The sequence below is a fragment of the Alosa alosa genome, chromosome 16 (genome assembly GCF_017589495.1).
Source record: "Alosa alosa isolate M-15738 ecotype Scorff River chromosome 16, AALO_Geno_1.1, whole genome shotgun sequence".
In the NCBI taxonomy this organism is placed as follows: Eukaryota; Metazoa; Chordata; class Actinopteri; order Clupeiformes; family Clupeidae; genus Alosa; species Alosa alosa.
In genome coordinates, this window is record NC_063204.1 from 17405620 (window position 1) to 17463119 (window position 57500).

Consider the following 57500-nt stretch of genomic DNA (forward strand, 5'->3'; position numbering starts at 1 on the left):
TGACAAAGAGAAAAGAAAGGATAAAACCATCACACAAAAGGACAGACACACAGAGGGAGAGAAAGACTATTTCTTTATTCTTTATTCTAGTCTATATTGTAGGGTGTAGCAACCCCTTGTCCAAGCCAAAGCACCTGAAATCACCTATGCTTTTGATTTGTGAACTAAATCTGGTAAGAACTGTGTCAGCCCTCTTCTGTCATTAACTTCCATTGGACGTCGAAAACGCATTGGTGCTATTGCGTCAGTCCATCTTTCTCCCATAAAAAGCCATAAAGTCTTATCCGCAGATAGACAGGATCCATTTAGGGGATGTAGCCTGCTGTAAACATTTCACAACAGACGCTAATCTGGCCCTCCAAGGCCTCTGGTGACATCATAATGGCAATGCCATAGCGACACATCGCCACAGGGATAAGATAGCTTGGCATTCCATTCCCTTCTATTTTCCACAATTCTGTAAGGCGAATTAGAATTGCCTCCCACACAGCACAGACACTGCACTGTTTTTTGTTGTTTTGGGGAATGTTCTACACACACAACACATATATTTTGCAGTGTAACTTTACGCATTTACGCTCAGTACTGATTACTTGATTTTAAAAGTAACTAAGTTAGATTACAAGTTACTTTATTAGTAACTTTCAGCAGCTGCCGACAACACCCCCACCGCCTCAACATAAAAATGATAATCGGTTTTGTCAATACTCACTATACTGGAAGTGCATTTTAACAGTAATGTCAACAATGTATAGCAGACATCCCAACCTAACCTACTTAGATACTGAAATTCAGATGTTTGTTCAATAATGTCTAGTAAGTACACCAAATAAGGAAGGCCTATTGATAGAAATTGTATTAGTAAAATATGTAGATTTTGGTAGTTTGGCCTTTTCATGTAGCCCTGGCAACTAATATAGGCCTGAGTAATATGCAAATGAAATTACACTTGTTAAACTCACCTCAACAAGTCTTTTGCAATCATTTAACCCGCCGTGAGCAATGCTAAAGTCACTGTTACAAACAGTGCACTGTGCAAGACTTATCATTATGTTTTACTCTTATGAAACAATTGGGTACACTTTTGTGTAGTCTGATGTGAAATGGGTCTTAAATGTTCCTTTTCTGACTCTGCCATGACGCTCCTGTTCCTAGATACACTGACTAAACTGATTAATTAAGTTCGGGAGAAAAGAGATATAAGCCCACCTACACTGAAAACTGATTGGTTGATTTAGCAAAACAGACCAGGATGCTTTCTGTCTTGGATGCGCTTCAGGCACATAAAAGTTTCAATGTGTGTAACCTTCAGCCAACGTTCCTAGAACGTTTTCTTAAAGTTGTTTTCTGTAATCTGCATCGGATCTTTGTGTTCTCAGAAGGTTATATTATGTTTAGATTTTGTAACCTTTATCGAATGTTCCTAGAACAGGGGTGGGCAAACTTTTTGGCTCAAGGGCCACATTGGGTTTTGAAAATTGGCCGGCGGGCCGCACAACAGCCCACCCCCCACTACACACACATAAAAAAAAAAATATTATAGCTTTTATATTTCTTTTAAAATATGAATTGCTTAAAAATACTGCTAATTTTATGTATAATGTATAAATTGTCCACTGTCGCTTTAAGACAGTCGCTTTAATTCACGTTTATTTCTCAATGATCTTCTGCCTGCTCCGCTATGGCTAGTGCTGTATCTACGGCTGGGCCCTCTCACAGTTTTTAAATGGTCAGTAGTGGGAACTACTGTTGCCTTCATGATTTCCTTTTAAAAGACGCGTTCCCAATTAAATGGATCGCATACTGTTCACGTTAGATCTGCTGCAAAGGAGATAACTAAGAGTTAATTTCGTTTAACATGATGTTTTGACATTGACATTGTAAACGTTCTCTAATGGGGTGAAAAGCAGTTTGCAGTAAAGCTAACCAACGTCGCCTCTATCGCAGGAAAAAAATAGCGAGCAGCCTGATAACCAAATGAAATGCTCGGCGGGCCGGATAAAAGTGCTTGGCGGGCCGGATTCGGCCCGCGGGCCGCAGTTTGCCCACCCCTGTCCTAGAACCTTCCCTTGAGGTAGTAACCTTAAAATTGTAACCTTTCGGGAATGTTCCCTGAAGGTACTATTAAGGTCACAATTTTGTATCTTCGTAATAATCATCAAGGGGTAGGTCTGTCATCGTTATTTACTCACTTCTCACGTAGTCAGCGCACATCCGGGGTGATGACATTTCACATACTTCACTAGATTTGATTTAATTAACTGATAATAGGCCAGATTCTTATAATGGGTTAAACCTTGTAGGTTTCACATTTACAGTGTGTCTACTTCACAATCAAAAAAATCAGAAGATCAGACCTTATCTGACACAATGTGCTACACAACTTCTCATGCAGAATTATATACAAATCCCTCACTTAGGCCTTTATTAAACTTACTGGATCTGTGCCTTGCCATCTTAATTCCATGATCCAGCTGTACATCCCCTCTCGCCCACAGCTGTCCTCTGATGACCGTCTGCTACCTTGGTCTTCCATCAACACTAAAAGGTCACCGTCAAGACTATATTCTTCGGTGGTGGAATGATATCATTCCTCGTTGGTGGAATGATAATGCACCTCATTGTAGCAATAGCTTGGGATCTTTAAAAGTGTCTAAAGACTCATCTGTTTACCTTGTATCTAACAAATGAATTCCCCTGATAGAGTAGCAGTTTGCATATGTTTATGTTTATTGGGTTACACTTTACTTGTCAGTATCGACATAAGAGTGACATGACACTGTCATGAACGTGCCATAAACAAGTCATAAACGTTTATGACATAACACTTTTGTTATTAAGTGTCATTCGTTTTTTGTCATAACAAGTTAGGACAATGTTTATTGTTCCCATTGTAAATCGCTCTGAACAAAAATGTCTGTTAAGAACTATAAACATGAACTGCCTCAGTGTAATGACTTATACTATTACCAAGAGGTATAGTCCCGTTCCCAAACATCAACATCATAGGGAGGGAAAGTAATCTCATCTCCACCTACTGGTTCCGTTCCTAGAGTTTAGCGGAGGGATGGGATTTTTTTTTAGATCTTTATTGAATGTCTTCCATATGTTAGGCACTGGGGTCACCTCTATTGCTTCTAGTGGTCATACCTTATTTTTATGATCAGTTGAATTGTTTTGAGTTTTTGTCTTACAGTAACATGGTGATAACGAACTACAGTTGCATGTGAAGTCACAGGTTTGGGCGCTTAATCTCTAACTGATCAATGCGGCAATTTGCTTAACATATTTTTGTAATAACGGAGCGTGATGTAAACCGCGTGGTGATTACCTTTATGTCTGCATAACTGGTGTTGTGCTTCGACTCACATGAAGAGCTGGCAGTAAGTGTTAAGTGTCAATGCTAACCAGGCTAAGAAACAAACCATGCTACTGTGAGTAACGTCGAAGGGTAAAGTCACGTGACTTTTTTTGTAGTCTGTTTATGAAACAAAAGGAGCAATTTCGATTTTTTAAAATAAGGCAAAATAGGGCCTGACATTTTCACAGTTATAAGATTATTACTGTATACACACTGAAAAATATTTTTGGTGGATAACTTCGCTGATTTGGCTTCACAATATTTTTAAAAAATAGGTCTATGGGACTTAACATTGGAGCTGCTCTTCGATAGGAACGCAACCACTTGGGGCGCTGGTTTTTACTTTCCCTCCCTATAGCAGTTCAGATTCAGGAGCTCTGTCTCACAACTTATTATTGTCAGCCACAGTCTATACAGTACATTCAAGAAGGAAAAATGTTTTCTAAAGAGGTGGTTAGGAACTCTTTCAGAATACTTTATGTGGTCATGTTTTAGTTTCTGAAAATCATGTACTGTAGCCTAAGTTGTTTGGTGTGAGTGGCGTAACAAGAGCTGCACAGCATTCAGTTCATTGATTGAGTTCAAACACTTTCTTCTGAACTACCAATCTGCAAACATGAACATTTTGAGAACATAGCTTGGGTGTGGAGGCACCCAAGTGTGTGTGTTTGTGTGTGTGTGTGTGTGTGTGTGTACTGTAGGTTTCAGCACATCTCTCTCTCCCTCTCTCTCTCTCTCTCTCTCTCTCTGTTTGAGATCCACAAATCCACAAGTGTAGTGTTCAGCCTGAGGAAATCCCACATGTGTTGTTCCATCTGCTTTAGTTGCTGCTGATTCACAGCCAAACCAAACAGCACAAGAGCCAGTGCTTTCCCCATCCTGAGTGACTGGCTATTAGTACATTAAATAGTACTTCAGTCACATAGTTCTTAATTCAAACAGATCACAACTGTGTCCATCACAGCCAAGTATGATTAATGATTCTTATTATCTATACACTGCACTGTAACAACATGGTTGTACATGTATGTTATTACATTTACAGTTTAATTGTTTCATTTGAAAAAGATAATTGTATAGTGTGCAATAAACAAATTGAAAGATGTGCATGCATGAGTGTCTAAGTCTGAATGTGTGTGTGTGTGTGTGTGTGTGTGTGTGTGTGTGTGTGTGTGAGAGAGAGAGATAAAGAATGTGCTGTGTAGGGACCTGTCACTGTGCGTGACTAACTGCCTTCATGTAGAAAATCTCTCCTTTTGGTGTCCAAATGAATCCTGACACGGATATTGTTTAGTGTCATTTCATTTGTGATCCTCTGGGTCAGAAGTCAAACCCAATCTAAATGTGAGTATGTGAGCTCTTTGAACATGCACTCAAGCTCAAATTGATTTAGAAAAAGACCCGATCACTGAGAGGCCAGACATCATATGGGCTACAGCTGACAGACAGACAGAAGGGAAAGAGAGAGAGAGAGAGAGAGAGAGAACCCATTCATTTATTGGCTTCAATTATTGTTTTAAAGAGTCAGCGTTCTCAAAGTGAGGAGCCAGTCTGTCTTCCAGTGTACTTACACCCCCCTCCCTATATGTGTGCGTGTGTGTGTAGTATTTGTTCTGAAAGCACCATTCTTCACTATAGTGTATGCTCTGAAAGCACTATTCTTCTGAAAGCACTATTCTTCACTATAGTGTATGTTCTTAAAGCACTATTCTTCTGAAAGCACTATTCTTCACTATAGTGTATGTTCTTAAAGCACCATTCTTCACTATAGTGTATGTTCTGAAGGCACTATTCTTCACTATAGTGTATGTTCTTAAAGCACCATTCTTCACTATAGTGTATGTTCTTAAAGCACTATTTTTTACTATAGTGTATGTTCTTAAAGCACTATTCTTCCGAAAGTTCTGAACGGACCACTTCCTTTTTATTTCTACCTCTCGTCATTAGTATGTCCGTTTTCTCTCTTCCTATTTCCCCTCTTTCCCCTATTCCTTGCATCATCATCATCATCATCATCATCATCATCACCTACAGCAACTTACACTATCACCTGGACTCACCCGTGCGTGCACATCTTAATGTCTGTGTGCACATGTCACAGACCAAACCACTGGTGGGTGCAGTGTGTCACCTTCAATCCTCCACTTCCCCTCTAGTGTATTCAGGCTGGCTATTGACATGTTTGTTTTATTATACATTATTACAGATGAGAAGATGCCCTGTCACTCATAAGTGGGCAGAGGAGTGTGTGTGTGTGTGTGTGTGTGTGTGTGTGTGTGTGTGTGTGTGTCTGTCTCAGGCCTCAGGGCAACACACGCAGAAGATACACACTGTCAGTCTGCTTTGGGACAGGAGAACTCAGCCAGCCTGACGCCAGCAGCCAAAAGCAATTGCATGTGGCAAGAAAACGTTAGTGTGTGTGTGCTTTTGCCTGTTTTATCAATCTCTATTTATATACTCTCTCTCTCCTTTTCTGAGACACACACACACACACAGACATATGTAATGTGTGGTGAACATTTGTATGAAATAGTCATGGTATACATTACATAGCAATTCTGCACTGAAACATGAAACATTTTGTGTCTCAGACCAACATGCACAGGCACATACAGAAGAATACACACACACACACACACACACACACACACACACACACAAACAGGCACGTACACAAACAATAACATACTCACGCATACACACACACAAACACACACTTCATCTTCCTCAGATTCCCTTTCTGTGAATTGCCCTTTCCCCTCCTCCTCTGGTTTGGAAACTCTTTGGTCGCATCTGACTTCCTGTAATTATCCCATTCCTCTGCACCCACTACCCACTAAAGACTCTTTTTCCCTTCTCTGGCGCACGCATACACATACACACACACACACACACACACACACACACAGAGGGAGAGAGAGAGAGAGAGAGAGATAAAGAAAGGGAGAGAGAGAGAGAAAGAGAAAGAGAGAGAGAGACAGAGGGAAAAATTATGAGATGGAGAATGAATGTGTTACGTAATTCCACCCTAAACTGTTGGATTAGCACCCTGATCCTGGGTGTTCTGAGAGATAGACCCCACACTACTCTCTACTGGGATTAGCACTGGAAAATGTCACCCCTCTGGCCTCTCAGTCATGCTGTGTCATAAGTCAATTGAATTCATATATCCACTACAACTGTCTAACTCTTTCACTCAGTAAACTCAGAGCCAGAACCACTGATGGGACTATCAATACTGTATGCCCTCCCTGTGATGGATGGAGCTGTGTACATACACAAGAGGACTGGGTAATTGTATCTGGAAATGGAAAGGCTTTTTAATGAATACCTCCATACAAATAAAAGCCTCATTGTGAATCTATGAATCTATTACTGATCTTTTTAATTACTCAGTTGGCAGAACTATACAATGTTGACCCATGTGTGTATGTTTGTGTGTGTGTGTGTGTGTGTGTGTGTGTGTGTGTGTGTGTGTGTGTGTGTGTGTGCAATATGAGTAGCCTTTGACTGAATGGCATTTTATTATTTGTTTTGGAGTGATAAGCATTTGTTTGCTAGCTGTTATGGTCATGCAGCTATCTTTATGAAGGTATTTATGGGGACTATCAATCCATTAAAGGGAGGAGCAATACATGTACATGTATACACACACACACACACACACACACACACACACACACACACACATATATATATGAATTCATACACACACGCTGACACTTATGCACACCCACACCCAAACACTATGTTTATGAACTGGGCATAACCTTACGGATTTGATTGAATGTTTTCAATGTGTGCGCCATTCCTAATATGCTCTGGGGAGATGGGTATGGTGACAAAGTTCACTTATGACAAAGAGGGAAATAAACAAACGGATCTGAGCTGATCTGACTGTGATGGATCAAGTTGTGATCGTCTCTGCCAACAGACTTTACCATTGACTATAAAAGGACAATGGCAGTAATATCTTTACTGTCTATTTTATTTATCTGTGTGTGTGTGTTTGTGTGTGTGTGTGTGTGTGTGTGTGTGTGTGTGTAAAAAAACGCTGTTTTTTTTAAAACCGGTAAAGATTTGTATCGATTATGCCTTGTGTCCACACGACCCCGCCGTTTTAGGAGACCTTAACCGATCTTTTTTGAAACCGAGTTCCAGAGTGTTTTTTTTTAATCGCTGGTTAACTTTTGCCGTGTGGACGGCAAAGCTGGCATTTTTGATGACAACATAATACCGACCTGACACTGTGCTTGTCAGAACAAACCAAACCATTTGTTTGTCATATTAACAAACCGGTGTCTTTAAATGTGTGAAAGTGCACGTGGCAAGAAAAAATATATCCATTGGTTTTGTGTGGACATGCATGTATGGAGCCTGCATGTGTGTGTGTGTGTGTGTGTGTGTGTGTGTGTGTATGTTTGCATGTGTTTTGCTGACTTTGCATGTGTCCAGTGAGAGTCCAGTCAGAAGGAAGGCCACGGAGATCTCACGGCTGGCCATGTGGGGGCGAAGCCGGATCGCCCCCTCTCCCCAACGGACAAAAGAAAGCGATCCCTGTGCTCCTCCACATAATGAATTGTCTCTCAACGCCCCTCTGGTTATTGATGCGGGGAGCACAATGGGCTGTGTGATATGGATCCCGCCCAGTCCATCCAAAGCACCTTGGCATTGTGGGAGCTAACCTTGCGATACGCAGTTTGAGCTTTCGCTGGAGATGTGTGTGTGTGTGGAGGGGGGGTGGGTCCACCAAGATCTATTTCCCAATAAAAACCAAGGCAATTATGATATAATTTTTCCTCATGATTTCAACACGTCCAGTCACGGACCTCAAAGGGGCAGAAAATTATGTGGAAATATAAAAGAAAATATGTGCTTGAGTTACCGCAGAGGTGGAAAAATGGCTCAAAATGGCTGACCACCAGAACAGCAGGCGTGTCTCAGGTCTGTTGGCTGCAATGCTGTGTAGATTATGGTGATGGTTGCCTTTGCAATCATCCCTAATTTCTATGCACAGGAGATGACATTCATAGTCTCAGGGGATTGTGGGTAGAACACTTGATTTGAAAGCTACCTGCTTGTTACTGTAATAAAAGTTATTTCACTCATACATCGTAGCTACGAGTGTCAGTTCATCTTAGTGCACACATCTACATGCTGCAAAACTCCACCAAACTCCTTCTGCTGCAAGTAAGGGCTTATTTCACTTGTTCGAGGTGAGGGGAGGATAGCCTTCTATGTAAACCAGAGAGGGCGGATTGAGAGTGGTAGAGAGAGGAGGGGAGAGCGAGAAAAAGAGAGAGAGAGAGAGAGAGAGAGAGAGAGAGAGAGAGAGAGAGAGACAGAGACAGTCTATTGATTTGGTCTCCAGGGAGAGATTAGATGTCCACATGTGTAAGTTTATCAGACTAGTTACATATCAGCAACTCTGAGCAAACAGCACATGCGGCAGGGCTTTTAACTGGCCTGTCAAGCAGCTCATTTCTCAAAGCACATTTATGTGGTATCTAACACCACACACTGCAGATTACACAGACTGTTTATGAAATGATGGGAAACATAACCATGTTTGGATCTTTCCATGACTAATGCGCCATATATTTCACATAGGTATAGGTCGCTAGGTATAAAAAGCTAATGTTAAAATCCTCCTCACCTCTCCTCGCCACCACTCTTCTCTCGCCTTCTGTATTTTCCTCCCCTTGTTTCTCATCTCTTCTCAGTTTGATTCCTCGCCTCCTGTCCAGATCAATTTTGCACGCAGGCAGGCAGTATTGACCCTGGCAGTATTGACTCAGGTAAAAAGCCTTTGATCTGCACCGCTGGGCCTGTGGGAGAGACAGAGAGACAGACAGGATCCAGCGACAGAGGAGCAGTGTGTGTGTGTGTGTGTATGAGTGTGAATGTGTGTGTGTATGTGAGTTTGTGTGTGTGTGTGTGTGTGTGTGGGGTGGGTGGGTGGGTGGGTGTGTGTGTGTGTGTATGAGTGTGTGTTTATGTGTGTGTGTGTGTGTGTGTGTGTGTGTACAGAAGATAAACTGTGTGTGTGTGTGTGTGTGTTTGTGTGTGTGTGTGTGTGTGTGTGTGTGTGTGTGTGTGTGTGTGTGTGTGTGCACTTTTCTCTGAAATATAGATTTGGTCTAACAACAAGTTTTATTAAAAAAAAAGGTCAATCAAGCCAGTGGGGCCAGCAACCAGCCGGCCAGAACTCCAGCTCTGCCCTGTAGGTACAGTAGGAGTGGGTTGCTGGGTAGGTGGGTGTGGAGGGAGGGAGGCAGCGATTAGAGGCTGAATGGGCCCAGCCACATGGCCTCTCCCCCAGCAGCCATGGCTCCAGGCAGGCCTGCCAGCTCTGGAGCTCTGCCCCTTCCCCACCCCACCCCCCTGTGTGTCTGCGCTGGGCTGATCAGCCAGTGCTGGACCTGGGGCTCATTGATCAGCCCGCTTGGTGGAGCCTGCTGTCTGCCTGTCCGTCTGGAGGTGGGAAGGGGAGGATCAGCCGCCCCCGAGCCCACAGAGGAGGGATCTGCCCTGGGGACACTGCTGCCGGTATCCCCCCCTTCCTGGCTCAGTATTGAGTAAAGGAAGACCCGGTATTCGTGTCCATGAATCACAGCGGCAAAGCTGCAGAGACAAGGCATTTAGCAACTTTCCTGTGCTCTCGTTTTTACACACACACACACACACACACACACACACACACACACACACACAGAGGCGCACACACATACACATACACAAACACACACACACACACACACACATTTTTACAGAGATTGCAAACCACATTAAACAACCTCAAAATTAATCAAGTAGCAAACAAAATTGATTTCTCCTCCTACTCCTTTCTAATCCCATAACTCTATCCCTCTCTCCTCACACTCCCTCTCTCTTTCATACAGTCTGTTTCATCCCCCCATCCCTATTTCTCTCCATCTCTCACTCACTCACTCACTTTGTTCTTTGAATGTGAGAACCATTGAAGTGTGCACAAAGACTTGCTGTTGATGGAATATCTGCAAAAAAGAGAGGGATGAAAAAAAATGGGAAAGACAGAGGGAACGAGAGATTTTGCAGTGTCCACCATACGGCCTCCAAAAACCAGGATGAGGCGGCTGGAATTCAAGCCCCACAAAAGCGCCAGTGTGGGAGCGAGCATGCAGTGCGGGAGTGTGTGTGTGTGTGTGTGTGTGTGTGTGTGTGTGTGAGTGTGTGTGTGTGTGTGTGCGTGTGTTTGTGTGTGTGTGCGCGTTTGTGTGTGTGTGTGTGTGTGATGACAGAGCGCATTTGTGTCTGTGGGTCGCAGCCGTTATCTGCTCCTCTCTGGAACAGAAGCTCCTGAGGACGGCTGAGAGACAGACGGGTGGAGGGGGGGGTGAGCAGGGGCCACTGTTGTCAGTGTCCAGCCCCCTGTGGTCTGCCTGTTGGAGAGACCATCTGTCTGAGTGGGGTTACACACCAGGTTGCACACCTGTGGCCCGGAAAAAACTGCACTTAAAGGGCCCTTCTGTAACTCCAGTCATTTCTTCGCCGATTTCTCACTTTTGTTCTGATATTTTTCTCTACGGAGCTCCCCCTGTAGCTTTGTGGTGCATATTTCACAACCGTCTTTTTTGGTCTTTTCGCTCTTTTTGCTGGCTCTGCCATGATGAACATCTAAAAAACGAAGCCATCTAATAGAAATCTTGTAAGCTGTAATCTATAGAAAGAAATTATAGATTCACAAATGCATATAGTTACATCAGTAGTAGCGAGTAGTGTGTAGTACACACACACACACACACACACACACACACACACACACAAACACACAGACACACACAGGGTGATTAGGTGATTAGGAGAGGTATTTCCCCATAGGCACTGTATTGAGCATGGAGCTTACCTCTGACAATCTAAAGTGGCCCTTCGGAGGGTCATTAGGTGTGGACCCCACAGTAAGTATGTGTGTGTGTGTGTGTGTGTGTGTGTGTGTGTGTGTGTGTGTGTGTTTGTGTGTGTGTGTGTGTGTGTGTGTTTGTGTGTGTGTGGGTGTGTGTGTGTTTTCCTACTAGAGCATCCAGCTGAGCTTGCTATAGGCAAAGCTTAACACAGAATCTCTAAAAGCCCCATACCTCTCTTTTCTGCTCTCTCTCTTCCCCCTCGTCTCTGCTTTCTCTCCCTCTCTCCTGCCCCCTCTGACAGGTCACTAAGCTTGTCTGCAGGTGAGTGGAGGAGTGGAAAACCCCATCCTATTATCAACATGCCATAGAGACTACTGCAGGGTCACACTCATAAGCTCAATAGCCAACTGTTAGAGACTATTAGAAATGGGTACAGATTCCTCAGTGGGGTACATAACATAAACACAAAACATGCCTCATATGAACGGGGGGAGGAAGGCTTACTGTAATATGGACAGCAAAATGCATGTGATGTGTGTAACTGTGCTATGATTGCCTCAGCTGAGGAGACTGGCTGTGGATGAAACCAGTGTGGAATGTGCTGTGTTTTGTTGATCTGTTAGTTATGAATGTTAACTAGAATGCTAGTAGTTACAGTTAGTCTGAAACACACAGAGGATATCTTAAGTGCCCAAACAGCTGAGAGAGAGAGAGTGAGACATTCCAATGTGAGATAAGGAGCTGTATATGCATAGATCAGCAGAGGGAGCTCTTACCACCATGAGTGTGTGTGTGTGTTTGTTTGTGTGTGTGTGTGTGAGTGAGTGAGTGAGTGAGTGAGTGAGTGTGTGTGTGTGTGTGTGTGTGTGTGTGTGTGTGTGTGTCTGTGTGTGTATGTGTGTGTGTGTAAGAGTGAGTGAGTGAGTTAGTGAGTGAGTGAGTGAGTGAGTGAGTGAGTGTGTGCATGCGTGTGTGTGTGTTTGAGTGTTGGGGTGTGTCTGCATGCTTCTTAGTGCAATTGTGTGGCATAAAAGTCTGTATGCATGCAGTGTGCGGATTTGTTTGAGTGAAAATGACTTAGGGAAGTGTTCTGGTAAGACTAGAAGTGAGGTGGTTTTTCTCCCACAGCTGACACAATGGCCTCTCTAGGTCAAAACAGAGGCAAACCTTTGGCCAACCTCTCCTGAATGTACAAAAGAACACACACAAACACACACACACACACACACACACACACACACACACACACACACACGACCACCACGATCACCACATTCTGACATGGCAAACACCGCCAGTCAAATTCATCAGAAACTTGATGTAACACAGAGTGGTAGTTGCATGTAGGGTACAACTGGGACGATTGAAACGGGGGACGAATGAAACATTCTGGTTTTCTCCGAGTGCAACGATGATAAACAGTTATCATTTGGACAAAACATAGAGCATATTACAATTTTTCTCGATTGCTTTTACCTGCTTAAGTAAACTAGAACCCACTTGGTCTTCATGACTACTTTCTTTGCACAGCAGAAGTCATCTCTTGCGAATGTGTTCACACATTTTCAATGGGTTTACACATTTCTCACACCCTTTTGCAAAACAGTTAACACAGGTGTCATTCAAAAGCCCCAAACTCTATTGGTTTTCCCATGCTAAACAAAAGGAAAACATCTTTTCACAGGTGGTATAGATTCCTTGCATAAGTCTGAATTTCTGATACACCTGTGTGAAACTCCTTTGCACAATTCTTCAATCAGCAATCATTCATTCTACATAAGAGATGTCTGTTCTGTGTTGCTATTTGCAAATATGGATCTAATGCACATTTAGACAAAGTACTGTATTGCCTATTTGGTGGAGAAAACAGTACAAAAGGTCTTTACTGTATGTCTATTTCGATGAAAGTTGTAGTTCAATGAAATTTACAGTATCTTGCTAGGTGTTTGCTGTATGTCTTACATGTCAATGACAGTTACATCTTGGGAGGAATGAATAATTCGGTTTTTTTATTCAGTACATTTTGTCTTTTCAGAGTTTTTTTCTGATACCAGAAAAATGAGAAAGTAATGAAACAGACATAGCAAAAATGCTCATTTTGAGAACTAGATTTTGCATTTTGTTGCCCAATGTGTAATGATTGATTAAAGAGTGATTTTGAATTGGCAACAAGTTGTAGTGTTTGAAGGCAAGATTTGCTTTTGCTGCATGTTTTAAGTGTTTTAAGAGAGTAACAGCCTTTTGCAAGCAAAATGTGTCATTTTGTCCAGAGTGCTTTTGTTCAGACACAGGTGTTAACTGTTTTGAGAGTGTGATGTCAGAGTTGACACAGGTATCAAAACGATCGAGAAAAACTGTAACCTCCGTTGCTCAGCCAAATGCCTTCCTGTTACGTCCTTGTATCACGGAGTTACTGGCGATAAACAATTTTTGATGGTCACAAGTTTACTTCATTAGCGGTTTATTTTTTTTGATTATTAAAGAGTGTTTTTCATTTAAAGGTTTGACTTCATGCTTATTAAGTAGAACATTTAGTGCTCTCCCCAATCCCAGACGTTCACATTGCATGTTTGTTTGTAATGGAGGCAAAACAGCCTATAATGCTAAATGTCTATGGCGGGACGATTGAAACACCTGTTTTATTTGTCCCGACCAGGCAGAAAACCCCATTTATTCTAAGTCAATGCACACATATCTGTGTTTATACTATATTTTCTGCAGGTGAGACATGGAAAAGCAGTTTTAGAAAGATGCAAATATATTTGGGGCTATCAGGTAGGGGGTCGAGTTTTGCCATGTTAACCTATGGAGACTGACGGCCTGTGGGTCATGAAGGGCACTTATTTGGATGTGTGGTGGCTTTAACCACGTAAAAACAGAGTGAAATAACATTTTGTACTATAGAAACATTATTTAATTCGAAACATGCATTATTCTAGCTATATTAATGGCATAGTGCATGCTATTTCCATAACCGTGAGATACGCGTTTCACCATGACGGCAATGAGTTGTTAACAGACATGAACCAAGACATATAGGCTGACCGCCGCCCAGTCCAGCACATTTTTACCACAAAAATAAATCACGCTGAAAGGCCTATATGATTCTAACTGTCTCACTAAATTGCATTATCCACACTCAATTCTCACTGGTATCTGCTAGACAACAAGTACCAAAACATGATTAGTTCATAGATTTCACATGTAAAATTCATTTTATACAACCCTACCTCCATCTTGCCTGTTCATAATTCTGAGAAATTCTTGAATTGTGGGCATGTACATGTTTACAGTGTATGTTATGTGTGTGTGTGTGCCTGCGTATGTGCCTGTGCATGCATGCGTACATATGTCTACTGTGTGAGTATGTGTCATACGTATGATTACTGTGAATGTATGTGTGTGCGTGTGTATCTGTTTGTGCACATGTGTGCACATGAAATGTGTTAACATGACCCCTGGAGGCAAAAATCCAGAAAAAATTGGTCATCCTAGGCCCTACATTTCTCAAGATATTCACAGAGAACTGTGTCTGCCCTACCTCCTTTCGGGGGGTCCAGTCCAGCGGTGGGACTACAGATCAAAACAAAAACGCTACAGTTTCATGCTATCCATGTGGGGTTAAATGTACATGCCCCCACCACAAAACTTTGTTTTGTCATAATGATCACCCGTGCAGTTTTTCAGTGTCCCTAATTTTTTTTTTTTAATCCTTAAATTGGGTAATGGGATGGGTTGACACTAAATGTACCTCCTACATGAATTATTTTATTGGTAAGGCCCCCCATGAACAGAATTCCACGAAAGTGCATACAGAGGGTGTCATAATGATCCTACACTTCCAAGTTAGATTTTTGACATGTGTCACAGATACCTGCAATTACAACATCTCATTTTACTTTTTTATGTTTAACTAGGAAATTTGGGCATTATGGAAAAAACAAACAAAAAAAATGGTCATCTGAACCCTAAACCTATATTCACAGAAAACTGTGTCTGCCCTACCCTTTTCGCGCCAGTCAAGCGGGGGCTACAGATCAAAATGAAAAACGATGGTCATAATAACATGCCCATTTACCTTGGACGGAAATGAAAAAAAATAAAAAAATAAATCTGACTAAACCATTCATGATATGTTGTCAAATATTGAAATTCATGGTTGTCAAATATTGAAATTGGGAAATTTACATAATTTAAGCTGTATGTTTCATTCGTCCCCCATGCTGTTTCATTTGTCCCAGCCAGGAGGGATGAATGAAACAAAACGCACGTTCGACTTCTCATTAAATAACTCTTGAACGGTTTTGTTCAGAGCTGTAAATGCAACTGAATTTGACAGAGGATAGATGTAGGTTGCTAGGGGCAAAATATTAACTTTCAGTGTTTTACGATATCTTTGTAAATTACGTTTAATTAAGAAGTGTTTCATTCGTCCCGGTTCTCCCCTACTGCCCAGAAACAAATCCTCCAACTCCTTGTCAACGGCAACTGGCCCTGCTGCTCAACAATTGTTGGAATCCAAAATTTGCTTATATATACACATGTAAATTTCTAGCCTGGCGGGCCATCCTATATCATTGAAATGTATAGTCTGGAATCGAACCTCGCTTAATCCAAGGGGCGGGCAGAGAATTGTCTTTCAAACTGCAATGCAATAGGCCAGCCCTTCGACCATATCCATTATCCGGGTCGGCAAACGGCAAATACATCCTTCTTGAAAGGAATGACTTAAGTGCATTGTGTTGCTCAACTTTCAAAGAAAAGCACAAGTCCAACTCCTCCAAAGTTGACGCCAACGCCCGATTCAAACAACCGCTCTTAAGCTCGCCATAGCCACCTTCCTTGTTGTTCACCGTTGCAGGACTATCGTTATCCTGTTAAGCCCGCCTCAAGACTCTCTAACAAAATAGAGCTGTGATTGGATGGCGTCCCACAAGGCCAGCCAATAGAAATCCCTATGGTTTGATACTAGACGTACAGGCTGAGCAAATTAATTTGCCGCCCTAGGATGTATCTAGATTTCTAGGCTAGTAAATTTCACAAATTGTGTGCAAAAATAAATGTTCTCTACTGGTAGCAAATTTTGTCACAAGGCATTGGCGATTGAAGTCAGATTTTTGCATTAGGTGGTGATACAGTGGTTATGGGCTGGGTTGAACCACATCTTTGAGACATACCACATAAATGTCATAATCTTGGGCATAACAGTTAGTGAAAACTGCTTTCAGTCTCCCGGCTTTCGGGGGAGACAGTGCAGAGCAGAGTAGCTCCCGGGGACCAGAAGCTTCTATTCCTTAGTGGGGCTTCATGCCTTCCAAGTGTCATGTGCCCCAGTGTTTCAGTGTCTTGGGAATTGTTGCCCAAAAATCAACCAAAAAAACTTAAAGCCATATTGTCATGTGTCATAACAATAGCCAGGCATTGGGTCCACTCACTTTGCCCCCCCATCCCCCTATTTTGTCTTTTTTTCTCCCTCCCTTTTTCTTGGAGTCTGGGGTCAAACAAAAGTGCTGTTCTGTTATTAACACAAACTGGAGGGATTCTAGTGTCAAGAAATCCAACCTCATTCCTACTCAGTCTCCAGGTTTGGGAATGTGCCATGCTTCTCAGACACTGGAAGGGGGGCAGAGCTTGAGAATTCCTATTTCTCACCACTGTTGGGATGAGAGGCAGAGTGAAAGGGAGGAGGGGGAGAAAGACAACGACAGCAGGAAGACATGACAATTGACATAATGATGGAAACATTAGATGAAACGAGAGGCTTATAGAAGAAACATAAAAAAGAGAAAGCTGTTGTGAAAAGACAAAAATGGATATAGAAACCGCGACGATCACTTCATGTCAGCTTAAAATAAAACACTGATAAAACATCGACTGTACTCACCATCGTCACTCACCAATATTTAGGCAGTATTTAATGAGTTGGACTGAATGTTTTACATTTTGTATTAAAAAACATGTTCTACATAGCAGTACATAATGTAACCACTGTATGGAACTCCTGATGAAGCACAACTCTTGCATGCTCTCCCCTTTGCTCAATGATTCAAACTCACTTTTTTGTTTATATATGCATTTAAATTTTACAACATTTTTACATGTTTCTTTCTATAGCCACAATCACCATCATTCTCTTCAAGGTCACAAACTAACTGAAAGAAGTCTGCAAGGACGGACAAAGTATTTTTTGGTGACGGTGAGTCCTAAATATACATCTGTATAATAATACACTTCTGCCATTGTAGTGGTCATATTACGCATCACTGTGCAGTACATCTAGATTTTTACAACTTGTGTCAGTGCAGTGCATGTGTGTGTGTGTGTGTGTGTGTGTGTATGCGCCTAACAGTTTGTTTGTGTGTGTCTGTACAATGACAGTGTGTGCATGTGTGTGTGTTTGTGTGTGTGCTTCTATTCCTTGGCCTATGAAACCAAGTTTCATGTGACCCAGTGTTTCAGTGTCCCATAAGTCTTCAATCAACTGGAAAAAGAAACAAACAAAACCAAACCTATATGACCAGGGCAGCCGTGGCCTACTGGTTAGCACTTTGGACCTGTAATCGGAGGGTTGCCGGTTCAAACCCCGACCAGTAGACAAGGCTGAAGTACCCTTGAGCAAGGCACCTAACCCCTCACTGCTCCCCGAGCGCCGCTGTTGATGCAGGCAGCTCACTGCGCTGGGATTAGTGTGTGCTTCACCTCACTGTGTGCTGTGTGTGTTTCACTAATTCACGGATTGGGATAAATGCAGAGACCAAATTTCCCTCACGGGATCAAAAGAGTATATATACTTACTTATACTTATACTTATGACCACGCTGGTCTAGAGCTAGCGGCGGTCATTATGTTCATGTTTTTTGGTTATGGTTATGGAATTTAGCAGACACTTCTGTGTCAGAACAAGGGTGACATACAAGGGCGATTTTGTAAGGTATGCAGCATCAAACAACAGCATACAGCACACAGAACCGTCTGAATGCATCTCTTCCTCATCAAACCAGAGACATCAGTAGAGTCAGCATTAAAGTTTGCTTTGGAGGGTAAGAGCTCTAGTCTGCGTTACCCCCCTGGGTGGTCATACAGTAACGCTCATTAAGCTTGTTGAGCAGATGGGACCCCCACCCCACCAACATCACCACTACCAGCAATACCTCTACCACCGCTCACTGTCATTGCAAAAATAGACAGATTAAGGGCAAAGGCCAGCGTCATTCTCCCCAATTACCACTAACTCCCACCCCTCCAACCCCCACCACACCCAACCCCCTTTTCCAAAAGCACGCTGAGACACTGTGGCCTTCAAGGTGTTAGTTATGATGAGAGAGAGAGAGAGAGAGAGAGAGAGAGAGAGAGAGAAAGAAAGGATAACAAAAGGAGAGGAAGAGGGGAGGAAGGAGGAAGAATAGAGACAGAAAAAGAGTGCAGAGAGAGAGAGGGGGGTGCTGGGGGACAGATAAATAATACATTATACATTAGTGTTTGTAAATGATGTAATATAAGGTAACACTTTATTATAATGTGTCGCTGTTACAGTGTACCTACCTAATTAGGTACAGTGGTACAACCTGTGTAACAACATGTACTATCAGGTACAATTATTGTACTTGCATTATGTATTTGTGGGTACCTACATATAGTTGTTACATTGTAATACTCTTTTAAAAACTTTGCCAATTTGCCTAAATTTTCATCAGAGGCAAAGAGCTGACCAGAGACCTGCTGGATGGGGTAAATCTGGTCATGATAGATTATATATAGGTATATGACACGATGAAACAGAGGTCCTTTAAATATTATATATTATTCACAGTAATAAAGCTTTGCAGGAAGACATATTTTAAAGTTGTTTGAAAATACAAAATATTTTTATGGGCAATCAAAATAGTTAAATTATCACAGAATATGATGTGGCTATTTTATTTTTGCCGTGGGTGCACCCTCTTTAGCAGGATATATATTACTGTAAGATAAAACAGACCTGCTCATATCTCTTCACATGAGCACTTGTTGATGCGTATATTATTACCAATAAATACGTTCACCTGCACTTCTGCCAAGGCGCAGCAGTTATTACAAACGCACACTACTGATCTAGGGAGCATGCTAACTTGCTCTCCTATACTGTACATTCCTTTGAGTAAAAACAGCCTTAGATGAGTTAAATAAGAAGATGTGAACGAACAGGCTATAGCTCTGTTCGTGCAGAAATGTGTTTAGTACTCGAGAAGAATCTGTGTGTTTGTGTCTGTTTCCAAGAATGCCAGAGGCTGCTACTCCATTGGAGATCTTTACACATGAGCCTGGGAGTAACATCCACCTGAAGTGTTTGACTAATAAATCGGATGAATGGAATGACCTAACGTGGAATAGGGCAAGTGCAAAGGGGGTTGAATATATAGGACATTCGGCAATAAAAGAAACAGGAATATACCATATTTATGGTAACAATGAACATTTCAAGCTACATACAATTGACACTTTCATCTTTAACATTTCAAATGTCCAGCCATCAGATTCAGGGGCATACTGCTGTTTGAGGATAAAATCGATAGGAGCAAACGTAATCCTAAATGTGGCTGTGCTGGTGGTGAAAGGTGAGTGTGACGGAAATTACCTGGAAAATGAGTGAATTTTACATTTAAAATAGTGAAAATGACACCTGAAAAAAAAATGAGATGATGATTTTAGTCTGCCTCTGTTCTTACAGGGAATCTACATCAGGCGCGTAACTAAAATGTTCTATTTGTGGAACGTACTCTACAATAATAAGCTTCCATTGTAATCAATGGAACTGACCTCACCAAATGCGATAGCAATGCCTGTGTTCCAAAAATTAGACGAGTCTCCTAAAACTATTCTTATGCTCTGCAAATAGAGGGTTCACTTGCAGACCCAGTGTGGGCCGAGCTTTACAGTCATGAAATTAAGGACATAATGTGTGGGTGTCTGTGTGTGTGTGTGTGGGTGTGTATCTGTATGTGTGCGTGTGTGTGTGTGTTAGGAGCACAATACTATAATAATGTAGTTATGTAATGTAATTATTTATAAATTATATATAAAAATTATACTCTATTTATTTACAGAAAAGACTTCTGCTGTCCACCTGTCCACTTCACCCACCAGGTATTACAACCACTATGATAACCACTATGGGATATGCACAGATCAGAGTCTTCTGGGTCTGTGTGAGATATGGAAAAGCAAGGCAATTTTTATTTTATTTTATTACCTTGCCTCTCTTACTATCCATATTTATTTTATGCTGGTCTCTAGACTTTATTCTTGCACTGTTGCACTGTTGGACTTACTCATTTGCACCATCACCATGACACTCACTCACACAGAGCACCTTACCTTACCTTATGCACTGAGAACCACAGGCTCAGTCCCTGCTTCAGTCATTGCAAGCGCCTCATGATTAATCACCCACTGTGTGGATACTGTTTTTAGACTTGATTTAGATTTAGTGTTATTTAGTATAATTTGTATTTTAGTATATTCTTTATCTTCTACTGTCCTTATTGCTTAGTTGTGTTTTTTATATTATATACTATATTATATACTTTTTTCAGCTGTTAGTGAATGTGTGTGTGATGTCTGTATGCTACTGAGACCTTGAATTTCCCCTTATCTATCTATCTATCTATCTATCTAAATTGTCCATGAGATATTAATCAAATGTAAAGTTTATATAGGCATAATTTCTAGAAAAGCCTCTTGTCAACATTTTTACTCCTTCCTTTTACCTTTCCAGTTCTCCTCACCTTTCCAGGAGCACAGAGAAACCTCAGCAGAAGGACTGTGAGGATCTGGTCACTGTGGTCCTGAGTCTGGGCCAAGCTCTGCTCCTGTGTGTGGCTGTGATTGCAGTCCTGGCCTACATTACCCATATGAGAAGAACTGGTAGGTAAAGCAGTAATAGCTGCACTCATGGTATACCAGTGAAATACAATTAAGGCAGACAAAGCATTGAAGTTGATATTTACACCAATGTGTGTAAAAACTCCGGCGAGGTGTGACTCTGGTGCAGAACGACGGTCAGGTACAGAAACAGTGAATGAATCTTGGGATAGTGACAGACAAAGTTCTCTATATAAATCACAGTATTCATGTCTTTTTTCCACAGGAGGACACAGGCATTTAACAAAAACTGTCTGACATGGGAATCAATAAACAAGAAGAGTCCAACATACGCAGTGCAACTAAACCGCTATTGGGCATCAACCAGACACCTTGTTAGATTTGCACCTATAAGCATTTTTAATGAATCAACAGTTCTGATGTAAAATTATTCCAATATGCTGGACATTTTGCTGGACTCCTTTTGTCTGGTTATAAAATGTGTTCATGCATATAAAGTAGGAATGGAAAATAGATATGAATGTGTACAAGTAACATCTATGATATGTGTAATAACTGGAAGAAAATATCTGTAAACTTACGATTATGAGACTTCTCTGGTTTAAATAAAATGAAAACAACTTGGAGGATCAGAGAATGTGTAAAGTCATTTGAAAGTCACTCAACTCACACAAGAAAAGAACATTTATAGCTGCAATGAACAGTTAATGCATTTAGTCTAGCTTTGTTCTCACTCTAGGAAAGTAACTTCTAGATTTGAATTTAAGGCAATTACCCTCTGTATACCCGTGTAGGGTATACAGAGGGTAATTGATAATTGATAATTGATAAAGTCACCCCTTAAAAAGGATAGTTTTAGTGAGCCACCTAATGGGACACATTCAAATAATTTCAATAATTTAGTTGAAAAAGCCTGAATGTTGTTCACTAGAACATATAGTTGATTTAAACCGTATGTTGCAGGACATATACTGAGATTGAATTACCAATAAACGCAACACATTACGTATACCTAATATAAATGGAAAGCCTGTCTACCAGGCTTGGAATTTCACCATTTTGGGGGCAAGGCCACTTGGCCTTCAGTTGGGCATATTTGGTGGGGGGCACAAAGGCCACATGTCAGGGCACCAAGGCCAAAGTTAACTATACAGTAGTAGGCTATAAAAATGAGTGAAATTGTATTTAGCCTATTCAATAGACCTGCATCACTGTATGAAACAATAACATGAAACTGAAAAATCACTGTATGTACAAAAACATGAAACATGACATATTACATAGAACTGTAAATCATCTGATCATCTAACATTTACAGATATCTAGGCTATATTTAACATTTATTTTATTTTAGGCCTGTTATGAAATAATGTATTGAACAATTTAAGCACAGCTCAGCCAGCGCATCCTTAACATTTTGTGATCATTAAGGCTACTTAACTCTTAAGTGCGCCACATACTCGACGCACCCGACCTGTAACGCGACAATGTGACGTCACAGAAGCGCCGTAACCATTTATACTTGCGCGTCATGGTCACGACACTAGTTGCAATATTCTCCTGAACAGAGGTGTCGCTGTTGTGAAAAGATTAACGCTAACTACGTTACACAGCAGAAGAAGCTGCATTAAGAAACACTAGTAGCAGAGAATGTAAACGGGCTCTGCTATTAGCTAGCCTCTGTGATGGTACTTCAGACTTTGGTTGCTACTATTCACAACTACCACCATCATTATCATCTAGTTTCCAAGGTGTGCGCACAGGTAGATAGATAGATAGATAGATAGATAGATCCTTTAGTCATCCCGAGGGAAATTTTAATAATTTAAACAGTTTAGTTAGCTGGCTAGCTAGCTAGCAGCTGGCTGAGTTTGTGTAATTTCCTGAAGTGGAAAGAGATTTTGTTCAGGCCTTAATAGATTTTGTTTGAAAATAAATCGTTTCAATTCTTTCCTCTTAATTCCATGTGTTGCAACTCTCACTGGTAACTTTATTAACTTATCCAGCAAACTATTACAAATTCACGACTGTAACAAAACACTGCAACTCTCGTTTGCCCTCGAACTAGTCCATCTTCCTGTTTTAAACTTTGTCGCTTCGTCTGAAAAAAAATGAGTGGTGCGCTACCTCGCGCTACCTGGCTAAAATCCTGGCGCGCCAGCAAGATCTACGTCATTTTGACGTCACGGTGTCGCGCTACCGGTCGGGTGCGTCGAGTATGTAGAACGCCTTAGTCAGCTGTATATCCTCTGATTTTAATAGTTACGGACATCTAGGCGATATTTGTAACATTTATTTTGTATTTGGCGTGTTATGAAATCACATAGGAAAAAAGTATATTAAACACGTTGTGAAACTTAAAGCCCAAACTTGGAGACATGCATGTCGAAATTTGCTACAAATTCAAAACCGGATTACTCTGGAATGACTAACTGTACAGGGGACTGCTTTAAACCTTCGTGTTCGGTAAGGTCTGCTGTTTATTTTGATATATGGTTTGCCATGTTTTGAACGAAGGGTTTGTTAAGTATTCCAAAATGAATGGGTAGGGAGATGGGCGCAGATCCTAGAATATATGATTCCATTTAATCATAGTATTTATTTGTCTCGCGAACCGTTCACCATACGGCTAAAACGTTCCACATACTCGACGCACCCGACCATAGACTGTATATATAGAACTGGACAGTGTGGTTGCATTCAGCAGTGTTCTATGGAATTGAAGCCGCCGAGGCGACGCCATCTTGGAAAATTTGCAACCAATTTGAAGTGCGGCTGCGCAGCAGAAGTTGAAGTATCGCCAGTGAAGAGGAGTCGGTCAGGCACGCCCACTCAGCGAAGTTAAACACGCCCTTGTCGATAGAAACCCGCCCCCTTGTCCTTTCCACAACACAGGTCGATAATGAGGTCGACTCGGCGCCGAAGGCTAGCTGGCCGGATGAATTTAGCGGCTGTGAGTTAGCTAAACAGCACAAACAACAGTCTTCGGTTTGTTCTTGTCTGGTAAGTGTTGTGTATCAACTGAAACGTTTTTTTTTGTCTATTGTTGTTCTTAAATACATCTAAGAGAGCTTATTATGTTGATTACAGACTGTGAGAAATTAGTATGGTGAATACCAATCAGCTAACAACAGAAATACGGACAGCGAATTACATGCTAACGTTAGCAGCTACATTAACGTTACTGTAAACTGTAGGCTAAGTTAGTCATTGAGGTGAAGATTAGCAAACAGCTCCCGTAAGAGTCGATGCATGTTTAGTCGGTTTTATTAGTTTTTGCTGTTTTCAAATATCTCAATCTGAATGTATGCCATCTCAACATGGAGTAACCATTGACTGTACATGGAGATTACACAGTCAGTACAGTTTATGATGTGATAAAGCAACGTAAGTCAAACATTATATGAAGCATGGACCTCATCAACTTGTCATATTAATGTAACTACTAGCCAGTTTGCCAACGTTGCATTTTTTCTAACGTTAACAACAAAGACACCTCCGTTAGAGCTACATCTGTGACGGTAGGTCGGTAGTTGTAGACCGCATAAGTGAATGATCGATAAATGCAACGCCTGCATTAAACACTACGCCAAGAACCAGTCACAAATTCCCAGGGATATTGATATGACATGATAAGGTTTTTTTTCAAGCTGACGCAAGTTGATAACATTCACATATTTAAATATAGAATTTAATATTAAAATCGCATGTTTAAACGTGTAGTTAACATTAGGTAGGCAGTGACATTTATTGCACACATATATTTAATTAATTGGTATTACTAGTGGTGTTGAGTGCCTCATTATATGCTTTGTAATATTGTAAAATTGTCTGACTAACTTTATTGTAACTTTCCTTTTTGCAGATAAGGTATGGGTGATGGCTGAATGTGCTGGAGGTGGCGGCAAGGAGGTCTCCATTAGTCTGCAAGGGAATGCCTACGTGGAAGTGGTTTGGCTGGGGTGGTCTGAGGTGGCATGTCCTCCCCTTTCTCCAAGTTCCCAGACATTCATCTCCCCTGACACCACCCACTGTCACTGGATCAACCTGAAGCCCCTTATACATGGGACAGGGCACAGCACCACTACGAAAACACATGACTTTCAATAACTTGCGTGGGCACCAAGATAGGTCTGCCGCTGCTCTGAACCTTCTGTTAACTTGACATCATTCATACTTGAGGCTGTACACATCACTTTGTTTCTATTTTCTTTATTGATGCCACCCAAACTTCAACTTTCTGTATGCCCCTGAACTCACACAAATTGTAAATTGCAATGCACCATTTAACCAGTGGTGTAGTCTAGTTAGCTGTAGTGGTGGGTATACTGTGAGCAATCCTTGCCTATTTTAAATGGGTATACTGAGATGGTGATGCTTTTTAAGTGGGTTTACTGTGTAGTCCTGTGTATCACATAGACTATACCACTGCATTTAACTGCCTTGGTATTTAACAGTAGCCTACACACAGATGTAGAAGTTAGAAGAACATTAATATCAGAATAATTATTGGTTGATACTAAATCAATTTTTAATGTTTTTATTTATATTGTTTGAAGTATCATTCAGAATGCCGCCTGGTCTTCAATCAGCCTAAGAGGACACATGTAACCCCTCTCCTAGTTACTCTCCGTTGGCTCCCTATAGTAGCCAGAATTAAATTTAAATCTCTCACTTTGGCCTATAGGACACCGACTGGATCTGCTTCTTGTTATTTTGATTCAACGATCAAGATGTACATCCCCAACCGCCCACTGCAGTCTTCTGTTGAGCATCTGTTATGTCGACCAGTCTTAAACGCTGGGTCAAATTCAAGACTCTTTCCCTCAGTGGTTCCATGTTGGTGGAATGAGTTGCCCAGTGCTCTTCATTCCTGTAATAGTTTTTGGTCTTTTAAGAGTGGTCTAAAGGCATATCTGTTCAACATGCACTTAGTTCATTAAGCACTTCTTAAGTGTTATGATTTGTATAGTACTGTGTTATTTTCATTAGGCTGTTGATTAATTTGACATTGTTTTTTTATTGATATTCTCCTTAATGTAGTGTTACCATGTTATTGTTGCCATTGTTATTTATTATTGCCCCCATTTTCATTGTTTATTTCATTAGGCTATTGATTGATCCCTGTTAAATGTAAGTATTATATTGTTTTGTATTTGTATATGGCTTTGGACAAAAGTGTAACCTAGCCATCATAATGTGGTATTGTCTTATGCACTTGAAGCAAAAAATAAAAATATGTTTCTTTAAATGTAGTACCACTTTAAACACATGACTCACTGAACAGCAAAGTAGCTTCCTGATTATGTGTACAATGTCTACAGAGTATCCTGATGTAGTAGGTCTATGTTCTCATATTTTTACAGCTGACATGAAGGCATTACATTTTTGATTTATAATGGAGCACCCTCTCTGGTGAAAGACTAGTACTAGCAACCCTGTGGTAGAGTCATACGATTACAGACATATTGAGAGAGCCTATGATGAGTTGTCACAGTTTTCAATTTAGACGTATTGAAATGGGGTACGTCTACGGGAGGATTTACACATCACTGGCAAGACCTGATCAAATCATACCAATGCAAAATGTTTCTCCAGCAGTGCAATCGCAGGTAACAACGATACCTTAACTCAGCATTTTCAGATACCGCTGTTATGAGCATACTAAGCAAATTGTCCATTTGTAACTTTGAATCCCTCCTCACGTTAAGCTATGGTCCAATATGTGTTCACTAAAAAACAAGTAACGTTATTTGTCTGGCTTATTAATAAATGGTCATACCGAGGTTGTCGACCTAGCAGGCTAGGTGACGTTTATTGCCATTCGTGCAAAACTAAGCAAGAGTTAACGTTAATGAAACTTAACATCGCCTTCTCCCAGTGACTTAAGTGTATTCAAATGAAGTTGCAAAGGTGGTGGCGGCAATCACTGGTTACATTAAACCATTTGAAACAAGTAGGACTATCAATATAGCAGAGCCCTTTTACTTTACCTATCAACTGGCTAATGCTAGCATGATTTAGCATGCTATAAGCTAATATACTTAGCATCTACGAAAGAACAGCACATTTTTTCACTAAGAATCTGTCACAACTAACAACGATGTCTCTTACAAACAATCACACAATGTATGACTATCAATATGTATTTAATCAGACTGTGATCAGATATAGCCTAATGATAATAACAGCAACACTTATTTAGGTTAGATTACGGTCGATATCAGGTGTCGTTAAAATAAGGTAGCTTACAAAGTTGCCGAGTCTGCTGCCAGCCAGCTGTCAATCATAGGTGTAAAACACCCTTTAGATTTGTTAAAATAACATTTAAAAAAAATATTTCAGCGAGAAAAGAAAAATAGTGTGTATTGAAGCATCTTGAAAACTATTTTTTCGAATAAAAAGTTGTAGATGCAAAAATAGTTTTAGGTGAGAAAAGTGACACGGAAAGTTGGCTACTTGCTCATTGAAATACATGGAGATGGGCGGAGTTACGCTTTGTACTGCAACCAGCCATCAGGGGCCTCTGGACTAGCGCTCGCATCACTCTTAAAGAAGCCCTATGCAGGTCTGGTTATTCCTTCGCTGTTTCTGGGTTTTCACCTGATTTGGGCTTGCATTTTTCACGACATAGCTCCCCCTGCAGCTTCGGTAGCAAGTGACTGCTACGCTAAACCCCCACTAGCTAGCGAGCTAGCCATCAATAAACCAAGCTAAACACATAGGGCTCGGTTGAGCAAACACATTGTTCAAGAGACTGTCAAATCACATTACAAAAACGAAGTTCACCCAAGGGTAGGCTACTTACAATTTCAACAGCAAAAAAGCCAAGTCGGAGTCCATTTTGCAGTCTTCTTAGAAACTACAATCTGACTAGCCTGGATTTCCAGGGTACAATGTGACTACATTTTCGAGTATTTCCGCCGAGTTACATCCGGATGTGTTCGGACCGCAACCAGAAAGTTACATATTCGTTTTTTCCGCGGAGAAGCACTAGGGGGAGACGAAGCACCCACCAAACGACCCAAAAAGTGTTGTAGAACCATCACAACGACTCTCAACCTGCATAATTAAGGTCATTTTTGCTAAAATTGTTGCATAGGGCCTCTTTAACAGACGGCACACTGTCCAGTTCTATATATACAGTCTATGCACCCGACCTGTAGCGCGACAATGTGACGTCACAGAAGCGCCGTAACCATTTTTATACTCGCTACAAGTCGCGGGTCCGCGACACTAGTTGCAATATTCTCCTGAACAGAGGTGTCGCTGTTGTGAAAAGATTAATGCTAACTACGTTACACAGCAGAAGAAGCTGCATTAAGAAACACTAGTAGCAGAGAATGTAAACGGGCTCTGCTATTAGCTAGCCTCTGTGATGGTACTTCAGACTTTGGTTGCTACTATTCACAACTACCACCATCATTATCATCTAGTTTCCAAGGTGTGCGCACAGGTAGATAGATAGATAGATAGATAGATAGATAATTTAGTCATCCCGAGGGAAATTTTAATAATTTAAACAGTTTAGTTAGTTGGCTAGCTAGCTAGCAGCTGGCTGAGTTTGTGTAATTTCCTGAAGTGGAAAGAGATTTTGTTCAGGCCTTAATAGATATCCTTTGTTTGAAAATAAATCGTTTCTATTTCCTTCCTCTTAATTCCATGTGTTGCAACTCTTGCTGGTAACTTTATTAACTTATCCAGCAAACTATTACAAATTCACGACTGTAACAAAACACTGCAACTCTCGCTTGCCCTTGAACTAGTCCATCTTCCTGTTTCCGCTTTGTCGCGCTCGTCTGAAAAAAAATGAGTGGTGCGCTACCTCGTGCTACCTGGCTAAAATCCTGGCGCGCCAGCAAGATCTACGTCATTTTGACATCACGGTGTCACGCTACCGGTTGGGTGCGTCGAGTATGTAGAACGCCTAACACTGTTTAAAAGCTGAGAAAAAGCTCTTTCATGTGACGTGATACTTGTTATGCCTGTATGATGAGTAGGCTACTTCGCAAGCAGTTCAACTGAGAAGAATGGGAATCTGGATGCACTTACTTTCTTGCCGTGCGCTGTCACTTTTCCACTGCGTAAAACGCTACATTCATTTGCGCTGTGAATGCTAATATTATTTTGTCAGGCCATAGGCTAATAAAATACGCTATTAGTCGGACGCAAACCAGAATATTGAGAGAAGGGGGCACCAAGGCCACAGTGGCCTGTAAACCTCTGATTTTTAAAGGGGCATCACGGGCAACGCAAGGGTCTACGACGGCCATGGCTACCCTGCTGCCTACATTAAATGCTGATTTCTGAGCAAGTCAGTGACAGTATTCCTAAAAGGCGCCTTTTCAGAAGATCACGTGTGTGTGTGTGTGTGTGAATGAAAGTGTTCACGAGCAACTAGGTGATTTGTGAAAAATGTGTTCATGATAAACACTCAACCACTCATTCTGATATTGTTATTCATGTGATGGCTTCATAATGTCTAACAGAGCAAAGTGAAGGGGTGTGAGCTACTCTCATGCTTCCTCATGAAGGCCATCACAGTTTGCAAAATATGGCATAAAAGGCGAAGCTTGTCTCAGTAATTATTTTCAGCTCAGAGGTTCCAGAGCAAGATGGATGTGCTTTTTGTGGTGGCAGCCCTTGTCTTGATTCCTTTGAATAAAAATATGACACGCCATGAAAACAGTCATTTAAATAAGAAGATGTGAATATTTTAAAGTTGTTAAAAAAGATTTGAATGGGCCAAAATGGAATATAGCTCTGTTCATGCAGAAATGTGTTTAGTACAACACACACACTACAGATATAGGGAGCATGCTAACTTGATACTGTACATTCCTTTGAATAAAAAAATAGCTGTAAATGTTTGTGTCTGTTTGCAGAAATGTGTTTAGTACTCGAGAAGAATCTGTATGTTTGTGTCTGTTTCCAGGAATGACAGAGGCTGCTACTCCATTGGTGGTCTTTATACATGAGCCTCGGAGTAACATCCACCTGAAGTGTTTGACTAATATAGATGATGAATGGGATGACCTAACGTGGAATAGGACAAGTGAAAAGGGGGTTGAATATATAGGACATTCAGCATTTAAAAAACCAGGAATGTACAATATTTATGGTAACAATGAACAATTCAAGCTACATAGAACAATAGACACTTTCAGCTTAAACATTACAAATGTCCAGCCATCAGATTCAGGGACATACTGCTGTGTGAGGATAAAATCGACAGAAGCAAACGTAATCCTAAATGTGGCTGTGCTGGTGGTGAAAGGTGAGTGTGACGGAAATTACCTGGAAAACCTCTTACTTTGTTCTTAGTCTAGAACAAGCCGCACCTTTCGATGATTTTAGTCTGCCTTTGTTCTTACAGGGAGTCTACATCGGGCACACAACTAAAATGTTCTATTTGTGGAATGTATTCTCCAATAATAAGCTTCCATTGTAATCAATGAACTGACCTCACCAAATGCCATAGCAATGCCTGTGTTCAAAACATTAGACCAGTCTCCTAAAACTATTCTTACCCTCTGCAAAAGGAGCGTTCACTTGCAGACCCAGTGTGGCCCGAGCTTTACAGTCATGAAATTAGGGACATATTAATGTGTGGTTGTCTGTATGTGTGTGTGTTTGTGTGTGTATCTATGTGTGTGTGTGTGTGTGTGTGTGTGTGTCTTAGGAGCACAATATTACAATAATTTGGTAATCTCTATTTATTTACAGAAAACAACCTGTCCACTTCACCCACCAGGTACTACAACCACTATGATAACTACTATGTGATAGGCACAGATCAGAGTCTTGTGGGTCTGTGTGAGATATGGAAAAGCAAGGCAAATTGTCCATGAGATATTAATCAAATGAAAAGTTTATATATGTACAGAAAAGGTTTGCGGGACGTAATTTCTAGAAAAACCTCTTGTCAACATTTTCACTCCTTCCTTTTACCTTTCCAGTTCACCTCACCTTTCCAGGAGCACAGAGAAACCTCAGCAGAAGGATTGTGAGGCCCTGGTCACTGTGGTCCTGAGTCTGGGCCGAGCTCTGCTCCTGTGTGTGGCTGTGATTGCAGTCCTGGCCTACATTACCCATATGAGAAGAACTGGTAGGAAAAGCAGTAATAGCTGCACTCATGTTATACCAGTGAATTGAAATGCAATTAAGGCAGACAAAGCATTTAAGTTGATATTTACACCAATGTGTTTCTGATAGAAAAACTCTAGCGAGGTGTGACTCTGGTGTAGAACGACGGTCAGGTACAGAAACAGTGCATGAATCTTGGGATAGTGACAGATAAAGTTGTCTATATACAGCACACTATACATGTCTTTTTCCACAGGAGGAGGACACCGGCATTTAACAAAAACAGTCTAACATGGGAATCAATAGACGAGAAGAGTCTAACATAGGCAGTGCAACTAAACTGCTCCTGGGCATCAACCAGACACCTTCATAGATTTGCACCTATAAGCATTATAACGGATCAACTGTTTTGATGTTAAATTATTTCAATATGCTGGACATTTAACTTTTCTCTTTTTGTCTGGCTATAAAATGTGTTCATGCATATAGAACGGAAAAAAGATATGAATGTATAAGAAGAACATCTATGATATGTGTAATAACTGTCAGAAAATATCTGTAAACTTTATGAGACTTCTCTATGGTTTAAATAAAATGAAAACAAATTGTTTACAACATGTAAAGCAACTCACAACAGAAAAGAATATAGCTGCAGTGAACAGCTAATGCATTTAGTCTAGCTACTGTAAGGCCCTGTACAGTATACCTGTGTGGAATGATAGTCATTCTTTAAAAAGGATAGTTTGAGTGACCCACCTGTTGGACACATTCAAATAATTTCAATAATTTAATTAGTTGAAAAAGGCTGAATTTTGTTCACCAGATGTTGCAGGTTGAACATTCATGACAAAACTATGTTTTTTTCTTCAGATCAGAAAATATATAATATGACGTTGCATAAGAATGCTAACTGCTAACATTACCTCTGGACAGCACAAACAAGCTTTAATTAAGCAATAAGACCCGAGAGGCCGTATAGCTGATTCTACAACAGCTAAGGGGCGTTGTTACCCCCCTTAGCTGTTGTAGAATCAGCGTAACCTAGTGTGAACATGAAGAAAACTCAGGCCCCATCAGAGCTGTGCACCAGAAAGAGATCTGAGTCCTCTTTCAAATGAACTCACAATATGAATACAAAATGAATGAGTCCCTTTTGTTTTGGTCCTCTTTCTGGTCCCCTTTTAGTGGACTGAGTTCGGTTCTTAAAGGACTCTTATGTGAAAACACCCTCAGACCCCTAACGCGAACCGAACTGAGACCACCTCGGGATGTAGTCTCAGCACGGTTCACTTAGAAGTCCGCGGCACGGTTTGCATTATCTGGGCATTGTGAACAACTATCTCCCTGGGTTCTCTTTCACATTTTGCATTGTAAGCTAGCCTATTTTGTCCTACTTGACTTGCCATTGCCAAAAATAAGGCATGATGTTTATTACTTTTTAAAAAAAAACTAAAACAAAAGCTCCGCTCTAAAATCTTTGTTTCTAATATTAACGTTAGGCTGAAAATCTTTTCATCCAATTGTTAGCCTAACTAACCATGTAGAAATTAGTGAATTTAGGATTAAATTGCTCACCATTTTTTATGATCTGCTAGGCTTTTATCTCTCTGTCAAACTCTTCTTGCATGTGGAAAATATAGGCTAGGGCCTACGAGAGACTGAGCAGCGCAGTTAAGGGCTGCTGTTCACTTATCATTTTGGAAGTGAGCTAAACTTGGACATAGCAACAGTAACCAGGTGGGGAGGGCCTACCACTGAATTAGACAGTGTGATTGGCTGGCGTGTTGACTGACAGTTCAAGAGGATATTTGAAATAACTTCAGATCAGAATTCTGAGACCCCCAGAGAAGGTATAGTGTGAACAGGAAGGAAATCCATCAGAGCTGAAGTGCACTAGAAAGAGATCTGAGTCCTCTTTCAAATTAGCTCAAAAAAATGTGAATAGCCTAATGAACCGAGTCCCTTTTGTTTTGGTCCACTTCCTGCCCTCCCCATTTAGTGGATTGAGTTTGGTTCTTTTAGAAGGGACTATATGTGAAAACACTCTAAAAGTCCAATTGAAAGCTCCCAGTCATTGTGAGAGAATGCACAACCAATGGATAATGTCTAACAATGTGGACTGTATAGTGGGCAGCAGTATGGAGGCACCACTGCCCATTCCTGCTACTGTAGCTTCACTAGCCGAGTAAACTATTAACAATGACATATACTGAGATTGAATTACCAATAAGCGCAACATTACGTATACCTAATGTAAATGGAAATTCTGTCATTAAATGCTGATATCTGAGCAAGTTAGTGAGGGTATTCCTAAAAAATATATATAAATAGTTTACGATTTTCATAGCTTTCATCTTAACTATTATGAAAGTCAAAGCAAAAAATCCAGCAATGTTACAGAGTCTTCATACACATCTTAAAATACATACAAAAACTAAACAAAAGCAACACAAAGTTGGAGCACAGAGAAAGGCCCTTTTCCAGAAAATCACGTGGTGTGTGTGTGAATGGGGAATACATTTTTTTTAAATTTCCTGACAAAGGGGAAATGGAACTTGTCAGCCATGTGTCTCCCTCCTAATTATACAAACCAGCCAAACCTCCAAATGTGATCCGCAGATTTAAGAAGCTAAGAATGTGTTCATGAGGAACACTCAACCACTCTTTCTGATATTGTTATGTGTGATATGGCTTCCTAATGTCTATATTAGTGAAGGGGTGTGAGCTACTCATGAAGGCCATCACAGTTAGCAAAATATGGCATAAAAGAAGAAGCTTGAATATTGTAATTATTTTCAGCTCGGCGGTTCCAGAGCAAGATGAATGTGCTGTTTGTGGTGGCAGCCCTTGTCTTGACACTGGGTAAGTACTCAGAATTAAATGAAAATCTACATGTGGAATTCTATCAACATGTGACTGATACAAAGAAGATATTTGAACAAGATGAAACACAGGTCATTTTATATTATGTAATGGCCATCATGGGCAAGACATATGAAAACATATGTTTTTTTGGCCATTCAACATAGTTCAATTATCACAGAATATGATGGAGCTGTTTTATTGTAGTCTTATCCTCGTTAGCAGAGTAAATATTTAGATTAAACAGACCTGCTCATGTCTCTACGCCAGATCTTGTTGATGTGTGTATTATTATCGTTGATAAATACATTCACCTGTGCTGCTGCCTCGGTGCAGCAGTTATTACACACAAACACTACTGATCTAGGGAGCATGCTAACTTGCTCTCCTATACTGTACATTCCTTTGAGTAAAAACAGCCTTAGATGAGTTAAATAAGAAGATGTGAACGAACAGGCTATAGCTCTGTTCGTGCAGAAATGTGTTTAGTACTCGAGAAGAATCTGTGTGTTTGTGTCTGTTTCCAGGAATGACAGAGGCTGCTACTCCATTGGAGATCTTTACACATGAGCCTGGGAGTAACATCCACCTGAAGTGTTTGACTAATAAAGATGATCAATGGGATGACCTAATGTGGAATAGGACAAGTGAAAAGGAGGTTAAATATATAGGATGTGCAGCGATCAACGACGTAGGAGTGTTCAAGATTAATGTTATCAATGAACATTTCAAGCTACATAGAACAATAGACAATTTCATCTTAAACATTACAAATGTCCGGCCATCAGATTCAGGGACATACTGCTGTGTGAGGACAAAATCAACAGGAGCAAACGTAATCCTAAATGTGGCTGTGCTGGTGGTGAAAGGTGAGTCTGACGGAAATTACCTGGAAAATGACTGAACATGCAGGACACAGATTAAGTTTTACATTTAAAGTTATTTGTAAGTGGAACCAGAAAAGAACATTAATAGCTGCAGACAGTGAACAGCTGATGCATTTAATCTGACTTTGTTCTTAGAATAAGCCGCACCTTTCTTTGAGGGATTGAGCTAGAGAGCTACAGTTTACAGATTATTTACACCAGTAAATAGATGGTCATTAACAATGGTGTTTGTTTGTGTGTGTGTGTGTGAGAGTGTTTGTGTGTGTAGGCATGGCATAATAGTGACATACACAACAGGTTGGTAGACAGTAAATTAGTAGATTCTTGAAAAATACGCTATGCGTGCTATGTAAACAAGAGTTGCCTTCCATTCTACCTACCACAACTGATCAACAATCTCCAAAATATTCACCCAAATGAGCATGTGGTATGGAAAGGATTGAAAGTCAGATGGCAGTAGATAGAAGTTAAAATACATTTTTGCTTTACATTTTAGTATTTTGAAGTTGAGAATGTAAGCAGCCTTGTGTTCTTTTTTTAGCTGAACTATGCTTCATGCACAGCAGATGGTATTATTATTACTCCCCATTTCACTGTTCACATTCCAAATTAGCAACAACAAAAAAAAGCAAGCGGAAACGATGTTCGGTGAGGTCGTGCAGGACTACTGCGCAGTCAAGCAGCACACACCCATGCTATTCCTAACCAAGGAAGATAGGAATTATGAGGGGAGGTGGTGGGTTGAAAGCGAGTGATCAAACCAATGCTGCACCTCAATCAAGTAGGCTGGGAACAGGGGCCGGGTCAAACCAGATTTTTGTTTTAATTCGTTCCAGTATTTTAACGTTTCCAGTTTTGGGTGCCACCTTAAAATTACTATTAGAATCGGTTAGAATCAAATGTGACATGACAATATTCGGATAGCATAAAAATGTCTAACCTATTGATAGGTCTAGATATTTTACTCTTTGCTAATGTCACATTGGAGTATCCAATCTGTCCTTATTTAAACTTATAAACTTTTATACTTGTAGGCTTCTTCTGTATACACTATTGAAGACAATTGTTGTTTTTTTAAAGTGAAATGTGTCTCTTTATTTGCAACCGGAGGAGGTTAATATTGTGCTGGGTACCCTATTAATGTTGGTTTTTACCTTAATTAATGTTTGAATCTATCATAACTAGAACTAATGTTGAAAATCACTAGCTAGCTCTATCTATGCTCTATTAAAGGCCGTGTTGCAGGGTTCATTTTCCAACGAATTTGTACAATTTGCTTGTTGGTAATACATATTTAAACTGTTATCCATTGTATTTGATGTTGTTGGGTATCACAAAACGGAATATAATACGAAAAAGCAGGTACTATTTCACAGCGTTTGAAGTGATTCTCCTTTCCCCCACAATGCATTGCATTACGTCACCTTGGGGAGACTACAGACCAAAGCCCACCTTGAGACCCTTGAGAGTAACGAGAGAGGAGTAAAGAGAGACCAGTGAGGGATTGTTCAGCAGTAGATAGCGCAGATTATAGATAAATAGATAGGCTATAGATAGCCTAGATATGTATATAGACAGGTAGATAGATAGCTAGATAGATCATGTCATATGCTGGTCACGGGGGGAGCTCCTCGACCAGCAGCCAAAATGCACTCGCTTGAGTCGCTTCCCTAGTTACTGCAGCTCTCCACCACAGTTTCCATCGGGACGGCACAGCCCACACAAGCACCTGCAAAACTGCGACTTGCCCTTATTATCTCCCTCTTTGGTAAGCCGTACCCTGACGATGTCAATGGCAATCAATCACGAGCAGTAGTTATCGAAAATATTCATGCTGAAGACAAGACCAGCCTAATTGGCGGTGGCTAGAAGCTAAGTTTGCAACAACTGGGGTGGCTCACAGGTGGGACTAAAAAGTTAGCCCATAGCTAGCTATCATGATGCTTTATATTTTGATCTTCTGACTAAGTTTGCCCGGTAGCCTACTTATCTGAACTAACGACATCACTATCACTAGATATAAAGAAAATGTTGACTTTCACTCGGTGCTGTTCACTGACGGTAACAAAAAAAGTGTCGTAACGTTATAAGCATAATGCATTGAACTGAATAGGTGCATTATGTAGCCTCATAACGAGGCCTCTCAAATTCAGAAAATTGCATTAAACTAAAATCGGAAGACATTGTTATCTTTGTTAGACCATAGGGTCGTTGTCATATAAATGCTGTAACGAAATTCGAAGTGTATACAAACTTTATGTTGAAAGTGTAACCGCGACCGTTTCCCATAAGAATGAATGTAAAACATACCCTCCAAAACGAGACCTCCCGAAATTCAGAAGAAATTACTAAATTGATATCAGGCACTGTTATTACCATTGGTAGATCATAGGGTAGCTGTGATATAAATGCTGTGACGAAATTCGAAGTGTAAATATACAAACTTTATGTTGAAAGTGTAACCGCGATGTCCATTGACATGCATTGAAAAGAATGAAGTGCAGATCATGTAGTCCCCAAAGTGACGTCATCACAGAATTGCGTAAAAAAAACGCTAATGCCAAAAACAAAAAAAACTGGCATTTAACACCATTTGGAGACATTTTTAAAAATGATATACATATATTGAGTGATTTATGTACCCATTAATCAACAGTGGTGGTTAACCTGCAATACAGGCTTTAAGCTATTGCAGGCTGTTAAGGTTAACTTTATAGAGACAGTTCACAGTTCACTGCCTGCAGCCAGCAAGTCCATCATCCAGACATGCGCAAATTCTGCACCAGTTATCAAACAGACAATATTTTAATCAGTGTAATAATAAAAGAACGAAAAAAAATAACATAATTAACCGGTTACCATTATTTCAAATACATGTTTCTGTTCCAGAACATTAAAATAAATAAAGTTTCTAGTTTTCGTTTTTGTTCCTAGCAATCTATCAATTGTTTCTGATTTCTGAGTGACGTTGTAGGCGTGACAAATTTTGCCATACTCCTCCCAAACTGCTATTTAAAATGCCATTTCATGTCAAGGAAAACCAACACAGCTCACTTAAGTTCATTTTCCACGTGTGTGTGTGTGTGTGTGTGTGTGTGTGTGTGTGTGTGTGTGTGTGCGTCTGTCTGTCTTAGTATGTTACAAAAGATGGTAACACTTTACTTGACTGTATTGACATTAGAGTGACATGACACTGTCATGACACATGAAGTGTCAGAAGTGCAATACTACACTTATTGGGTCATCTTTACATACAGAAAAGGCCGCTGTTTCCACATCAGGACCTGCAACCACTGATGATTTCCCAAACTCTACACAATGTGTAGGGTGCCGAAAGGAACTCACAGATATGGGCTCTCAAGGTGTAATCAAGGCTCTCGGCGGCTCTCTGGGCCTGTGTGTCACTCTGATTGTGTTTCTGGGATATCTGAGCTACAAGAGACGAGTGTGCAAGCACTGCAGAGGTAGTCACTGAGATCAAAACGATAAAGCAAAATCTCAACATACGGATCAAACTTTCAACACCACTTCTTTAAAGGTATCGTAAGCGTTTCTGGCTGATGTCACGTTTGTTGATTCCAAACACCAAACAAAACACCAATCTGCTGGCTCACTCCTCCTCCCCCCAAACTCGCCTTCTCTTCCACAAAACTCCTGTGCCCACGTTTTGGTGATTGGCTGTTTTATTTTTTTTCTGTTCACAGACTCAGGCCTGTATACGCCAGGCCTATGTTTTTCAGTACGTACTCACAGAATGCAAAACGTGAGGTGACAAAACTGTTGTGAATGTGACAAAAAGTTTTAAAAGGTTAGAAATCACTTAGAAACGCTTACGGTACTTTATGAAATTTACAAATCAATGCACGTCTATACATTATAAGTTTATCATTATGTTAATTGCCGTATAAACACAAATTATTCTCTCTCTTCTTCATTTTTCACAGAGAAAGCTTGTCAGGTGCAACAAGACACAACTCTGTCAACTCAAAATGCCTGCCAGGTACTGAGTAATTCATGTCTGCAATTTTCAATATGATGCATTTTAGACATAACAGCATAACATATTGTAGTGTTTTGTGTTAGGTTTTACATCATGTTTTTATGTTCTTGGCCCCATAGGATGATGAGACACTGAACTATGCTCCTGTACACTTTGCTAAGACAGGCGAACAGCAGAAGAGAATGCAGGAGAAGAACACATCTCAGCCACAAGAGGAAACTCTTTACGCTGGAGTGAAATACTCTTAGTCAAAATACAAACACCGTTGGCAAATTTCACGGCCAGATGTACTCAGTGAAGTTCCCCTGTTTCCCTCCCATCTTGGTTCTTCACGTTTCCTCACCCGGCATGATCTCTCTGTCTGCCTGATGGTTATATTCAGAGCAGAAATAGTATTTGAGATCTGTGTTAAAGTGTTAAAGGGAATACTGTAAAATATTGTCTCTGCCCTGCATTCAGTGAGGGATCTGTGTGAGACTGCACCTGTGTATGGTCTTATGAAATTACAGCCTACAATTCACAGCTCATTTATCTGCTTCTAAGTTTTCATTATTTTTTTCCATCTGAATGTGCTCCACAAGCTAGTAAAAACCTGCATATGTATGTAATAGCTTGAATACTTTATTGCAATTATATTCTGGCGTACAGGGCCGCTGCAGGCTATTTGGGTGCCCTTAGTGAAATTTGTTAGTGGGGCCCCCTCAAACATCTGATGCATGATGTAAATGTTTTTTAAATTTCAAAATATATTATAAGTTATTGTATCTCTCTCTCTCTCTCTCTCTCTCTCTCTCTCTCTGTTTGTTTATGGACTCATGTTTAAAATAACCAAATAAAAAAATTCACAGCACACCTCTAAGCTTCCTTGGAATCAGACAGCCACTCCCTGAATTCTCTGATAGATGTCAAACATTTGGGTTACACTTTACTTGACAGTATTGTCAAAATAGTGACATGACACTGTCATGAACTTGTCATGAACAAGTCATAAACATTTATGACATAACGCTTCTGTTATTAAGTGACATTCGGTTTTTGTCAATAAGTTAGGGTTAGGTTTAGGGTTAGGGTTCATGTGTCATGACAGTGTCATGTGTCACTCTTATGTCGATACTGTCAAGTAAAGTGTTACCATCTTTTGCAACATATTAAGACAGACAGACGCACACACATACAAAAAGATGCATCAAAATAGGTATACACATACGACTAGTAAACAACGCATTATTCTTCTGAGACACGATTAGTCCAGCAACAGTAGGTCCATTAAACATTAAGATGTATTTCACTTAAAAACCACTTCCCTCATACATTTCTGCTGTCAACTCACACATTCACTGAAATGTCCCCAGTGGCAAATTCTGCACACAAGATAACAATTTCAGCGATAAGTCAGTGCAGCACAGCATATGTGGTTCCATGCCGTTTTCAGCCTTTTGCCCATTTCCCTATTTCTGACACAGATAAATGAACTTCCTCATGATTTTGCACACAAAAAGGCATGACAGCCAAGAACTCGTCTACTTATTAGCAAACATGTTCTCCCATCTGGTACACTAATCTTCCCCCCTTCTGCTATTAGAGAAGTTGGTACCCCTTTATTTGACGGGTTAGTAGTGCATAACACTAAATAACACTTTATATTAATTCTTCATAATGCATTCAATACTGATTTATAAAACATGAATCCACATTCATACAAAGAGCCACATTGCTATGGAATAAGTCCAAATAAATAGTCCACTTATTGTTATAAATGTGTTATGCACTCACCCTGCAAGTAAAGTGTTACAAAAAATCAAGTATGTGCATTGAATACCATTCATATTTAAAGGGATATTCTACCATTTGGGGAATTACGCTCATATTCCACCTCCCCTTGAGTTAAACAATTGATTTTTACCTTTCTTCAGTTCATCCAGTCGTTCTGTGAGTCTGGCGATTACACTTTTAGCTCCAGCCTAGCATAGATCATTTAAAAAGCATTACGCCACTGACCAAGAAGAGCCTGGTCTATAGCGAAAGGCGCATATGAAACACAGCTGAAGACGCACTGTCACAAGATGTAAGCAGCAATTCCTCTGCAGAATAAATGTCCTTAGGTTATTTATTCAGTTATTCGAACATTATAGGGGGAAGTTTTGCTTTTTTCAGGCTATGTTTTTGCTGGCAACCCATTGTCTGTCAATACTGAAAGTAATTAACTGTGTATAACTGTTTTGTCGTTGACTAAGACACCAGTGAAGTTAGTTTCACTTTGCCTATATGTTCAATTAATAGACAAGTGCAGATGTGTGTAGCCTATACTCTACTCGGTTTTAGTAAAGAATGGTTTAGTGGAATACCTGTTCCATACGGTCAAAGTACTGTACTCAAGTACATTTTTCAGATATTTTTACATTACTTTACTATTTATTTTTGAGGCGACTTTTTACTTTTACTCCTTACATTTTAACACGAATATCGGTACTTTCTACGCCTTACATTTTACGAAACTGGCTCGTTACTTTAGTTTCAAACAATTTCAGTGGAGTTATACTGTTATTATTTTTCGCGTCATCATTAGCGTATTAGCAGATGGGAATATAGGTTGCACTTGACGCACCACTACAAGATGACTTGACAGATTTGCGCAGCATTCATTTGTGGCAAATCATTGCAGCTTGATGGCAGTAACGTTAACGTTAGCACGTAGTAGTGTCCTCTCCTCACCTTTGGTGTTTCCCTAACTTCTAGCTGCAGTGTATAGCCTATATCCTTAGCAATAAGTAGATGCAGCATTGGGTCTTGAACAGGGATGCAGTGGAGGCTAAACACAAGTAAACACAGTTTATCCACCTCTCAAAAGAGTTTATTCACCAATTACAACTGTTAACATTTAAAAATCACACTATATTATCCACAACTCGATGTACCGCAGAGCGGTACAAAATATGACCGCCGCCCAGTCCAGCAAATTTTTTCCACAAAAAGAAATCACACTGAAAGGCCTATATGATTCTAACTGTCTCACTAAATTGCATTATCCACACTCAATTCTCACTGGTATCTGCTAGACAACAATTACCAAAACATGATTAGTTCATAGATTTCACATGTAAAATTCATTTTATACAACCCCACCTTCATCTTGCCTGTTCATAATTCTGAGAAATTCTTGATTGTTTGTGTTATGTTTATGTTATGTGTGTGTGTGTGTGTGTGTGTGTGTGCGTGCGTGCTTGTGTGTGTGCCTGCGTATGTGCCTGTGCATGCAAGCGTACATATGTCTACTGTGTGAGTATGTGTCATACGTATGATTACTGTGAATGTATGTGTGTGTGTGTGTATCTGTTTGTGCACATGTGTGCACATGAAATGGGTTAACATGACTCCTGGAGGCAAACATATGGAAAAAAATGGTCATCCTAGGCCCTACAGTTCTCAAGATATTCACAGAGAACTGTGTCTGCCCCACCCTCTTCGGGGGTCCAGTCCAGCGGGGGCTACAGATCAAAACTAAAAAATGACGGTTCCATGCTATCCATGTGGGGGTACATGCCCAACAAGTTTTGTGTACCCGGTCTTTCAGTGTCCCGGAATCCTTGTTGGTGTATGCGTCACTAAATGTACACATAAATTATTTTATTGTAAGGCCCCCCATGAACGAAAGTACACAAAACTTGGCATGCATTCGGAGGGTGTCATAATGATCCTACACTTTTAATTTCATGCAGTTTTGACCTTGTCAGCCAGAGATATTGTGATGAAAACACCTAATTTTTTGCTTTTTAATTTTTAACTAGGTGGCGCTATACATGAAATAAGTGGTAATGGGATGGGTTGACATGCCCCCTTAAGACCAACATACATAAAACAGGTGGACCTCCTAGGCCCTACGGTTCTCGAGATATTCACAGAAAACTGTCTCCGGCCACCTACAGGCCAGTTGGTGTATAGTAACATAAATTAATTTATTGTGTAACCCCCATGAACGGAATTCCACAAAACTTGGCGTGCATACAGAGGGTGTCATAATGATCCTACACTTCCAATTTCGTGCAGTTATGCAGACTATGTTAGGTCACAGATACCTTCAATTACAACACCTTATTTTTACTTTTTTGTGTTTAACTAGATGGCGCTATATATGAAATAAGTGGTTATGGAATGGGTTGACATGGCCCCTTGAGATCAACATACAAAAAAAAAATGGTCATCCCTAAACCCTACAGTTCTCAAGATATTCACAGAAAACTGTGTCTGCCCCTACCCTCTTTCGGGGTCCAGTCCAGCGGGGGGGGGCTACAGATCAAAACGAAAAATATGGTTCCATGCTATCCATGTGGGGTTACATGCCCACCAAGTTTTGTGTACCCGGTCTTTCAGTGTCCCGAATCCCTTGTTGGTGTCGTCACTAAATGTACACATAAATTATTTTATTGTAAGGCCCCCCATGAACGAAAGTACACAAAACTTGGCATGCATTCGGAGGGGTGTCATAATGATCCTACACTTTTAATTTCATGCAGTTTTGACCTTGTCAGCCAGAGATATTGTGATGAAAACACCTAATTTTTGCTTTTTTTAATTTTTAACTAGGTGGCTATACATGAAATAAGTGGTAATGGATGGGTTAGACATGCCCCCTTAAGACCAACATACATAAAACAGGTGGACCTCTAGGCCCTCTGGGTTCTCGAGATATTCACAGAAAACTGTCTCCGATACCTACAGGCCAGTTGGTGTATAGTAACATAAATTAATTTATTGTGTAACCCCCCATGAGCGAATTCCACAAAACTTTGGCGTGCATACAGAGGGTCATAATGATCCCACACTTCCAATTTCTGTGCAGTTATGCAGACTATGTTAGGTCACAGATACCTTCAATTACAACACCTTATTTTTTACTTTTTGTGTTTAACTAGATGGTAGCTATATATGAAATAGTGGTTATGGAATGGGTTGACATGGCCCCTTAGAGATCAACATACAAAAAAAATGGTCCTCCTAAACCCTACAGTTTTCGAGATATTCACAGAAAACTGTGTCTGCTACCCTCCTTCGGGGTCCAGTCCAGCGGGGGACTACAGATCTAAAACGAAAACTATGGTTCCATGCTATCCATGTGGGGTTACATGCCCACCAAGTTTCTTGTACCCCGGTCTTTCAGTGTCCCGGGAATCATTGACGGAAATTTGGGCATGCGAAAAATAAAAAAATCTGACTAAACCTATATGACCGCCGCTTCGCTGCACGGCGGTCATAATAACAATATGTACACTCATCAACACTCTATGGACCACTTAATGCCACTTGTATTGTTATAAACATTGAACACTAGCCTCCACCATCATCAAACATCTTCTGAATGCCTTTTCTAAAAATCTGATGCCACATGGCGCTGTCCACCTTACTGTGATCACAAAATTCATAGTTTACCCACCTCTTATTTTACCACTATTCATGGTCTTGAAATATTCACAGGAATCCATAGGAATTAAATATTCATGTTGTTTTATCCTATATTAGTTGTGCAGATGTATAGTCCACCTTACTGTATACACACCCATGAAGCCAACAAAGAAAATGCAAAAAATAGAGACTTTTGTGTAATTATTCCATTTTGTGTAGTCATTCTATATCAGAACCTGACATACAGTACAATCCAAATAGTCTACAAGAAACCTCAGAAATGCATACTTTTATTGTTAGTATTCATTTTGGGTAATATAACCAAAAGTCCTATGGGGAGTTTCCATAGGGCATTACAATACGCATGATCATACATTGGCAAATAATGGTCTAAAGAACTCATTTTTCATTCTATAGTGATCTGATTTTGCACACAGCTTAGCAAGACCTGGTGCTAGGGCTCAGTTGTGTTTCTAAAATCATATCAAGTGACCTAGAGGGCTGAAATGTGGTCAGTTCAGAGATGCTTGTTATCCAGCAGAAAGAAAAAACAATATTCTAGGCTCTGTAACTCTGTGCCAGTGCTTCGTAGAAACTACAGGGTCTTAGCTTTCTAAAGATGTCCAGCATTTGATTGTACAGTAGGCCAAAAGAACACAAAGCTGCCCTCTGAAGTAGGCAGTGCAATGTTGGGGGGAAAGCCTAGAAATTGCCCAACAGGTTATGGGAAGATTTAAAAAGAGAGACTGCTTTTACTTTTATACTTTAAGTAAATTTCCAAGCCTGTACTTTGTTACTTTTACTTGAGTAAAGTACTTAAATTACTACTTCTGCTTTCACCAGAATATTTTTAACACAAGTATTTGTACTTCTATTTAAGTACGGGAAGTGAACTTTTGCCATCTCTGAGGATGTGTGATGAACACATTTTGGCGACTTGAGAAGCCATGTTTAACACAGCACTTCTCACTGTGTGTGTTTCACTTCTGCATTCTCATTCTCTCTCTCTCTCTCTCTGGCCATCACACTCTGTGATTCTCCTCTCCTCCCCCATCCCTTTTCACTGTTTTCAATTTAAACGTACAATATAGAGATAAAACAAATCAAACACAACAATTACACAAGAGAGAAATTACACCAGGACTCTCTCACTCCGTCTCCTCCTCTCTTTCCCTTTCTCTCTCAGTCCACCTTTTTTTTCCTCTGTCCCCTCTGTCTGTCGTCTGCTTGTGATCATAGCCTCCTCTCTGCACTGTCTGAATGTTTGAAGCTAATCTGGCTGGGCCATCTCATCTGGCCCCCTGTTCAGGGCCGTCCCGCTCTCCAGGTAACCTTTACGCAGGTGTGCCCTGGCCCCAAACCCCCGTCCTATAGGCCGCAGCACAGATGTCTAGACACAGGGGCTCATTTCACCATTCATAACTTATATGTTTGATATGGATTTATGTATTTATTAACAATTTATCTATTTAGTCGTTGCTGTGACATCCTGAAATATACCCACACAGGACATATCTGTTTCATTCAGACTCACTCTTTGGGTGCCTTACAGAGGCATGTCTGCTCCGTGTGCTATTCTATCATGTAGGATTTACAACGGACTGCCACCCTTAGGCCTACTTACTATGGTGTTTCTGAGTCCATTCAAAAGGCGAAGACACACATAGCTCAAATCGGTGACATGTGTTTATGAGTGGAACTTCTAGCTGACAGGCTGCGGTTGGAGTTAGTTGACAAAAGGAAACAAATGCTACATTACTCAAATGAAGTTTACTTACACTTACTTCAAGACTTCATACCCACATTCCTGAACATGAGAGGGTTGTATGTCCACATCCCTTCATGTCATCTGCTGAATCACAGTTCTGTCCCTCAGTCTTCAGTCCCAAGCAATTGGGTTTGTACATCATTCATGAAATTGACCCATGGTCCTGGATAGAAATGTCTACTGTACATGTGAAGCTGACACAATTGTCCCATTTCAGGCTTTTCCTTGACTCTAGAGAAGCGTGACCAATCCTATACACTATAAATGTCATATCCTTTGTTTATATTATGGTAAATTACGTATGTTTACAGTGCCGTAAATGTAGCTATTTTTATTGTTCCCTAAATGGCATTTTTGGTCACACTCATGTGCTCAAGTACACTCTGATACTGAGTGCTGGCAGATCCTGCAGGGAGACGAGCGATGTACTAAAGACTTTTTACTGTCTGTGTGACTGCTGTTTCCTGTCCATTCTCCGCACACCCACACACATACACATATACATATACATACATATGTACATACATACTCAACCAGATCATAGCCATAGTCTAGTTTTCATAAGAACAAATAGACCTAATTCATTTATGTACACACATAATTCTTAATTCTAGTAAACAATACAATGTTTCTGTTGAAGACATGATTACCGGTATGTTCTTATTCACTTATCCGAACACAAAGTTTTGCTCTCTCATCATCTGTGCACCATACACACAGACAAATGACTGGGGTTGTTTGATGTCAACAAAAAAACAGGTCAAAACACAAACACAGCTCAAAAGGACATTGTGTTTGTTAATTGGTCTTCAAAATGTATCACAAAGTGTACATACATGTACATACACATACACATACACAGAGAGATAGAAAGAGAGAGAGAGAGAGAGAGAGAGAGATAAAGAAAAAGAGAGAAAGAAAGACAGACAGACAGACAGACAGATAGATGACTGTGTTTCTGGGAATCAGACTGGTAATTCCTGAAAAGTCTGGTAAAGGTCAATGATCAATGTGGAGACAATTTTTTGTCACACACACACACACACACACACACACACACACACACACACACACACACACACACACACACACACACACACAAAACAAAGACACACACACAAAGACACACTAATACAAAACCACACACATGCAAACAACCTAATTCAGCTTATTATTTGTTGATGTTTTTCTGAGAAATGTTTAGTCCAACAACAACAGCGACAACAAATGAAAAGATGAATCGAAAGAAACACGGCCGGGGAAGTGCCGCTCTAGATGAACAACCCTGGACAAAAGACTGTGGTATTCTCTCTCTCTCTCCCTTTCTCTCTCTCCCTCTCTCTTTCTCTCTCTCTCTCTCTCTCTCCTTTCTTGTGTGTGTGTGTGTGTGTGTGTGTGTGTGTTTTGTATGTGTGTGTGTGTGTATGTGTGTGGTATGTGTGTGTGTGTGTGTGTGTGTGTGTGTGTGTGTGTGTGTGTGTGTGTGTGTGTGTGTGTCTGGCCCATAGATGTCATGTGGCTGTAGACACGTCCCTTGGCCTCATTAGATGGTTAACTCGGAGCTCACTCACTGGAAGTCTTTCAATGTGTGTGTGTGTGTGTGTGTGTGTGTGTGTGTGTGTGTGTATGTGTGACTAGGTGTGTGTGTGTGTGTGAGCAGCAGTGTGTGTATATGTATGTCCAGTTCAGTGGACACGTCCTCTGGCCTCATTAGGTGGTTAACACAGTGTTCACTCAACCATGAGAAAGAGAACACACACAGGGAATGAAAAAACGTGTGTGTGTGTGTGTGTAAGAATAAAATCGGATGATGTGTGGTTTCATAGGTGGGTATTTACACACATATAAGAACAACAAAACCATGAAGTTTGGAGGAAAAATCCCCTCACCTGTGTCCAAACACATTTGCATCCACAACACAGAAAAGACAGAGAAAACGGAAAACAGGCAAGAAAAGAATGGAAAAAAGATAGAAAAGAAAGGAGGAGGAGGAGGAAGTGGGGGCCTGGGGCACTGGGCACGTTAACAGAAAGTGACGTTGCCGACCGCGACTGCTTGCTAATTATGGCGGCAGTGTCAGCGGGTCTCGGAGAACAATCCTGTGATTGTTGTGTGAGATGATTGTCCGATGGGCCGAGGGGCTCCACTCCATTATCCTCCTCCAGCACTCCCCCTCTCCTCTCAGAGAACGAGAAAGAGGGGGAGAGAGAGAGAGGGAGGAGGGAGGGCAGAGAGAGACAGGAAGGGAGTGATAGAGAGAGAGGAGAAAGAGACAGAGGGAGGGAGAGTGCATTTGTGAGAGTGAGTAAGAGAGAGAGAGAGAGAGAGGGTGAGGAAGTGAAAGAAAGGGGGGAGAGGGTTGAGATAGAGAGAGGAGGCCAGAGGAAGGGCAAAGGAATGAGAGAGGAGGAAAAACGAGAAAAAAGAGAGGGAGACATCACACAAATGCACGGGACACAGAGAGGACACAGAAAATTCCAGAAGATCCTCTATGACATAACGAGCTGAGTCTCTTTAGTTTGCTGATTGGGCTTCAACTCCATTGACACTGTAGGCAGCCATGTTAAAATCGTTGTCAATCGTTGTCCTAGTCAGATAGACCAACAAGAAAGCATGCATGACTTTTGTCTCACCACAATTTCTGTTACACTATTAAGTGCACACAGTGTCCCATAAATGTAAGTGGGTATCAGTGGCTTATGTTATATGTCTAGAAACATTTGGTTTCATTGCATTAGCATTAACTAACTAATAAGTGTTAAGTGCTGCAGTTTAATGCGTTATTCATGTTAACCATGGCAATAGAATCTTACACTCAAAGACAAATACAATTTCTGTATATTTGTCTCTCTGTGTGTGTGTGTGTCTTCCTCCTCCTCTCTCTTTCTCTCTTTCCTTTCAGCTTTTCTCCCCTCATCTCATTAATCCTTCCTCCCTCTCATGTCCTCCCCTCGCATAAGCAGTTTCTTTCTTAATGTGTTTTTAACTGTTCTGCGCACAACACTGACCGCCCAGGAACTTCCTTGTTATGGCTAACATATCACTGAGCCACACCCATGACAACTTTGTTTGGACTTTACCTCACATTGTTTACAGAACGAGTCTCATTTGGGATCGCCACACAAGCTAGTCCGAGGCAATGTGTATTTTGCAATCAAGATTCAGCCTTAGTATTATATCTCAGTGACAGCCCTGGAAGATAACTTCGAAATATATACTGACTCTGAATATCGCCTTGCCTTAAAAATAGTATATCACAAGCTCTTACGCAGCCCCACATAAACAGTGGGCTTTCCTGAAGAGGCCAGAAATCTGTCCACAAGACCCAAACACCTCCAACTCCTTCAGCTGGTCTTAAAACAGTCAGCTCAAGCGATGGTCATCTATCATCCAGGCCCTGTTGCCTTTGCTGTAAATCTCCTTCCTCTAGATCTATATACTACGTACAGTACATGCATATAGCACCAATACGTTAGTGTGATGCAGCGGTTTGAACAAGCTTAAGCCTAAGAAAACCAAGGAAGAGAGAGAGAATTGTTGTGACTACATTCTATACAGTGTGTTTTTTCTGCAATAGGATGGGTACCAGATCGTGCATATTTCCCGTCCCGTGGCATCAAGGAAGCAAAAAAGGAATACACTCACAAGATAACCACCCACTTCAAAGACAGCAGGAACGCACAAAGCCTATGGCAGGGCATTCAGGCCCTCACGGGACTACAAGCCAGCGCCACAGAGCTGTGAGAGCAACATCCCTCTGCTCAACAACCTGAACCGCTTCTTTGCTCGCTTTGAAGCACAAAACAGCACCTGCCCACAGAAGACATCCCCCCTCTACATGAGCAGCCCCTGTGCCTCTCTGCCCAGACAGCGTGAAGAGGACACTTGCTGCCATCAACACCCGTGGCAACAGGTCCAGACAACATCCCAGGTTAGATTAAGCTGAAGGACTGCGCCCAGGGGAGCTTAAGGATGTCTTCACAGACATCTTTAACACTTCCCTGAAGCAAGCCATCGTCCCATCATGTTTCAAAGCTGCCACCATCATACCTGTGCCGAAGAAAACTGCTCCATCCTGCTTCAATGACTACCGCCCTGTGGCACTGACACCCATCATCATGAAGTGCTTCCGCGGCTTGTCATGTCACATATCAAAGCCATTCTCCCCCACCCTGGACCCCTTCCAGTTTGCATACCGAGCCAAGCGGGTCTACAGAGGATGCAATCTGCTCTGCCCTCCACCCAGCCCTCACCCACCTGGAAAAAGAGACTCATATGTGAGATTGCTGTTTATAGACTTCAGTTCTGCATTCAACACCATAATACCACAACAACTCATCTGCAAACTTGACAAACTGGGACTCAGTACCTACCTCTGCAACTGGCTACTGGACTTCCTCTGTCAGAGGCCCCAAGTAGTCTGCGTGTTGGCAACAATACCTCAAGCAGCATCACACTGAGCACAGGGGCCCCAAGGCTGCGTGCTCAGTCCGGCTGCTCTTCACCCTGCTGGCGATGACTGCACTGCAACCTACAGCAACAATCACATAGTGAAATTTGCTGGCGACACAACTCTGGTGGGTCTCATCACTAAGGGCTGACGAGACTCAATACAGGTTGGAGGTCGACCATCTGACCACGTGGTGCAGGGACAACAACCTCCTGCTGAGCGTCCAGCAAGACCAAAGAGATTGTTGTTGACTTCGGAGAGGTCACACCCAACACCTGCCACTGACCATCGGCGGTGCTGTGGTGGAAAGAGCGAGCAGCACCAAATTCCTGGGGTGCACATCAGTGAAGACCTCTCCTGGACCACCAACACTGCATCACTGGCTGAAGAGAGCTCAGCGCCGCCTGTACTTCCTCGCGGAAACTCAGGCGAGCAAGTGCTCCACCAGCCATCATGACCACATTCTACCGAGGCACCATTGAGAGCATCCTCTCCAGCTGTATCGCTGTGTTGGGCGGAAGCTGCACTGAATACAACAGGAAAGCCCTGCAGCATAGTGAACACAGCTGGAAGGATTATTGGTGCTTCACTCCCCTCCCTGAAAGACATTTACACCACCCACCTCACCCGCAAAGGCGACCAAAATTGTGAGTGATGCAAGTCACCCGGCTCACAATCTGTTTGATCTACTGCCCTCTGGGAAGAGGTACAGAAGCCTGCGCTCCCACTACCAGACTCACCAACAGCTTCATACACCAAGCTGTGGGATGCTGAACTCTCTCCCTCCTCTCCCCTCCACCCTCAGCTACATAACATCCTGGACATTGGACCCAAAATGGCCGTCTGCACTACTCCACTTGCACACTTGCACACTTGCACACTTGTACAACTTGGTGTTGTTGTCCTGAAAACACAACACTTCTGCTGCTCTTACATAACTTGCACCACTATGCCACTTTCTTTCTTACTTAGGTCAAACAGAACTACCCAAGCCTTTTATTGGCCTGACTTTGCACTAGTATTTTATTGACTGTCTATGCACAATTTCAACCAAATTTTGCTGCTCTTATTTTTTCATTATTATGTGCCCTCTTATTTACTTATTTACTTACTTTTTTGTTTACTTGAATGTTATGTTTGTCTGTGGACCTAAATTGGCAAAATATGTCTTGTCTTCACCGTGGGATAGTGAGAAACGTAATTTCGATCTCTTTGTATGTCTGGAACATGTGAAGAAATTGACAATAAAGCTGACTTTGACTTTGACTTTGACTTTGATTTTTCAGACTGACAACTTCCGTATGGTGCTTCAAAAGTGTTTTCAAAGAAATATAGCTTAAAAAGAAAGTGTACAAAAAAACATTACAAATGAAGTTGTGGGTGTGAGTGTGATGGCTCATATGTATCTGTCTCCCTCTGTAACTCTCTGTGTGTGTGTGTGTGTGTGTTGTGTGTGTGTGTGTGTGTGTGTGTGTGTGTGTGTGTGTGTGTGTGTGTGTGTGTGTGTGTGTGTGTGTGTGTGTGTGTGTGTGTGTGTGTGCGTGCGTGCCTCAGCATGTCCGTATCGTGCTTATCATATTGCCATCTGAAGCTCTTTCACCTACTTAATCTTTTCACACATCAACTGACCACTCGGAGGAAAGTTTCGTCATTCTGCTTGTTGTTCAAAACTCAGCATCGGCCAAGTGTGACCTGTAGGCTTCCATTCTAAGACAAGGAAATAAAGACAGTTTTGAGCAGAGGGAGACCCATAGTGGAGGTGGAGAGAAGCAGTCGTTTACCAGAGGGCCTGATCCATTTCCATTTATTTCCACTAAGGACACACACACACACACACACACACACACACACACACACACACACACACACACACACACACACACACACACACACACACACCTGTCCTTACCTGTACACCTGGCATTGTCAGATGTACTACTAATGTCCTGACTGCTTCAACAGTAAAAATGAACAGATCATCCCTCTCTGGGCCGAAGCCTGGTCTGTGTGTAATGGCAAATGTTCGAATCTGTAAGAGTGGAGGTGAGTCAGTGTCTGCATGACTGTGCTCAGCAGCAAATGTAATGGTAGTGCACACTAAGGTTATTGTTTGCCATTAATTACTGTAGCTGCTGAATTGTGACCAGAAAGAGTGACTCTGTGGCATCATACGGTTCAAGTTTGTGTGTGTGTGTGTGTGTGTGTCTGCCAGCACCACAGCTGTCATCACCTCATTGTGTCCCCAATTACCCATAATTACCTCTGGCAGAACTGGATCCAGTGAAGCGGTGCGCACATAGACCAAACACTCTTGGGCCTGCAGTCCACACACACACACACACACACACACACACACACACACAAGCACACACACACACACACATACACACACACACACACACACACAAACACACACATACAAACATGAGTGTGACAGCCTGGGCACACAGTACATCCTTACAGCTGAACTCATGACCCCATAGTACCCCCAAACAAAGACAAACAGACACACTCTCACCCACACAATCACACACACACACACACACACACACACACACACACACACACACACACACACACACACACACACACACATACACCACACCACACACACACACACACACACACACACACACACATTCATGCACACACACACATTCATGCACACACACATACAGCACACACACACACACACACACACACACACACACACACACACACACACACACACACACACACGCGCACACACACACACACACATGGGAAACCTGAGAATGAAAGGGGAGAGAGAGAGCTGAAAATCAGCTTGATATTGTCAAATATATAACAGGCAAAGGGAAGAACAGCCCTGATAGGGGGTTTCCAGGGGGATTTTATGAGCTGAATTATTCAGTGATCCCACCCACACACACACACAGACACACACACACACACGCACAATGATAAACAATAGAGTGCACTGGTAACACTTTTTAGCATTAGTAAAGTATTAGTTAAGCATGAACAGACACTTAATTCATCATTATTAAGGATATTTCCAACATTACTTAAGGATTAACAAATGTGCTTTTCCTCATTTATAGTCTTATTTAGTAGGTGTTAACAGCGTGTTTTACTTTGTTATAAATGATGAATTCCTAATGTGTACATACTGAACTCATGATAAATTCATATGGTACAAGCAGTAAACTAACTCATAATTCCTAAAGTTTACATACTTAACACATGATAAATTCATGATAAACTAGAGATTATGTCAATGCAATGTTACTTTAGGTAGGTCCACATAGAGGTTAATCTTTGAATAGGCCAGACATGCACCCGTAGCACTGGTCATCCAAGACTGACTGCACCCAGTTAACAGCTACTGGCCATCTCTTAATCATGTTTTACTGTCACAGACCTTTTACTGTCAATACTTACTGAAACACACACACTGTACACTTTATAATTTAACTATTGGTAACTGCAAGCTCAATTTATGTTGTTCAAATTAAAAGGATTCAAAATATACATATACACATTTTCTAAACATACATATAAACAAATACCTAGAAGCCAAAAAGCTCCCTCTCTCACATACACACTTTCTCTCTCTCACACATACACAGACACACACACAACCCTTACCCTCTTCTGTCCTCACCTGCAATAGTAACTTTGTCACATCATAAAACACACACATACTGGAGTAAAAACGTGTTTTGTGTGTGTGTGCACATATGTGTGTTCAAGAGTGTGAGCATGTGTTTCTATATGAGCACTCAACCTCTCTCTGAGTGTGTTTGTGTGTGTCTCTGTGTGTGCGTGTGTTTCTGTGTGTGCTGGTTGGGCAATCGTGGGAAACCCTACTTCTGCTTACCTTATATTCCTGTGAGGTTATCAACATGTGCTCTGTACTCACACACACACACACACACAAAACACACACACACACACACACACACACACACACACACACACACACACACACATACACACACACAGTGGCGCAAAAAGTGGGTATGCGCTATATGAGGCGCATAGGGGCGCAGAACCATGGGGGCGCCAAAGCGATGGTAATAATAATAATAATAATAATAATAATAATAATAATATATTTGGTGTATTCTATATGTAGCTACTGTTGTACGTTTCTAAATAATTTCTGCATTTCCTCAATGTTAAATAACATTTTAGAGGACTAACAGGCTAGAGTAGGCGATCTCATAAGATTCTATCATAGAATTTTGACATAGAAGAGGAGTGGGGCCGTGGAGCTGAGTGAGCAGGTACGCAGTAGTGAGTTTTTTAGATCAATGGAAAAAGATGGATAAAGCAAAAAAGCTGTCGGGGGCTAAAATAGAAAAAGAAAGGGAAAATGAGATGACATGTCAAGGGATGCTTGGAAGCACATGTTTCATGTTCATGTTTTTCATGTTACCAGACTAACTAACTAGCGTTTGCTAAGCATATGCCGATTGAAACAGCCTATATTCCATTCAGATAGCTAGGTGGCTACCATGCTCATACTGCACTTTTAATGGCAAACTGCAAACAGAAATGTCACACTAGCAACAACTCATTACATGATTCCATTTCCTAACAATGAAGACTCCTTGTAATAACTTAAAATTGTGCTGTCAATGTGGCGCAAACAAAGGCTAGAGTTGGATCAGCCTTTTCCTTTGTGAGCAACAGCTGGCAAAAGGACGTTATGAGAACCATTTGGACTCTCTTAAAGTGACAATGCGACATTTAACAATACTTCAAGTTCAAATCGGCAGAATTTCTTAAAAAATAATAATATGTAATACATTATTGGCCTTTTGTTTTACTTTTACTAGTTGTTTGTGTTTTTTTTTTTTTTTTTTTTTTTTTTTTTTTTTTTTTTGGGGGGGGGCGCCAATTTGTTGTTGCATACCCCTTAAAAAATGGGTAGCTGCGCCCCTGCACACACACACACACACACACACACACACACACACACACATAGTAATAAAGAATAAGGAAAGAATAAGGGAGTCTTTGTGCTGCTTTGTGTAATTTCCATGTGGTTTTGTTAATTTTTGTTTTGTGTATTACCCATGTTGGCTCAAGAATACAAAACACACACACACACACGCACACACACACGCATACACACACACACACACACACACACACACACACACACACACACACAGACAGACACACAAAGAGAAAGAGAGAGAGTTAAAGAGAGAGCAATACAAAATGAAAGAAAGACAGGAGGAAAGAATGAAAGAAATAAACACAGAGAAGCCATTTTTGAACGCCTGGTCCAGTCACAGGAAAGTGGAGTCACTCTGACCCGAAGGAGCCCAGTGTGGAAAAGAAACACACATCCTCCAACACCACATCGCCGTCCTGCGCACTCCATCATGTCAGCCTCCACTCCATCCCTCACTCGGCCAAGCCATGGGGACGCACAGGGTACGGATGACGGACGGACCACCAAAGGGGATTCTCCTCCTCCACTACTTCCTTTGGTGATGTCATGTCCATGCTTTTAACATTGTTTTAGAGCGCGTGCAAGGACACGCAAGGCCCCCCATCCACATTCCATTGTGCACACAAACATGCTTTAGTCCTGTAATTATTTGGGCTGACTGCTGAGTTAATTCATTAAAGCGGCAGCCGGAGAACATAACATGCTTAACATGCTTTTGGATGTGTGTGTGTGTAAGTGAGTTTGTGTGTTGAGAGAGAGAGGTTTAATAAGAAAAGCCGGGACCTCTTTTCCTCTTGTAATTATGGGATGCCCCCATCCCCCACGGCTCTGTTTCATTTTCTAAACAATTTTTCCACCTCAATCTTAAGCGACATCCTTAAACTGCGGAGTGGTCTAAATTGAGGGTCGCCGTGGCAATCTGGATCCTATTTAAGCCATAAAGAGTTAAGAGCAAAGAGAGAGCAAGAGCGAGACAGAAAGAGAAGGGGGGAGGAGAAAGAGAGGGAGGAAGAGAAAGAGAGTGCATGTTGCTGCTGCTACCACCAAAAGGCTAACCATTTCCATGTGTCACTGTTTTATGCTCTCTCTCTCTCTCTCTCTCTCTCTCTCTCTTTCTTTCTCTCTCTCTCCCTACCTTTCTTTCCTTCTCTGTCCCCTTTCAGATTAAAATTGAAACAAACAAAACACATGCATTTTCAAAACTATTTGAAAAGAAATTGAAATGAATCAAAGACATGAATGTCTACTATCGGAAACAGATGATGTAATCACACCACAAAAGGAAGTGGGGAAGTGTATTATTGGTGAGTATAATGTGTGCAGACCAGGGATCAATCGCAAACTGTATTATTGGTGAGTATAATGTGTGCAGACCAGGGATCAATCGCAAACTGTATTATTGGTGAGGATAATGTGTGCAGACCAGGGATCAATCGAAAACTGTATTATTGGTGAGTATAATGTGTGCAGACCAGGGATCAATCGCAAACTGTATTATTGGTGAGTATAATGTGTGCAGACCAGGAATCAATCGCAAACTGATCAGAAGATGCTGGGCAGGACTGTGGACTGGCATCTTCCCTGAGGTTGTGGAGACAACCAAATATAAGCCATTGTCAACCAGCTGTTTGTGAGAGGCCATAGGGCCTGACAGTCCCTGATCTATAATGTACCCGAAGACTATGCTTTCCCATAGTGGAGGATATCCTGTCTATTTGTCAACACTTCCTTTGACGTACAGAGACTTTGTATCCCTGGCTGTCTGGATGACCACAACATATTTGGTCATATTTGGTTGGCTGTTTTTTTTTTTTTTTGCTAGAGCATGGACACTTTGTATCTTCTTGGAAAGAATGTGTCTCTGTCTCATATCTCTCAGCAGTGAGGAGCTAGTCTTCCCATCATTCTCTTGGAATTCCAAATGTGATCCTCTATTTTAGGGGTTTGGATCACTCGCACTGCTGGTTGAAAGCAAGTGGTTTAAATCTGTACTG

The 57500-nt window shown here is 41.2% G+C and overlaps 1 protein-coding gene and 1 long non-coding RNA gene across 3 annotated transcripts; one reads left to right on the forward strand and one right to left on the reverse strand.

Annotated features, from left to right (window-relative positions):
* Positions 1-9542: 9542 nt before the first annotated feature.
* LOC125309655 lies at positions 9543-32848 on the reverse strand. Its single transcript, XR_007196164.1, has 5 exons — positions 32767-32848; positions 31075-31210; positions 21009-21121; positions 10317-10377; positions 9543-9985 (listed from the first exon to the last, which is right to left on the reverse strand). It is a non-coding gene; the product is annotated as an uncharacterized LOC125309655 (long non-coding RNA).
* Positions 32849-33808: 960 nt separating this feature from the next.
* LOC125309584 lies at positions 33809-39769 on the forward strand. 2 transcript variants are annotated; one of them, XM_048266610.1, is made up of 5 exons: positions 33809-34053; positions 34581-34922; positions 38198-38404; positions 38885-38940; positions 39060-39769. In XM_048266610.1, the coding sequence occupies exons 1-5, from the start codon at positions 34011-34013 to the stop codon at positions 39186-39188; spliced, it is 777 nt and encodes a 258-aa protein (XP_048122567.1). In that variant the 5' UTR covers positions 33809-34010; the 3' UTR covers positions 39189-39769. The 2 variants fall into 2 exon arrangements, with proteins under 2 accessions (XP_048122567.1, XP_048122568.1); XM_048266611.1 differs by lacking the exon at positions 38198-38404.
* The last annotated feature ends 17731 nt before the right edge of the window (positions 39770-57500 follow it).

Excerpts from the sequence above, each read along its gene's own strand:
- LOC125309584 (XM_048266610.1), top strand. The coding sequence starts at position 34,011 with ATGAATGTGCTGTTTGTGGTGGCAGCCCTTGTCTTGACACTGG. Across the intron at positions 34,054-34,580 it reads AGCCCTTGTCTTGACACTGG|GAATGACAGAGGCTGCTACT; the intron begins GTAAGTACTCAG and ends GTCTGTTTCCAG. Across the intron at positions 38,941-39,059 it reads CAACTCAAAATGCCTGCCAG|GATGATGAGACACTGAACTA; the intron begins GTACTGAGTAAT and ends TTGGCCCCATAG.